Source organism: Malania oleifera, chromosome 13 (genome assembly GCF_029873635.1).
Source record: "Malania oleifera isolate guangnan ecotype guangnan chromosome 13, ASM2987363v1, whole genome shotgun sequence".
Lineage (NCBI taxonomy): Eukaryota > Viridiplantae > Streptophyta > Magnoliopsida > Santalales > Ximeniaceae > Malania > Malania oleifera.
The window spans coordinates 13,004,961-13,077,049 of NC_080429.1; the positions used below are offsets into that span (position 1 = coordinate 13,004,961).

The window sequence follows — 72,089 nt, forward strand, 5'->3', positions numbered from 1 at the left end:
AAATAATATTTAAATGATTTATTAATTTCATTTGTATTAACTAAATATGTTTAATGTACATTATCTTACAAAATGTTTGATACATGTACTATTTTATAATTTTTCCACCTCATACAAAACATAGTTGTATTTAATTTGTAATATATTAGTTTTAAAACTTATATTATTATGTTTGTTAACCATTTCTAAAGTTTCACAAAAAATTTCATACTTTATTACTAATTTTCGTTATTTTTTCAAGTCGAAATCGAAATTGACATCGAAATCTAAATTTCAATCAAAATTTCCGTACTTTTGGAGTTTCAAAATTTGAGTCGAAATCAAAATTTAAGACCTTGCTTAGATGATGTAAAAGCTGGCGCTTTTGTCAAATTTATTATATCAATAACACAAGTTATCTTTATTCCCCTTGCTTTAGAGATTTGTTATAGCTTTCCACCAATTTCTTTCTTTTTTGTTTTGTTTCTTTCTCTGGAATCTCCTTTACTTTGTATCTTTAATTTGCAAGGCACTAATATGATTGCTTATTTGCTCCTTATTTCTTTTTATTTCCATCCCCTTTTATATTCTTCTCTAATCTCCAAGGGCTACAACTTAGACTCGGTTCTGATTCAATTCTTAGTTTTTCTTCATGCAAGTTACCAATTTAAAGAATTCTTATGATTATAGGTAGTAGCAAATGATCATATATTTATTTATTATTTGATAGACAACATATATCAACGATTAATTGTTACAGACTCATGAGAGAACTTGATCAACCAACCATGCATTAATAATGCACTAGTCCTAGCTTCGACCTTGGTCTTTATTTAATCTTGGAAATTAGTTGACTTCCATGCCTTCGATCTATTTCCTTACAGTAGGAATAAGATGTAAAGGTTGTTCCCTACGCAATACTGTAGAGACCTTCTCACTCATGTCAAGTTTGGCCGCATCCATGTTTCCTGGAAGATGCCAATCGAACGAGTGCACCAACGTTGCAACAAATAAAGGAATTTTCCTTGCAGCTAGGGGCAAACCTGGGCAGATTCTTCTTCCTGCACTAAAAGGTAACAATTCAAAATCATTTCCTTTGTAATCCAAACTTGAATTTAAAAATCTCTCTGGCTTGAAGCTCAAGGGATCCTTCCAATGCTTGGGATCTCGACCTATCGCCCACACATTCACAAGCACCTGAGAGTCCTTGGGCACATTATAACCCATGACCTCGCAAGTTTCCAAGGCTTGGTGAGGTAAGATTAAGGGCACAACTGGGTGCAATCTCATTGTCTCTTTGAGACAAGCTTGTAGATAAGGCAGGTTTGGTAAATGAGAATCCCTCACAATGTCCCCACCAATCTCATTTGCGAGCTCTTTGCAAAGTTTTTGCATGGATTCTTGATTTTTTATTAGCTCTGCCATTGCCCATGCAGTTGTCTCACTAGTAGTTTCACTTCCACCAATAAACAGTTCCTGTACATCAAAGAATATGTTTATTTGTAAGCAACCACTCAACCTATAAGTTTAAACTGAGCTAATATAATTTTGTTTCCCTTTCAAACAATTTATGACCAAATTAGACAACTAGGAGTTAAAATCAAACTATGTAGGATATTGACACACAAATAGTTAATTATTCCCCAACTTTTTTGGTGATATATGCATTTTTTGAGTCAACAATATAACAATCATAGTTTAATCCAATCAAACTATGATTGGATTAAATATTTAAATTGTTATATTGTGGCAAAAAATGTGCATCAAGCCTAGCACAAGTACAACTAACATGCACACACATATGCATGTAGACATGTATATGCACACCCTTGCGTATGTACGAGCATGTACACAGACACAAACATAGACAGAGAGAGAGTACCAAGAAAAATTGATTGATCTGATCGTTGTTGAATCCGATATGAAGCAAAGAGTCCAAAAAATCTCCTGGTCTTGAATCTTTAGTCTGTTCTCTTCTTTCTGTAATAATGTCATCCCAAATTGTAAACACTCTCCTAAAGGTCTCATGGGTCTTCTTTCGTATGCCTAGAACATCCCATCGGCCTACGATGGGATAAAAATCTGATATATTTGGCGACGAAATCAACTCTAGAATTCTTGTAATGAGTTCTTGCGTCTCCGCACCCATGCCCCTCCCCTGTAAATCTACCAAATCCCGTGAGAACATAACATTGCCTAAAATATTGAAAAAAAAAGCAGTTAGAAGAAAATTGTTTCCCAACATTCAATGTTTCCTCCATTTTACCCAAAACTCCACCATCTCCACACTTCTTCTCCCTCAACTTGATTTGAGACTCTAAGCTTTAGGAGATGAACAACTCAGTGCCGACAAAATTGTCCTTAAGGCTTCCATAATTGTTTAGTGCATTCGCTTGCAAATCCAAGTGACAAGTGATTGAGTTCTGGGCTGTTAACTGGAACTGCATTCACAATGTATCGAACTGATAAATACACGATATGGGTCGTCAAAATTTCCATTGCCGCAGTTGGAAGATGATCCGGACAATGAGGATGTTGGCCACCGAGGCGCAATGACATTGAGCGGACGTGACAATTTGGCTAAGTTAACTCAAGTAACGTGAGGCATATTTCCATTTGGTGGATGTTTCCATATGACAGGCAACTTAGGGGCGTTGTTGGCCCCGGTGGAAGTGAGTATGAATACCTCTTCAGTAGAAGTTCTTCATAAATCACAAAGAGAATGGGTAGGCTTGAGGAGGAGGAGGGTTGGAAAGGAACAAGATCCTTCTGATTAAAATGTTTTAAAGCCATATTTTCACCTCGTCGCTAGGTTTATGTCTTATTAGTGTATTGCACCAAGTCTGGGACCCAATTTATAGATTGGGGGCAAAGGCCCCCTGTGGTCACTCGGGCAGCTATGTGCAAGTAAGATTGACAAAGTCACGGGGGAGCAGTTCTCTTATTAATCTACTTTCAGGGTGGAAAATGGAGCAAATGTCGGTTTTATAGGAAAGATCACTTGATAACGATGGCATGGAACTTGTGTGATTCTGTGGTATATCAAGTTTGAATCAGTACTGACATGTCATAATTAAGTTGAGAATAATGGCTCAATTATGCTGCTGCGAAAATCTGCTTTAGCATGAGATGATTAGAGGCTTTAATGGATGTCGTCTATCTACTTGTTCCAAACTGGAGGCAGGAATGGTCAGTAGTGACGAGCTGTTGAGGACTTGCCTTGCCCACATGGGAAAGTTGGAATGGAAATTTTGCATAAGGCACAATGATGGAAGAAAAATGGTTTGGTATTAAGTTTTACTTATATGACTTCGTTTTCTTTTCCAGTTTTACAATGTTTGGAGCAAAAAATTTGTTTGGAAAAAGGAAAAGAAAGAAAAATAAGAAAAATATTGTTTGGACCAAAAGTTTAAACTGTATGTATTGCCACCCAGCATGATATAATCCACGCCTTAATGTTTTGACAAAAAAAATAGAATTATCCTGTGGAATCAATCGAATTTATCATTGATTTCATAGTCTTTGATTCACGTCTCATCTATTTTTTTTTTCTCTAAATCATTTCATCATACGAACAAGACTTTTAATTTTTTTAATTGGTAATAGTAATTGAAATAATATTTTCTTAACTGCTAGTTGACACTAACTACATAATTCAAGTAAAAAGCACAAATTTCATTTACTTTAACATCATCCTTTTTATACCTCAAATATTCAATAAATTGGACTATGCGGATAGCATAAAGTGGTAATTTTTATAGATATCATCTAGCAATTTAATGCCAAAATATAGTCAAGTTAGTTTTATGTTTCTCCAATAAATTGTTCCATAAAACTTCGTTATAATTTTGTAATTGATATCTCAACGCCTTAATACTAATTGAGCTAATATTTTTATTATCTCTATTAATAAATAAACTAATACTTTTAGTAATCATTAATAAATGATTTTTTTCCCCTTATTCCATTCCATTTGGTTTTTATCTTTTTTGATTTTTCATAATATGAGATATTTCTGTATCTCTTTCAGGTGGTAAGGCCGTCCTCTAGGAGTGCCTCTCACGAGGTCAGCCTTTGCGCCTCCCGGGTTCGAGTCTTCCCCGGCGATATAAAAAAAAATAAAAAATAAAAATAAAATGATTTTTGTTTGTTGTAAAATAAATTATAGTGTTTGGATAGGTTGTTAGTACACAGAACTACTTTTCTATTGTCCATTAAATCATTTCTGAATGTAGGTTGTACCAAAAGGAATAAAATCTACAAGTATGCTGCAACCTTTCACAGCCATGACCAATGACCAATGAGGTCCCCCAATAAATAAAAGCAAACACGATGCAATACTTTTAAAATAATTTATATCAAAAGTACATATAATTTGATCAAACAAAAGAAATATAATATTATATGGATATCGTTTCCAACAATTAGAGTTTAAAATTTCAGGTTTAAACATTAATTAGGAGTGTATATGAGAGATGAGAGGTGGGTTATCTTTAGTTGTAAATTTGGATTTAAGTGAATTTGGATAAATTTTGATATAATTTTATATTATATCTTTTCTAAATTTAATATACCTCCAAATTCAAGATCTCTTCAAACATAGAAAACGAATATTTTACGAAATTATGTGACTGTACGATATCTGCCCAACAATGAAGTGATATCAATTTTGAATTACCAAGTCAATTAATCAAACCATGTGATCTTAGAGCAGACTTCTTTGTGGACAAAATTAATATGCAAGTTCATGCAGGCATTATACAATGACAATGATGGAAGAAGGAATGGTTTGATATTGATATTAAGTTGGACTTACATGACTTTGTTGCATGATTAAATTTCAAAAAATGGAAAGCAGTTAACCCTTTTCCGGTTTAGTTTGGATCAAGAATTTTATTTAGAAAAAGAAACAAAAAATAATAATAAAAAAATTCATTTTGTATTTTATATTTTTTCTCTCTATCAAATATTATTTAAAATAAAAAAATTATTTAATATAATTAAAAATCAAGAAAAATCAAAAAATGGTAAGGATGTTGTAAAAATAATTTTTTGTTCATTGATTTGATATATTTTTTATTTCTTTCCCTCTCATTTGATTACCAAACAGAAAACCACCCCCGCTAATCACCTCCCACCTTATCCCTATTTTTCTGTTCCTTTTCTAATATTTTCAAGTTCAAACCAAATTGGGTAGTCTTGTGATTTTAGGATAATTAAGGGTGTTTTTAGTTATGAAAAATAGTAATTGAATTAATTTTCCTTTTAGGTTTTGAAGAGCAAAAAATTATTTTGTTATTTTACCATTTGGATAGGAAAATTATAAAAAAATAAAAAAAGATTTTCTTTCAATAATACATTAGAAAACTAAAAAAATAAAGTAGTAACATTTTTTTTTTTTGTGATTATTTACTGTAAGTATGCATTGCACCATTAAACAAGCCCTAATTAGTTTAATTTAATGATAAACCTTTCATTTATATATCATTATTTGGGTTATATCGGTCACCACCACATGAATTACATTCAAGAAGTAAATAGGACTGCTTTGTCTACACTAGCTTCAGATTTGTTTGGATGGTTCTCTAAAAAATAAAAAGTAATTTTATAGTATTAAAGCACTTAACAACTAAGATACAATAATTTAGTTAAAAAATGATAAGTTTTTATCTATGGACCTATATATTTATAAAAATAAATTAAAATGCAAGGAATATGTTTTTCTTCTGACTGTTTTAATTTTTTTAAGTCACAAAAAATATTTTTTTTAAATTACACAAGAATATTACACAAAAAATAATAGGAAGTGTTTATTATTGTTATAATAGTGATTGATAATTAATTTAAAACATCCTTGGGGCATTTTGGAATATTATGACATCTATCTTTTTTTTTTTAAATTTGTTTTATTACAACGCCGTCCATTGGCCGCCCCCGTACAGCTTCTTTTCTGCCACCTACCTGCTGCCAGCTCCGGGCCCCTTAAATGATGTGTTGGGTGTGTGGAATGGAAGGAAGGATTATTATTGAGAACGGAAAAAAAATTGAATAGAGGATGTGATCATTTTTGTTTGATTTTCATTCTATTTCTACCTATCAAACCTGTGGCAAGGGCTGTGATAGTGGCACATGTCGCAAGCTTAAAAAGTTAGAATAATTTTTTAACTCTATAAATAGAAACACATCCTTTCTACTGGAAACATACCGGAGTTCTATATGATCATTACTAGGTCAAATTCATTTAAAATACCTGTTACCGCAATTAAGAAGATAAGTAGCATTCAATTTTATGTCATTTTCTTTTAATAAGTTGAATGTAACTACTTGATCAACACCAAGTACCTGTACTATTTAATTATGCAAGAAAAAAAAAAGAAAAATCAAAATCGTGTGGTTCATGGGCAAACTTAGAAACCCATCCATTCCTTGTTTTTGTGGAGACCAATTAATAGAAGAATTTAACGCTTTTATGCATCAAGGATACCCAAAGAATAGTGCCAACATATATTTAAATAAACAAGTTTGTGTTGCTGTTTTTTTTTAGAAAAAAAATAAATATAGGAACAAAACTTAGGGTCGCAAATTTCTAGCGTGCACGATGTCATTGTCATTTATATCCTTTTACATGACCAACTTGTAGACAATAGGCACCAACAAAATAAATGAAACCAATTAAAGCTCAACTTGCTACAAAGAAATCCCCTACATTTTACAAACAAGAGAGATCAAAGAAGGACAATGTTCTATTCTAAAAATAGATTCATCACGTTTTGTAATAAAATATTTTAGGGGGCTTAATTTTTTTTATTATAAATATAGATAATTCTCATTACATGTAAGTGTAAGATTCTATAAGCCTAAATAATTATATACAATATCCCTATATATATACTATAAGAACGTTGATTTGAAGAGTCCAACAGAGAGAAGTAGAAGCGAGATAGAGTCTATAGATCTCTTCTCTATATCTCTCTGATCTGAATACACAACCGCCACACAAAAATTGACACACACACACACACACATGGTACCTATATAGACGTATTGAAGAATCACCTCCCACTAGGGGTGCATAAAAATTACCTAAAAAAACCGAAAATCAGACCGAAACAGGACCGAAATCATAAACGGTTCGATTTTTCGGATTTCGGTTTCCATTTCGATTTACAAAAATAAAAAAAATTGGTTTCGGCGTCGATTTTGGTTTTTATGTAGAACTGAACCGAAAATCGAAAAATCGAATTATATATATATATATATATATATATATATATATATATATATAGGGTTTTAATTTAAGTTTAACTTTTACTTCGGGCTTCACCCCTTCCCAGTCCTAGTTCCCCCAATCCCAGTTCCTAAAGCAATCCCAGTTCCCAATTTACACCTCCCACCTCCTCCTCTCCTTCCCAAAAGCCTCGACCGTCGCCCGCCTCGGTTCCTCACTTCCTCAACTCTATTCGGCTTTTTTTTTTTTTTTTTTTTGTTCCTCACAAGTCACGACTCACGAGTAATCTATAATCTCCGCTACACGAATCTACAGTATACACTCTGCTTCGCCGTGCGGGCGCAGCAACCAGCGTTGCCTCCCTCATCCCTCCTTCTTTCATCATGGTGATGCAAGCCATGTATAGCTCTCTGTGACTTAGTTCTGTCGTGCGTCCATCGTCACTCCAGCCAAGACTCACTCATCCGGCTCTGCCTCCCTCTCGGCTCCCGTGGTCCCGTCCGGCCGTCCCTAGTCTTCACTCCCGGCCGTCCCTCGTCCGGCTCTGCCTCACTTTCAGAGTTCAAAGTTGAGAAAAAGTTTTTTTTTATTGTAAAAAAAATCGATTTAGAACCGAAAAATCACAACCGAACCGCCACATTTTTGGTTTTCAATTGGAGCATATTTTCAGTTCGGCTTTAGTTTCGGTTCAAAAATCCCAAAACTAACAAATTAGGTTCGGTTTTCGGTTTTGGCCAAAACCGAACCGCACCGAAAGGTGGGAAAGAAAAGGAAAGTAAAAAAAGAGAGAGAGTGAGAGTGAGAGAGCGAGAGAGAGCGCGAGCGAGAGAGAGAGAGAGAGCGAGAGATAGAGAGAGAGAAAAAACACACAAAACACACCACACACACCACACAAAAATTGAAACATGTGCGCGCGGCATACACAAACATGGTACCTATATGGACAATTGAAAGAATCAAATCTACCGGTTTAGATGCTTGGCTGTAGGATGCGAGAATTCAAAACCAAAAGAATTCGATGGCTTCGGCTTGTGAATTGCGCGTTCAGAGAAGTAAGAAAAACATCCATATCTTCTTTAGAGGCGGTGGCTTCAGAGTTTGGCTCAGGGTTAAGTGGGCATTGGGGATTCTTTCCAACGCTCTCGTACTTGGAAAAATAAAAATGGCAAATTGGTTCCACTAGCAAAATCGGCTATTAAAGGTATTTTAATCAGGTTGATTCATGTTTTTACTGTGCCTCTGAATCGAAGATGTAAAGCAAGAAAGGAAGAAGTTGATCAAGACGTGCAGATCGGAGTGTGGAGAAGTCTTCTATTCTGGGGCACCAGTGTAATCTACAAGAATCAACATCTTCTAACCATATCTTAAACCTGAAAGTAAATCCTTCAGATGGATAGGTGGGGTCTTGTTTCCGTTCGTCATTAGTTCATCTCTAGAGTTTCGTTTGGTGTATTTCGTTTTTTTTTTTTTTTGGTTGTTTTTATGTTTTTATCTCCTTTGTTAATTATGTTTAATTTTGTTTGTTCTAGTTTGGTTGGTTGGTTTTAACTTTTAACCACGGTATTCCTTTGCCAAAAGTGGGGGTTTATTAATAAATAAATGGAAGTGCCACCCTATTTTACCCAAAAAAAAAAAAAAGTTGTGTTTTTGTATTATTTTGAAATTAAAAAATAAAAATGGAAACTCTTGTGCACCTTGAAACCCTTGCACACAACTAAACAAATTCTTTATTTTTTACCTTTTTGATACAAATCTTAAAAAACAGAAAAAATAAGCTAACATTTTTAATTTTTTTTAAATTTAAAATTGAAGTTGTTTTCATTAACTAAACTAACCCTAAGTGAGAGGGATGTGTGACAACTCGTTTGGGCCATGAAGAGGTGGGTGGAGGGGGTGGGGGGGGGGTGAGGGTGGGGGTGTCGGGGAGGGAACCAAGGGAGAAGGAGAGAGAGATGAGGTGCTAGGGTTAGGTGTGGGTGGTGGAGAAGGAAAAGTGTGGGAAGGATGTATATCAGGAATAGGAAGAGGAAGGACTGGGGAAGATGTAGAAGTTGGAGAGATAAGATGATAGGGAAAAACATTTTCTTCAAAAGTGACATCTCAGGAGATGAAATTTTTTTTGTTTTCAAGATTGTAGACACGATAAGCCTTATGATGAGTAGGATAACTTAAGAAAACACATCGAAGAGTACGAGGAGAAAGTTATGGTGATGTTGGCGAGTAGTTTGGGCATAGAAAAAGCACCCAAACACTCGCAAGTGTGTATACAAGGGGGGTTTCTGAAAAAAAAGTTCATAAGGGGACTTATGATTAAGGCTAGGTGAAGGAGTGCGATTAATTAAATAGGTGACTGTGAAAATGCATTCACCACAAAAGGAAACGGGAAGATTGGTTTGAAAACGTAAACACCGAGCCATATTAAGAAGATGACGATGACAATGTTTACGTTCAACAACACCATTTTGTTGTGGTGTATCCACACATGTGCGCTCGTGAAAAATGTTTTGATCATGAAAAAAAGTTTGAAGTGGGGTGAATAGAAATTCGCAACCATTATCAGTGCGTACATGCTTAACAGTACAATTGAAATGATTTTTTACCATGGCGCAAAATTTTTTAAGGCAAGTGAAAGTATTAGATTTCATGCGCATAAGATAGACCCATGTAGCCCGTGAGTAGTCATCCACAATTGTTAAAAAGTAATGTGCACCAGAGAATGAAGCGATAGGATAACCACCTCATATATCACAATAAATTCGATTAATACAAAATGTGCTCTTATGTGTATTCAAGGAAAAAGGTAAACGAGTGTACTTTGCTCTAGCACAAACATCACAAGGCAAAGAAGGAGAGAAATATTTAAGATTTTTGGCATACATGAAATGGAAGGATGACCGAGACGTTGATGCCAAAGAGTAGTGTCAGAAACACGTTGAGAGTGGAAAACTGATGCCGGGGGGGAGGGGGGTTGTGGGGTTTATAATGGTAAAACCCATCCTGTACTTCACACGTTCCAATCAGCCTCCTCATTGATAGGTCCTAAAAGACACAAAAGGTGGGAAAAAAATATGGTAACACAATTGAGATCAGTGGTAAGTTTGCTGATGGATAATAAGTTAAATTTAAATAAAAGCACATAAAGAACATTAGAAAGAGAGAAATTATGAGAAAATCACATAGTGCCCATATGAGTTACAGGAACAATGTCACCATTTGGAAGCTTAATGAAGCACGACTGATTGAAAAGCTGAATATTATCAAGAGAAGACAAATTGGAAGTCATGTGATCGGATGCACCTGAATCAACAATCCATTCAGTATTAGAAAGAGAAGTAGAATGACAAGAGGCGAGATTACCAGCAAAATTGACAGAATTGGTGTTCAAGAGTGAAAAAGGATCCAAGAATCAATGACATTGTTCGCTGGTGAGACCAAGAATAGAAATCTCAAAAGAGCTTGAAGAACCAGTGACAGTATGTGCCACCATTGAAAAACTAGATGCTTCGATTTGATAATCTTCGAGTTTAACCAGAGAAGTCGAAGGTGCCGCCGCAGTGTTGAGACCACTAAGGCAAGCTAAAACAGATAAAGATTATACTTGCAGCCTGCAGATTGAGAGCTCTTAACTGAGGATCAACTGGCAGCGTGAAAAAACCCCACTGCCTTTGTGTTAAGATAATATTTTCAGTTTTTTCTGTAGGGTGTTGCGATGCCGGCCACGAATTAATATATACTGATCATATATATCAAATTAATTAATTAATCTCTTCAATCCGACCTCCAATGAATATTGGTTATTCAATTAATGCATGTAATTTAACAAAAACAATTAATCAGGCTGACAGAGCATCTGTGGTGGGAGATGCTATTAAATACATCAAGGAGCTTCCGAGAACAATGACTCTGCTGAAAATCCTAGTGGAGAAGAAGAGATGTGGGAGAGAAAGCAGCAAGAGGCACAAGACGACAACGGCGACGGATCAAGCTGATACTGTTGTTAACGCTACTGCTGCAGCGGCGGCTGGTGAAAAGGATATAGAGAGCTGCAGCATCAACAAGCCTCTGGGCTTCGGCGAGGCTGGCGCCGACGCAGACCAATCCTCCTACGCCAATAATGGGTCCCTGAGAAGCACCTGTCTTCAGCGGAAATCCAAAGACACCAAAGTCAATGTTCGAATCATGGAAAACGAAGTCAACATCAAACTCGTTCAGCGCAGAAGACAGTCGAGAAGAGGGGGCCGGAGAGGATGACAACAAGAGAGAGTCGGAGCAGAGTGCCGATAAATGCAGTAGAGAGACACCGGAGAAAGGCAACCGAGAGATGCTGTGAGCACTGGGAGTGAGACGAGAGAGTCGGCGGGCGATCAATCTTCGGAGAACTGAGAGAGGCGACGATGATGGACATCGGAGACGAACACCAGAGCCTGAGAGATCTGAGAGAGATACAGTGATGAGGGAACTGACATGGTCGAGCACTGTCGACGAACTGATAGAGATGAGCGATCGGCAAAGACAGCGACGGAAAATTGAAAACTGAGAGACTACGATACTGAGCCGCGAACCAAGAGATGAGCCGAGAAAGATGAACGCCGGAGAAGAAGAGCTAAGAGAGAGGCGGCCTTAAAATTAAAAAAAAAAAAAAAAAAAACCAACGGGCGGCCGCAAAGAAAATTGGGTTAAGGAACCGTAGGCTCTGATACCATGTTAGAATCGGAAAAGAATAATTTTTTACTATTGATTATTGTGTTTAATACAAGGATTATAAGGGTATATATAGAATTGAAAAAAATAGAAAGCAAATATTGTACTAAAATAAAAAATGTATATATTTCTAATACTAAAAGAGGGTGGCGTCTCTATTTATTTATTAATATACTCTCACTTTTTTATAAATAAATACTGTAATTACAAGTTAAAATAAATTAACTAAAATTAGGACAAACAAAATTGAACATAACTAACAAAGGAAATAAAACCATAAAAACAACCAAGATCAAAACCAAACTCTAGAGTTAAACTAATGACGAACGGAAACGAGACCCCATCTATCCATCTAAAGGATACCTTTCAGATAACGTGGTAGAAAGTATTGTTTTTCGTAGACCCCATTAAGGTCTACCATACATAGGATTGATTTAAATTTGTTTTTGTAATTTTATATTTATCTTGCCTTTTAATATTGAGAAACAAAGGTCATCCTTACCTCAAATTTTCTAGAAACTTCTAAATATAGCTCTAAAGTCCATTCTTGTGTTAATTACAAAAATAAATGATAAACGAAGTTAATAAGTTGAGTAGTTATAATAATGCTCATATAAAATCAAAAAGTCTAATTAAACCATCAATATAAAAAAAAAAATGAGTTTTTAGGCACAGTTAATTATAACAATTTTGTAAAATTATTAATATAAAATAATATTGACACATAAAAGTATTTTTTTAATAATTATTTTTTCAAACCGTGAGTAGAAATATAGTAATGGGTACATTTGTGCAACAGTATGAACCATAGCAACAAAACCTGAGTATTTTCCATTTTTGATTTTATTTTTTAATAAAATATTAAATAACAATTTGATTAGGAATTTTTTTTTTCATTTTTATACTTACCTAATCTTGTTTGATGGTCAATGAGATTTAAATGGCCAAATGATTCGTGTGTTGACGTATGGCAAGCAAACCTTGTTGGATGAGAGTTAACTGGGAGCTTAGATAGCTATAGGCTTAGGCGTGTCAGAATGAGCATACAACCTCCAACGTAGAGCGAGGTATCGAAAATTAAAGAGCTGTCAGACTATTATATCGCCTGGAAATGTGTGTAGCTTTACTTACTTATATATATATATTTTGGATTACGCATCGGATATCCACGTGTCCGTTTTACGATCTATGTGACTAATCCTGCGCCCCTTGAAGTTGATCCCACAACTCCAAAGGAAGGGTAAATTTAGGAGTTCAGGGGCGAAAATGAGTCCAGGAGAATTTGAACACCTGACCTCATGAGAGGCACTCCCGCAGCCTACACTATCACCTAAACCACACCCTAGGGGTATATATTGATTTGCCTCGAGAGCACTTGCTAGCTATTGCATGTCGAGTTTTTTTCCCGATTTATCCTTTTTAATATATATATATATATATATATATTAAATAATACTTTTTTGAGGAAAATAATTCCCGGAATGAATCTGACGAAATCTCGCAACTTCAAGTATTGAGATTTGCCACGTATCATTCCGGAAATTATTTTTCCAAAAAAGATATTATTTAATATATTTTTTTAAAAACATGATAAATAGGGAAATAAATTCTTTTACTTAATAAGTACTTATGCATAATAAATCGGAAGATAAATTCTTTTATGGTAGCGAGATTTGCCACGTGTCATTCTGGAAATTATTTTTTCAAAAAAGATATTATTTAATATATTTTTTTAAAATGATAAATCGAAAAATAAATTTTCTACGTAATAAATTGGAAAATAAATTCTTTATGGTAGCGAGATTTGCCATGTGTCATTCCGAAAATTATTTTCCCAAAAAAAAAAGTATTTAATATATTTAAAAAAAACGATAAATCGGGAAATAAATTCCTCGGCGTAATAAATCAAAAAATAAATTCTTTTATGATAACGAAATTTGACACATATCATTCCGGGAATTATTTTCCCAAAAAAGAAACTATTTAATATTTTTTTTTAAATGATAAATCGGGAAATAAATTTTTCTACATAATAAATTTTTCTACGTAATAAATCGGGAAATAAATTCTTTTATGGTAGCGAGATTTGTCACGTATCAATCCAGGAATTATTTTTCCAAAAAAGATATTATTTAATATATATTTTTTAAAATGATAAATCGGGAAATAAATTATTCTACGTAATAAATTGGGAAATAAATTTTTTTATGGTAGCGAGATTTGCCACGTGTCATTCCGGGAATTATTTTCCCAAAAAAGATATTATTTAATATCTTTTTTTAAAAAAATGATAAATTGAGAAATAAATTTTTCTGCGTAATAAATTGGAAAATAAATTCTTTTATGATAGCGAGATTTGACACATATCATTTCGAAAATTATTTTTCAAAAAAAGATATTATTTAATATATTTTTTTTATAAATGATAAATTGGGAAATAATTTTTTCTGCATAATAAATTCTTTTGCATAATAAATTGAGAAATAATTTCTTTTATTCTAGCGAGATTTGTCAAGTGTCATTCTAGGAATTATTTTCCAAAAAAAAAATATTATTTAATATATATTTTTTTAAAATGATAAATTAGGAAATAAATTCTTGTACGTAATAAATCGGGAAATAAATTCTTTTATTGCAGCGAGATTTGCCACGTGTTATTCCGGGAATTATTTTCCTAAAAAAGATATTATTTAATATATTTTTAAAAAAATATCATAAATCAGGAAAAAATTCTTCTTCGTAATAAATTTTTTTGCGTAATAAATCGGGAAATAAATTCTTTCATGGCAGTGATGAATCTAACATGAGTAACAAATAGATAATAAATTCTTCTATGTAATTTTTTTATTTGTTCGTTTGCTTTTGTTTTCATTGTCTTGTTCCACTAGCCTGTTCAATCAGAAGTCATCAATGGACTCGACGCTGAAGACGTCGAGGCCTTTATAGGCAGTCACCCCACAACCTGACTGCTTCAAGGAGCAAAATTAATTATAGTAATGACTAATTAGTAGTAGTTAATAGTTTTAAATAATATTTATTTTTTATTTTTTTTTAAATGACTCCTGTTTCGGTCTGATCCGCACATTCCAATTTCGTTTCATTTTTTTTTTCCTATCTCGCCTCCTCTGGCCTTTCAAAAATTACAAGAACAGTTTAGGCAAATTATTAGATAAAGAAATTATAACTCATATTAAACTTAATTAAACAACGAATTTATGATTATTGAATCAGATAATTTATTACAAATGATAGATGATCTTTCATTCTCATTTTAAGTTCAAACTTTTTTTTACCATCATATTTTATTTCATAATATAATAACTAAGTTATTTTTAAAATTATAGTTTGATAAAATGTTAAGTATTTAAAAAGCTATCACAAAAGTTTTATATTATATAAATATTCTAAGTCATTTAATGTAATAATTAATTATAATTTGATTCTGATTCATCGCCGCCATAAAAGAATTTATTTTCTGATTTATTACACAGAAGAATTTACTACGTAGAAGAATTTAATTCCTGATTTATTTTTTTAAAAAAATATATTAAATAAAATTTTTTTTGGGAAAATAATTCCAGAAATGAGACGTGGCAAATCTCGTTACTTCAAAGTCATTCCGAAAATTATTTTCCCAAAAAATATATTATTTAATATATATTTAAAAAAATAAAGATAAATCAGGAAAAAACTCATTGCAGGTCTGTGTCACAGCAAAGTATTTGAACCCAGGAGAAAGAAGCGGAAGAAAGGCCCTTCTCCGTGCGTTGGGATCTCAATCCATCCATCAATTTTCCTTCTCTTCCATAGATGTCTTTTTTTTTTTGTTAATAATTTTCCTTTTGAGCTTATATTATATTTTTTAAAAATTACAGTAAAAATGAGTACTTACATATATATATATATATATATATATATATATAATAAGTGGTATCAAAATTGATGATTCCTAATTTATGGGGAGGAACATTGTAAAATTGAGGTATGAAATTAATTTTTTTGATGTGCTAATAGTTAAAGCATTAAGTATGTGATCAAAATCAATAAGAATTATTTAGGTTTGATGGATAGATTTGAATAGGACGAGGACCTGAAAAGTAGAATTGGTTTTGAGACATGTAAAATTAAAGAAGAATAATCTTAGAAAAAAAAATGTTTGCCATTTATGAAATATAATTTTTTTTTATAGATTTCAACCAAAATATTCATTTTTTAAAGATTGAATCAATTATATAAAATTTACTACTTTCACTTAGAAGTTCCATTCTTAAATTTAATATATATATATATATATATATGTGTGTGTGTGTGTGTGTGTGTGTGTGTGTAAATCGTATTAAAATAATATATAAATTTATATTGTAGTTTTTCTAAATTCATACACATTTAAATATTAGACTTGAGATATATGTTCTCAAGAGTATATGAACACACACACACACACACACACACATACATATATATATATATATATATATGTGTGTGTGTGTGTGTGTTCATTATATATATATATATATATATATATATATAAAATTTAATTAGATGTATAAAATATAAAAAATGTTATTAGCGCTAAAAAAATAACATCCAATTTTTATTCTTCTGTTCATTATACAATAAAATGACAAGTTTAGGAGTTATTTGGTATTAAAGAGCTATCAACTTTAACGGGCAAGCCCGCATCAACATCTAGCGAGTAATTTAGGATGCTAAGTAAATTGAGTCTTTGAAAAGGTATGTTGTAACTAGTCAAGTATCAATTAGAAGAGAATATTATAGATAGCTAGCAAGTAGTTTAGGATGTTAAAAAAAAAAATCAAAAATGGAAAGCATCATTTGTTATTTGATTCAAATAAAAAAAAAGAAAAAAAAACAACAACAACAACAACACAAAAGCATTTGTTTAATCAAAATTTTTACTTTATTTATTTTGAGAGATATAAACCAAACACGTTTGTAGTTTTTAGATTTTAATTTTTTTGGTTTTCATAATTTTTACTTTATTTCTTATCATTTTATTGTATAGCAAAAGAATGATGGAAATCAGATGTTATTCTTTTAGTGCTAATAACATTTTTTTATATTTTATATCTAATTAAATTATTAAAAAAATTATATATAAATAAATAAATATATATATATATATATATATATATATATATATAAAAGTGTGTGATTTTAGAAAAACTACCATATAAATTTATATATTCTTTTAACAAGATTTACATATATATAAATTTTAAATTTAAGAGACAAATTTGGAACTTCTAAGTGAAAGTAGTAAATTTTATATAATTGATTCAATCTTTAAAAAAATGAATATTTGGTTGAAATCTATGAAATAAAATAAAAAAAATTATATTTCACAAATCGCAAACATTTTTTTTATTTTTCTAAGATTATTCTTCTTCAATTTTATGTATCTCAAAACCAATTCTACTTTTTATGTCCTCACCCTGTAATGCCCCGAACCCGAAACTAGGGTCCAGAGTGTTATACGAAATATATCTCCAATATATCTCACCTATATGTGATATCATAATACCTGACTCTATATCAATTATGCAGCGGAAATAACAGCATATCCTCAATAAAATGTACCAAAGTTTCTATTCCTATATACATCTCAAAACATAACCCAACATCCAGTATTCACAAACATCCATATACATCTCTAAAAACATAAACATATTACAACCCAAAAATATAATCAAAGTTTATACCCTCTCTCTCTCTCTCTCTCTCTCTCTCTCTCTCTCTCTACAAAAATGCTACACAACCCCGAGTTCTCTAAGTTCGATCTCGTGGAGGTCCTAAAAAGATGAAATTTAACTATCGAGTGAGACACATCTCAGTAAGGATGGAATACATTAAAATAGTGTGTGACCAACATGAGATTTGTGCACAATATACATAAATATTTATTATTTTCACATGAAACCATAATTATAAAACCATTCTTTGTTCCTACTCAAACACATATAAGATATTTTCTCAATGAGAGTTCCCAAGGATTAGGGTGATTACCCGCTCATACAAGTAGCATCTATTTGCTCTGATATTTTAAGCAACCTATGGTCACATCTAAAGCATATTAAAGAACTTACCTTACTTAGTAACTCACCTTTCTCAACAAGCCCTCGGGCGAAAAGTATACCCCGCCCCAAATACATGTAATAATACCATATATAATGCATTTCTTTCTTTACTCTATATCTATTATTTTCGTATCATTCATTACATTCATATTTATATTCCATATTTCTTATAATCTGTTTCCATATCATTCTTGTCCATATCATTTCCATTTGCCAATTTCCATATCCATTGTTCTCATATCTGTCATTTTCCATATTAACCATGGTTAAAATAACAATTATGCATTTAGAATCTTTATACCTATCGAAGATCGTAGTCATGCTTCCGTCCCATGACGAGTTGTGCAACTCAAAGGCTGGACTTAACTCTGGTTGGCCTACCAAAGCTAAATCAATCACATTCTATTGTCTGTAGGTCCGATTGGATGCTCCCACACTGGTCTAAACTCCAGGGGGACACTACCCTACCCAGCACAATCGACCATCCCATCTCCACACTCTATCTAAGACGTGTGGGTTGACTAGCTTTACAAAATATATCTGCAACAGTACTGTGCCCATTTTCCAGCTTACCAGTTTCCAGTTTACCAGAGTTCTCAAACCATACATTGTCATTTAACATTCCCAAACACATGTATAATAAACCATATCCCTTTTTTATTATCAATACATTTCCTGTATTTCCTGCATCTCATATATATATCATTTTTCAGCACAAAAATTTCCTTTTACTCATGCCACACAATTTAACAACATATGATCATACTTTTACTAAAAATAAGCCAACCATAATCATCATTAATACACTAAAAATATACATTTAATTTCTTACACAATTAACCAGAAAATCCATCATTTTATCTTTCCTTTTTCGTAAATATAACTAGTAACACAACCCTAGGCTTAGAAATTTTCCATTTAAACGATTTGCTTTCCGGAACTCACATGAAAATCATATACATATATACATAAATTTTTCATTTTTATCGGTTAATTTCATAAAAATCCTGATTTAATATATTCTCCTTACGCTAACAGGAACCCCAAAATGATGCCTATGACGCTCACCCAAATCCTAGATAAAAAAACCCTAGTTTAATCAAATAAACCTCAAATAACCTACTATTTTAGCATTTTCTCAACCTATAAACCTAAAATAAACATTTAAACCTCTAAAAACAAAGAATCATAACCCTTACCTCAACTTTGAAGTGTTTCTCGAAAAGCTTAGTTTAAAAATCTGCTTAGCTAGATGTGTAGAGAATCTCCCCTACAACACCATAGCGGTTTCCGTTTGTAGATTCAAGCTGAATTCAGGACGGGTTTGAAGAGAGAAGGAAAAGGAAACCATTCTAGAGAGAGAAAATCGAAGGAGAAATGAATTTCTTCACAAAGAAGCTTCCTTGGATCTTTTATACACGATGTTGCCACGTGATTTCGTCGATGAGAAGATCGGGTTTGTCGACGAGAGGGTGTGTTCGTTGGCGAAACTTAAAATCTGAAATTTGCTCACTCAGGATCTCTTCGTCGACAAAGACAGGAAATTCGTCGATGAGGTCTGCTGTTTTCCTTTCAAAATTCCCCCCTTTTTCCTTATTCTTTATATATCTATTCCATTTATTATCTTCCTAACTAGTTAATCATTATAATTTTTCAGGTCTTTACATTCTCCCCTTTTTTAGAAAATTTTGTCCTCGAAATTTCGTTAATCATTCATTTTCATATTTCTACAATTTACTAACTCATTATATCCATACAGTTCAATATATATCACCAAATATACTTTTGCATCATCTATAATTAAATAAAATCATCATTATCTTAAACATAAATTCATACCTGCCCTCTTGGCTTTATCTACCTCGTCTAGGACCATCATGTAGACACGTACTATTCCATCACCACCTAGGGGTACTTGCTGATTTCCCTGAATCTCACTAGGTGCAGGTGCAATAGGCAACAATTCTTGACAGTTCCTTCTGATGTGCCCCGATTTACCGCACCTATGGCAATTAGAAGTGTCGGTCCAACATTCACCCCTATGCCTCTTATTACATTTCTAACATACGGAGTAAGACAGATTATCCTGGTAACAAGAATGACCCCAATCTGCCGTCTCCTACCTCGAGCCCACAATATTCTTCTCTCTCTTCCACAATCCCTGACTACCCTCTGTCTGAAAACTAGAAGGTGTAGGCCTCTTCTTCTGCTCTGACGGCTCTGTACCGCCCTGGATGCTGTTTTCCAGCACTGAAGCCTTATCCACCAAGTTAAAGAAGTTCTAAACTTGGAACCTTACTACAAGCTCATAAAGTCTTCATCTTAGGCCTTTTTCAAACTTTCTAACTTTTCTCGTCTCGTTCGAGATCAGGAACGGAGTAAAAAACGACAATTCAACAAACTTAATCGCATATTCCCCCACAGTCATAGTCCTCTATGTCAGGTTAGTGAATTCCTTAATCTTTTCATCTCTGATAGATAAAGGAAAATACTTATCAAAGAATAGCTCCTTGAATCGATCACACATCAGTGCTATCTTCACTAACTTCTGTTCCTTTAGTAGCTTCATAAAAAGCCGCCAGTGTTTTACATCCTCAGCCATTTTAAATGCAGCATTATGAACCTTTTGCTCGTTCATGCAGTCAAGTACTTCCAGTATCTCCTCTATCTGCTGAACCCAGTTTTATGCCGTCACTAGATCAGGTCCTCCCCCAAACATAGGAGGATTCAATCTCATAAACTCCTTGATGCTACAACCCTGATCTACTACTAGACAGTTCTTCCCTCTAGTATCCTTCATCATTTCTACCCTGACCTGTCAGGCTATACCCCGCAGCATCGTAGAGGTATCAATATCCTCTTCATAGGAAGTCTCCGAATCATCTCTTTCTTCAGCTCCTACATCCTCATCCCTAAGATCCATCCTGAAAATAGAACAAAAAAGGGATAAGAATTCCATTATCATAATCTTATCAACACAATCATTAATTTCAATTCCAATATACACCCAACTTTTCAATTTAGAATCAGTCATGTTAGGCGACTACCAATCGAATGTTTGTTTAAAAAATTCCAATAGGAAGATTTTTTAAATGGGTTTTTTTGGGCACTACTATTTTGAAAAACTTGAGGATTACTTCAAGGAAACTTGGGGGGTAAGAAATTACTTTTAAATATCTATAAATATCCCCAAACTTCAAAGAATTTTTACACCAAGAAATATCCAGTAATCAAAGTTCTCTAAAAAGCTGTCAAACTCTCTTATGTTCATCCAACTTCAACTACTGAGTTACTGCTGATACAAACTCTGAAGTAAAGCTTTCAAAGTCTGAATCTTTCAATACTTGGAAGATATTTGGCAATCTAAATTCAGTATTGAGTTTCAATCCTTTTATATTTGATTTATTTTGAAGTACTCTTGTGCTGAATGTTGTACTAATCTACTCTGTTGTGAGAGTGTCTTTTGTACACAAACTTTTCTCTATATTGGTTCTTGTTTATAAACGATTCAAGGTTGTAGAATCGTTGGACTGAACGAGGAATATTGTTTGGAGAGGCAAGCTCTAGCCTAAAGGAAGGAGTGGTTGTAATCGGTATTGTTCCACCCATCAACGGAGCTAAACTAGTGAATCCTTTGGTGGTTTGCCAAAGGCGATGACGTAGGCTGGGTATAAGTCGAACCTCGTAAAAGTTTTGTGTCTCTCTCTCTTCCTTACTCTTTATTTTTCAGCAAAACTTACAACCTGCGTGTATGCTTTAAATTGTTAAATTCTGAGTGTATGGTTGTTAAATAGACCGGAGGATAATTCGTTTTGGCTTTATTAGCATTGATTTCGGAAACCGAAAGGGACTACGTTGGTTGATCATCATAAACTTATTAATTTGAAAATTTGTTTAAAAACTAAACACAAAGAAAAAGTGTGAGTTTGGAATAACATAGGGCTTACATAAATCCAACATGCTTTACACTTTGATATAGGGCTATTGATACAAAGATTTAGATATTGATTATTTTTGTTGATTGGTTGTGGTTGACTTGAGTTTGTGTTTACTTGTTGTGATTGTTGATATAAAACAAAGTATTAAAAAGAATATAAGTTTAAAAATCCAATTCACCCCCCTCTTGGGAAGCTATCCTAATTTCATAATGTATGCAATGGTTTGTACAAGAATTGATATTTCACAAGCTGTTAGTATGGTGAGCAGGTATATGCATGATTCGGGTAAAGGACATTAGCAAGCTGTGAAATGGATTTTACGATACATTATGAATGCTATTGATTTTGGTATAGTATTTAAGAAAAAGAATACTATTGATCAACATGTTGTTGGATATGTGAATTCTGATTTTGCAGATGATCTGGATAAATGTCGATCAACTACTGGATATGTATTTACATTTGTTAATGGTCTACTGAGTTGGAGGTCTACCTTACAGTTTACTATTGTTTTGTTTACGACAGAAGTAGAGTATATGGCAGCTTCAGATGTTGTAAAGGAAGCTATTTGGTTGGAGGATTTACTTAAAAATTTGGGAGTTGTTTATAAACACATTATTGTGTTCTTTGATATCCAAAGTGTTATTCATTTGGTAAAGAACCAAGTATTCCATCACGAACGAAGTACATTAACGTTCAATTTCACTTTATGCGACACATAATTGATGAAGACAAAATACTTTTTAAGAAGATTGCTACAGCTAAGAATCCTGCAAATGTGTTGACTAAGATTGTGACAACAATCAAATTCAAACATTGTTTGGACTTAATTAATATCCTGCCAGTTTGAATACTTTTGGAAAACACCGATGTTGTGGAACTCCAGAGAATGGTTGTGATTGAAAAATTTGTTGAATTTATCATCAATGTGGAGATTTGTTGTTTTTTTTGTCCCACATCGGTGGAAAGTTTTTTTAAACTTTTAGTTTGAGGGTATAAAAAGAGTTTCCCTCATCATTTGTAAACAGACCTACCATTTGTAAAGTTACAAATAGTATTTGTACTCTAGTGTATTTCTAATTACTATTGGTAATTTGAAATTTGCTCAAGTTGTAGTTTTTTGGAAGTAATGAATTGATCGTCGGCTGGAGAATATACGCGATCATGAGTTTTTAAAATTTCTATTGCATCAGCCTAAGATGATCCGAAGCTGAGGAGTGGCTTACCAAGTCGAATCATTATTAGCAAACCATGCACTTTGGCTATCAGGCAATCATATTATTTAAGTAAAACAATTTAAGTTGCGAACTAGTTAGACGCGAGCTTAGCGATCAAGTATTGTCTAGCTCAAGCTCAGTTTGTTTAGTTTTTGAGCTCAAAATTTAAACTCAAGTTTGACTCATTTGTCTTAATGAACAACCCCGAACGATATCTATTATAGAGCCGATCACGAAATAGCTTACGAACAACTTGAGTCATTTGTCTTATGATCTATTAAGTTCATGTCATGTTTCGTTTGCGGATGAACAAGAGTAGGAAACGAATGGAATAAAATATGAATGGAAAATATGGCAAAATGAAGTGATAAATTCGATTCTGTTTCATTCCTACGTGCCAAACTTGTGGTTAGGGTAGACAAAGAATGCGTGTCATTGATCAAGGCTCTTATTTCATTTATTTGTTCAATGTTAATATCAACAAGGATAAATGTAATTATTTTATTTGAGGTTAGAAAACTATAAGTTCAACAAACAAGAGGATAATTAATTAGCATCCAGTAGCTGAAAGGATGAAATGGGTCATACATACATGAAATGGGTTGTGTAAAGTATGTGCCTCAGCTTGGCATAATTATTTGTTTTCATGATCATTAAAATATAATTTTATTTAAAGTTAAATTATGTGTATACCATGTCGGTTTTGATTGATGAAACTTTTGTCCAATTGTTAAAGGAAGGAATCATACCCACGTGTAGCAAATTGAAAGAAAAATAGGAAAAAAATAAGAATATAATGATTTTCATGGTTTGATAGTGTCCCTACGTTTATGAAAACTTTATAAGATCTCCACTTTATCGTCAATGGTAACTGTTTTAGGGTTTTGATCATTGGTTTACAAGTACATACATATGCCCCAAACAAAAATCTTAGAATACTCTCATACAACAATATAATGACATTCCAACCTAACTCAAAATACTTTACTGTACCTTGGGGGCCTGTTGGATCCTCAAACCCTACACAATGAAGCCTCCTAGTTATTACATGCTTCAAGTTGATGATTCTTCTTAATATAAGCCACAAATTCCTGCATTGTATTTTGCAACTGATAAATGAAGCTCCACATGTCTCTCTTCTGAATTTCCCTTCAAGGAGACTCATGAGGGCAGACTAAATTATTAGGCTTATTTTCAAATATAATCTTGAGAGATGATAATATATATAAAATATGAAAAATCAAATTGAGGTTTACAGATTTCGCCCAAGCAAATCCTCTTGTGATATGAAATTCATTACCCATGGAGAAATCTATCTGAGTTGAAGAGAAAGTTTGGAATATTTTTAGAGCACCTCAAACTTGTAAAATGAAAAATAAATATAATAAATTTATATTTAAAATATTAATCAAAAAATAAGGGAAAATGCTAAATAAATAGAAAAAGGAAATTTTGAGGGTTCAGAGCTGGCTCGGAGAAATTGGTAGTAGTGATGCTTTGGAATATACTTTTCAAACTAAGTTATCCGTTGGCTAGGGTTGATCACTAAGTTGAGGATGAAACCTTCTTGGTTGGGGATCAAGAATTTGTACGATTCTCCTAAAGTGTCCATGGTGAAGAAGGCCTTGACTTGTGGCTAATTTATGTAAACTGTCTATGAACCCCTTCGTTTTAGACTTGCACGTAGCAAGTGTAGAATCAATGAGAGTAGGTGCAGCGATCTTTGCCTTAATATCATCTACTACCACTTCTAGGTCAAGATTTGTAGGGATTGAAACACTTTCTTACTAAAAATGGGGAAAAACTTATATCAATTTTTAAAGGCTAGTTTTGGCTTTTGGTATATTTTTAGAGTATCCCAAACCCATAAAAAATAAAAAATAAATGTCAAAATTAGATTCAAAAGATTAATAAAAAAAATTAGAGAAAAAAAATAAATATATAACGAAAAATTTTAGATAAATGAAAAAAGGAAGTTTTTTAGGGTTTGGACTTTGGAGTCAACTCAGAGAAAATACCAATAGTGTTGCTTTGGAGTATATTTTTCAAACTAAGTTATCTGATGGATGGGGTCACTGAATCTCCGCCTTAGCATCATCTATTACTACTTTGAGGTCAAGATTTGTAGGTAGCTAAACACCTTTGTACTCTTGGCCATTATGTTTATTGCAAAAAATAGGGACAACAAAAATAAGAGGGGACAAACGAAATCAAAGGGGGTAGTTCCTAACATAGACCTAAATGAAAAATAACTTATTGAAGGCATGAAGAACAAGGATTTTGAGCTTAATTACAAAAGTGATTAGTGGTGCCAGGAAATATGTTTGAATTGAGCAATTAGGGTTGTGAAGGAACCAAAAGAAGTAAAATTCAAGAAAATGTAAACATAAATTGTAGGAAAGACATAGCAAAAGGAAGGGTCGAATATAAAGCTTTTAAAGCTCTCAAGTGCAATGATGATTGGTATGAATTTTGAGGTATGATCTTAGATAGCTATTAAAACTTGTTCAAAATTTGGGGAATGACGATGGTCATGCATTATCCCCATCGAGACACAGGCGACAAAATGGCATGATTTTAAGATGGCCCGTGTAAGGAACTCAATATGTCCACATGCATGCATGCAAGCATTTTCATGATGTGGATAATTCAACTGAACAACCTTCATATTTCATATTTAAATTTATCAATTTTGGTTTTTTTTTTTTTTTTTTTTGCTTGGGGGAATGTTTCCACCAAGAATCGCACTTTGATGATGTAGCAACATTCCAGCTCTAGCATGCTCTAATTAAAGGAGGAGTTGGGCGATTCGAGGAAGGGTTGCTACCATGCACCATTGTCCAATCTCTGCTACAAAGTTGAGTAGTTGCTCAACCCAGAAGTGCTTAAGATGAAAGGAGTAACCATTAACCATCCATCGTTAGATGTCCTTTAGCAACATAGTTTGCAAAATTGACCATTTTAGATGTTTATTGAGATAAAGGAGAATTCTAATTTCAAGAATTAGGATAAAAGCTTCCTAAAGCTTATACTCTGAGAATTATGCATATGTTCTAAAAATTTTTGTTTCTTTATGCAATATATTTGAACTCAAGTTTATTGTTGGCATACCTCTCGATGGATAGAGTGACTTAGATGCATGGTCTTAAATTTCCACAAAATTGTCGAAATTTCCATCAAAATTTCTGATTTCCATCACCCTCGAAATTGAAATTGCAGTCGATTTTCATCTTGCATAATTTTAGTCAAAATTTCAATAAATCAACCGAAATTTATCGAAATCTTGAAATTTTAGCAAAACTTGTCAAAAATTTAACTATACGATGAAATTTCGTCAAAATTCAAAAGAGAAATTTAGGAGTGAAGTGAAATTTCTAACTTAATTTATTTTATCAAAACAAAAGATTATTACAAGTGTTTTTAAAATTATATGAAAAAATAAACTTACAATAAACATTTTATTTAATCATTCATGTATAAATAATATTTAAATGATTTATGAATTTCATTTGTATTAACTAAATATGTTTAATGTACATTATCTTACAAATATGTTTGATACACGTACTATTTTATAACTTTTCCACCTCATACAAAACATAGATGTATTTAATTTGTAATATATTAGTCTTAAAACTTATATTATTATGTTTGTTAACCATTTCTAAAGTTTTAGAAAGAATTTCATGCTTTATTACTAATTTCCGTTATTTTTTCAAGTTGAAATCGAAATTGACATCAAAATCTAAATTTCCATCAAAATTTCCGTACTTTTGGAGTTTCAAAATTTGAGTCAAAATCAAAATTTAAGACCTTGCTTAGATGATGTAAAAGCTGGGGCTTTTGTCAAATTTATTATATCAATAACACAAGTTATCTTTATTCACCTTGCTTTAGATTTTTGTTATAGCTTTCCACCAATTTCTTTCTTTTTTGTTCTGTTTCTTTCTCTGGAATCTCCTTTACTTTGTATCTTTAATTTGCAAGGCACTAATATGATTGCTTATTTGCTCCTTATTTCTTTTTATTTCCATCCCCTTTTATATTCTTCTCTAATCTCCAAGGGCTGCAACTTAGACTCGGTTTTGATTCAATTCTTAAGTTTTTCTTCATGCAAGTTGCCAATTTAAAGAATTCTTATGATTATAGGCAGTAGCAAATGATCATACATTTATTTATTATTTGATAGACAACATATATCTACGATTAATTGTTACAGACTCATGAGAACTTGATCAACCAACCATGCATTAATACTACACTAATCCTAGCTTGGACCTTGGTCTTTATTTAATCTTGGAAATTAGTTGACCTCCATGCCGTCAATCTATTTCCTTACACTAGGAATAAGATGTAAAGGTTGTTCCCTCCGCAATACTGTAGTGAACTTATCACTCATGTCAAGTTTGGCTGCATCCATGTTTCCTGGAAGATGCCAATCGAACGAGTGCACCAACGTTGCAACAAACAAAGGAATTTTCCTTGCAGCTAGGGGCAGGCCTGGGCAGATTCTCCTTCCTGCACTAAAAGGTAACAATTCAAAATCATTTCCTTTGTAATCCAAACTTGAATTTAAAAATCTCTCTGGCTTGAAGCTCAAGGGATCCTTCCAATGCTTGGGATCTCGACCTATCGCCCACACATTCACAAGCACCTGAGAGTCCTTGGGCACATTATAACCCATGACTTCGCAGGTTTCCAAGGCTTGGTGAGGGACGAGTAAAGGCAGAACAGGGTGCAATCTCATTGTCTCTTTGATACAAGCTTGTAGATAGGGCAGGTTTGGTAAATGAGAATCCCTCACAACGTCCCCACCAATCTCATTTGTGAGCTCTTTGCGAAGCTTTTGCATGGATTCTTGATTTTTTATTAGCTCTGCCATTGCCCACGCTGTTGTCTCACTAGTAGTTTCACTTCCACCAATAAACAGTTCCTGTATGTCAAAGAATATGTTTATTTGTAAGCAACCACCCAACCTACTGAGCTAATATAATTTTCTTTGACTTTCAAGCACTTTATGACCAAATTAGACAACTAGGAGTTCAAATCAAACCATGCAGGATATTGACACACAAATAGTAAATTATACCCCAACAATTTTGTTGATATATGCCTTTTATGAGTCAACAATATAACAATCATTGTTTAATCCAATCAAACTATGATTGGATTAAATATTTAAATTGTTATATTGTGGCAAAAAATGTGCATCAAGCCTAGCACAAGTACAACTAACATGCACACACATATGCATGTAGACATGTATATGCACACCCTTGCGTTTGTACAAGCATGTACACAGACACAAACACAGACAGAGAGAGAGTACCATGAAAAATTGATTGATCTGATCGTTGTTGAATCCGGTATGAAGCAAAAAGTCCAAAAAATCTCCTGGTCTTGAATCTTTAGTCTGTTCTCTTCTTTCTGTAATAATGCAATCCCAAATTGTAAACACACTCCTAAAGGTCTCATGGGTCTTCTTTCGTATGCCTTGAACATCCCATCGACCAACGATGGGATAAAAATCTGATATATTTGGCGACGAAATCAACTCTAGAATTCTTGTTATGAGTTCTTTCATCTCCCCACCCATGCCCCTCCCCTGAAAATCTACCAAATCCCGTGAGAACATAACATGGCCTAAAATATTGAAAGCAGTAGCAAACACTATTTCCCCAACATTCACTGCTTTCCCTCCATTTTTACCCAAAAACTCCACCATCTCCATCACCTTCTTCTCCCTCAACTTGATTTGAGAATCTAATGCTTTATGAGAGATCAACTCGGTGCGGCAAATTGTCCTTAAGAGCTTCCATGGTTTAGTGCATTCACTTGCAAATGCAAGTGACAAGTGATTGAGTTCTGGGCTTTTAACTGGAAGTGCATGCATAATGTATCGACCTGATAATACACGATCATGGGTCTTCAAAATTTCCATTGCAGCAGTTGTAGATGATCCGACAATGAGGAGTTGGCCACCGAGGCGCAATGACATGAGCGGACCGTGCACTTTGGCTAAGTTACTCAATGTAACGTGAGGCATATTTCCCATTTGGTGGATGTTTCCTATGACAGGCCATGGGCGTGGCCCTGGTGGAAGTGAGTATGAATTACCTTTCAGTAGGAAGCTCTTCAAAATCACAAAGAGAATGGGTATACTCAGGAGGAGGAGGGTTGGAAAGAACGAGATCTCTTCTAATAAAATGTTTATAAGACCCATATTTTCACTCGTATGCTAGGTTATGTCTTATTAGTGTATTGCACCAATTGGGTGACCCAAATTTATAGATTGGGGGCAAAGGCTTTGGGTCATCCTGGCTGCTGCATATGTGCAAGTAAGCTTGACAAGTCATGGGGTGAGCAGTTTGGTCTTATTAATCTATTATTCAGCTGTGGAATATGCAGCAGATTCGGTATAGGAAAGTATCACTTGATAACGATGGAATGGAACTTGTGTGATTCTGTGGTATATCAAGTTTGAATGAGCACTGACATGTCATAATTAAGTTTAGAATAATGGGTCAATTATGCTGCTGCGAAAATCTGCTTTAGCATGAGATGATTAGAGGCTTTAATGGATGTCGTCTACCTACTTGTCCACTGGAGGCAGGAATGGTCAGTAGTGACGAGCTGTTGAGGACTTGCCTTGCCTCACATGGGAAAGTTGGAATGGAAATTTTGCGTGAGGCACAATGATGGAAGAAAAATGGTTTGGTATTAAGTTATACTTATATGGCTTCGTTTCCTTTTACAGCTTTAGTAAGTTTGGAGCAAAAATTTTGTTTGGAAAAAGGAAAAGAAAGAAAAATAAGAAAGAGATTTTTTTTTTCATTATATTTTCTCTCTCTATCAAATATCATTTAAAATGAAAAAAATGTTAAACTATGATTAAAAATCAAATATTAAAGCGACATTTTCTTTTGTAAAAAATTATAAAAAAATAAAAAAAAAATTCCAATTTTTAAATAATACCATGAAAAGCCTAAAAAAATAAAGTGACTTTTTCTTTTGTAACTATTTAATATAAATATGCATTTCACCATTAAACAAGCCCTAATTAGCCTAATTTAATGATAAACATTTCATTTATATACCTTTATTTGGGTTATAAGAGCGACGAACGCATGAATTACATTCGAGAACTAGATAGGACTATTTTGGATGGTTCTCTAAAAAAAGTAATTTTATAGTATCGAAGTACTTAACAACTAACATGACAATAATTTAGTTAAAAAATGATAAGTTTTTATCTAACTATTATTTGTACATCTTTCTTGGACTTGTTTTAACTATTTTAAATATCTTCCTCTACTAATAGGATTATATATATAATACGAGAATTTTTTTAAGTCTTTCAATTGTTAGCATTTCATGAGAATTTTGCTCTTAGACCTTGATTTGCGATTTTTCTTTTTTCTTTTTTTACTTGGAGTTACAAAGCATTGATTCTCATACCATTTCTTAAAATTAGAAAGTTTTTACATAGACTAGATATACAAAAGTTAGCTCCAATTTGACCAAAAGTTTAAACTGTCATATCTTGCACCCATCCATGTATATAATCTACTCGTCCTCATGTTTGGTACAAAAGAATAGAATGTAACCTGTAGGAATCAAATCAAATTTATCATTTGATTTCATCATTTTTTTGTATTCAAGTTCTCATTCCATTTTTTTTCTCTAAATCATTTCATCCTGCAAAATAGACTTTTAATTTTTTTAACTGCTAATAGTAATTGAAATAATATTTTATTAACTGCTAATTGACACTAACTACATAATTCAAGTAAAAAGCACAAATTTCATTTAATTTAACATCATCCTTTTTATACCTCAAATATTCAATAAATTGGGCAATGCGGATATTATAAAGTGGTAATTTTAATAGATATCATCTAGCAATTTAATGCCAAAATACAGTCAAATTATTTTTATGGGTTAGGTTCAATTTAATGATTCTCGTTTATGTTTCCTCAATAAATTTGTTCCATAAAACTTCGTTATAATTTTGTAATTTATTTATCGACGCCTTAATATACTAATTGTCCTAATATTTTTCATTATCTCTATTAATAAATAAACTAATAATTTTAGTAAACATTAATAAATGACTTATTTTTTTTCCCATATTCCATTCCATTTTGTTTTTATCTTTTATGATTTTTCATAATATGAGATATTCCTGTATCTCTTTCGTGTGGACAAAAATTTGATATGTTACCACTCAACACTTTCTATCCATTCAATCATCTGAATTATTAATCCCCAGGGTGTGGTTCAGGTGATAGTGCGGGCTGCGGGAGTGCTTCTCACGAGATCAAGTGTTCAAACCCTCATGGATTCGTTTCTGCCCTGGATTCCTAAAATTTACCTCCTTTTGAAGTTGTGGGGTCGGTTTCAAGGGGCGCGGGATTAGTCACGTGGACCATAAAACGGACACATGAAAATCTGCTGCGTAATCCAAAAAAAAAAAAAATCATCTGAATTATTGTACCAAAAGAAAAAGTATCAATTATTACTGCAACTTTCACAGCCCATGACCATGACCAATGAGGTCCCCCAATAAAAGCAAACACATACACATAATTTTAAAATAATTTATATCAAAAGTACATATAATTTGATCAAACAAAAGAAATATAATATTATATGGATATCGTTTCCAACAATTAGAGTTTAAAATTTCAGGTTTAAACATTAATTGATAGTGTATATGAGAGATGAGAGGCGGGTTATCTTCGGTTGTAAATTTGGATTTAAGTGAATTTGGATAAATTTTAATATTGTTTTATATTATATCTTTTCTAAATTTAATATACCTTCAAATTCATGATCTCTTCAAACATAAAAAATGAATATTTTGCAAAATTTTGTGACTGTAGGATGTCTGCCCAACAATGAAGTGATATCAATTTAGAATTACCAAGTCAATTAATCAAACCATGTGATCTTAGAGCAGACTTCTTTGTGGACAAAATTAATATGCAAGTTCATGCAGGCATATACCATGACAATGATGGAAGAAGAATGGTTTGATATTAAGTTGGACTTACATGACTTTGTTGCCATGATTAAATTTCAAAAATGGAGCAGTTAACCCTTTCTCCGGTTAGTTTGGATCAAGAATTTTATTTAGAAAAAGAAAAAAAATAATAATAAAAAAATTCATTTTTTATTATATTTTTCTCTCTATCAAATATTATTTAAAATAAAAAATTATTTTAATATAATTAAAAATCAAGAAAAATCAAATGTTAAGAATGTGTAAAAATAATTTTTTGTTCATTGATTTGATATATTTTTTATTTCTTTTCTCACTCTCCTTGATAACCAAACATGAAAAAGTAATATTTTTCTTATTTTTCTTTCCTTTTTCTAATATTTTTCAAGTTCCAAACAAATTGTTAGTCTTGGTTGATTTTTAGGATAATTAAGGGTGTTTTTAGTTATTAAAAAATAGTAATGAATTAATTTTCCTTTTTTGGTTTTTGAAGAGCAACAAAATTATTTTTCTATTTTTCAACATTTGTATAGAAAATTATAAAAAAATAAAAAATATTTCTTTTCAATAATACATTAGAAAACTAAAAAATAAAGTAACATTTTTTTTTTTTTGTGATTATTTAATGTAAATATGCATTGCACCATTAAACAAGCCCTAATTAGTTTAATTTAATGATAAACCTTTCATTTATATATCATTATTTGGGTTATATAGGTGACCACCACATGAATTACATTCAAGAAGTAACTAGGACTACTTTCTCTACACTAGCTTCACATTTGTTTGGATGGTTCTCTAAAAAATAAAAATAAAAGTAATTTTATAGTATTAAAGTTGTGACGCCCCAAAACCCGCCAAGTGGGGCACGGGTGCCACGTGTTCTAATCATATGTATTTAATACCATAATTATCATGCACATAGCGCAATATAAATGAATAATCTCAAATAAATACCCGAGTTTTATATAATAGCCCAAAAACAAACAATATAACATCTAGATATCCGTATCTACAACCAGTATTTAAACATAACACAGTACAAATATATATATCTGCATATATACCAGTATATCACAATACCACGAAAAAAAACCAACAAAAACAATCCCAACTTAGGCCTTCAAACCCGGTCTCCAAAAGAACCTGAAAAGTTGTTAATCCACTAGGGCGAGACACTTCTCAGTAAGGGTGAAATAAATTATAACAGTGTGTGACAAATAAGTTTTAATACTTACATATCAAAATCAATTGCTTCTCACATAATATCAATAATAACTAAGAAAATGTACCATTAATAACATCCCCGACATCTAATATCATACACACATCCAATATGCACAAGTACATAATTTTTATGTTATAGGTATCGAGTTCGGATACTGAAAAAAGAAAAAAAAATGATAGAAAATAAATTACCCTTTTTGTATATGTAGATTCAATTAGAATTTTGAACATCGATAAAAATATATATCAAAATGTCTTACCCAATTATTTAGAAAGCTTTTGAATTTTGAATTTTGAATTTTGAATTTGTATTGGATTTAAATAAAATATAATATAAAATTATATTAAAATTTATTTAAATCCGCTCAAATATAAATTCACAATTTGAAATTCATACTCCTGAACATTACTTTAAAGTAACTTATATAAAGTACATCATGTGCGAATGTCAACAAATTATTATGAGGCATGGGCATGACTCATATATGGCCCATTGTTTGCATGATTAATTATACAGTAATTTCTAGAGATATTTTTGTTTGCTTGAAATAAATTAAATAATATTTATTTTAAAATTTAAAAGAAAAATATTTCCACCAATGGAAATTGATTAATTCTAAAATTTCCAAATACAGCAGTTAAAAAATGAGAATGGGTATACTTTGGAGGAGGAGGGTTGGAAAGAAGGAGGTCTCTTCTGATAAAATGTTTATAAGACCCATATTTTCACTCGTATGCTAGGTTATGTCTTATTAGTGTATTGCACCAATCTGGTGACCCAAATTTATAGATTGGGGGCAAAGGCTTTGGGTCATCCTCGCCGCTGCATATGTGCAAGTAAGCTTGACAAGTCATGGGGTGAGCAGTTTGGTCTTATTAGTATTTTATTCAGCTGTGGAATATGCAGCAGATTCGGTATAGGAAAGTATCACTTGATAACGATGGAATGGAACTTGTGTGATTCTGTGGTATATCAAGTTTGAATCAGTACTGACATGTCATAATTAAGTTTAGAATATGCTGCTGCGAAAATCTGCTTTAGCATGAGATGATTAGAGGCTTTAATGGATGTCGTCGTCTATCTACTTGTCCACTGGCGGCAGGAATGGTCAACAGTGACCATTATTTGTACATCTTTCTTGGACCTGTTTTAACTATTTTAAATATTTTCCTCTGCTAATCGGATTATATATATAAAAGAAATACTGAGAATTTTTTTAAGTCTTTCAATTGTTAGCATTTCACGATAATTTTGCTCTTATATCTTGATTTGCGTTTTGTTTTTTCACTTGGAGTTATAAAGCATTGGTTCTCATACCATTTGTTAAAATTAAAAAGTTTTTACACGGGCTTCAATTTGATCAAAAAGTTTAAACTGTCATGCCTTGCACCCATCTATGTATATTGGTACAAAAGAATAGAATGTAACCCGTAGGAATCAAATCGAATTTATCATTTGATTTCATCATTCTTTGTATTCAAGTTCTCAGTCCTTTTTTTTTTTTTTTTTCTCTAAATCATTTCATCCTGCAAACAAGACTTTTAATTTTTTTAACTGCTAATAGTAATTGAAATAATATTTTATTAATTGCTAATTGACACTAACTGCATAAATCAAGTATAGCATTAACTTCTTTAAAAAGCACAAATTTCATTTAATTTAACATCATCCTTTTTATACCTCAAATATTTAATAAATTTGGCTATGCGGATATTATAAAGTATAATTTTAATAGATATCATCTAGCAATTTAATGCCAAAATATAGTCAAATTATTTTTATGGGTTAGGTTTAATTTAATGATCCTCATTTATGTTTCTCCAATAAAATTGTTCCATAAAACTTCGTTATAATTTTGTAATTTACTTTTCAACACCTTAATATACTAATTGAGCTAATATTTTTCATGATCCCAATTAATAAATAAACTAATAATTTTAGTAATCATTAATAAATGACTTATTTTTTCCACTTATCCCATTCCATTTTGTTTTTATCTCAAATTAAAGTCTAAGATCGTAATTCATGCCCCCATAGTCACATTAGTAAAGAATCAAAATTCTAAAAAACAATAAACTTTTCTTATAAATTTAGAAAATTAGAAATTAAATGATATGTTTATAATTATTTAATAAAATTTAAAAAGGGGTCAAAAAATTTTATAAGTAACATTTATTTATTTTATAAAAATATTGTAAACTCAAAAATAACTATTTCTTTTGGAATTTTTTTGGAAAACTAAGTAAAAAAAAATGAAAACACTAGCATTGCTTGGAGAATATTCTAATTGTTGCGGGGTAAAAATAGCAAGGATGCTCCTTCAACTCCTATTGACCTGAAAGGGGAAGAAAAGAAAGGCTTGGAGGACCCGGGGTGTACTCCGGGGGATCACTCCGATGCCTAAGTAAGAGGAATGCTTTTAGAGAGGCTGAACGCAACAGTAGAATAGTGTTTAGTGACTTACCTTGACCTTCTCTCCAGATCCCTTCTTATAGGGGGTCGAGTTGACTGTAGGTTGGCTCGAATTTATTGCGCGGGGACGTGAATCGCTCCCCATCCATAAGTGCGTGCTTCTATTACTCGGCTATTAAAGCCATTAGCGTCAATCTCTCCTCCTCTTTATTGGTTGGAGCTGATCTCTCGTCAGGATGTCAGACCCGGAAAAGGTGCGAGCTAGGCGTTGACCTGCCCTCATTGGCTAGATTATTTTGGGCGTATCAGTTGTCCCCCCCTCAGTTTCAAATTTCTGGACAGAATTTTGAATAATTATTTTTCCTGCATCTTTCCCCTGAGAAGGTTTAATGCTCCTACTTCCTTCTTCTTCTTCTTCTTCTTTTGGCATTATTTACCGAACAAGTTGCTGAGCCGTTCAGGCCGAGCTGTTTCGTCCGAGCTATTTTGAAGAGCTGTTCGTGTCGAACTGTTTTGCCGAGCTGTTTTGCCAAGCTGTTTTGAAGAGCTGTTCGTGCCAAGCTGTTTTGTCCGAGCTGTTCGTGCTGAGCTATTTTTTCCGAGCTGTTCTGAAGAGTTGTTCGTGCCGAGCCATTTTGTTAAGCTGTTTTTCTGAACTGTTATGAAGAGCAATTTGGAAAAAATAGCTCGGCACGAACAGCTCGGACAAAACAGCTCGGCACGAACAGCTCTTTAAAACAGCTCGGCACGAACAGCTCGGCAAAACAGCTCGGCAAAACAGTTCGGCACGAACAGCTCTTCAAAATAGCTCAGACGAAACAACTCGGCCCAAACTGCTCAGCAACTCATTCGGTAAACCATGCCAAAAAAAAAAAAGAAGAAGAAGGAAGTAGGAGCATTAAACCTTCTCAGGGGAAAGATGCAGGCAAAACAATTATTCAAAATTCTATCCAGAAATTTGAAACTGAGGGGGGGACAACTGATACACCCAAAATAATCTAGCCAATGAGGGCAGGTCAACGCCTAGCTCGCACCTTCTCCGGGTCTGACATTCTGACGAGAGATCAGCTCCAACCCAATAAAGAGGAGGAGAGATTCACGCCAATGGCTTTAATAGCCGAGTAATAGGTGCACGCACTTATGGCTGGGGAGCGATTCACATCCCCGCGCAATAAATTCGAGTCAACCTACAGTCAACTCGAGCCCCTATAAGAAGGGATCTGGAGAGAAGGTCAAGGTAAGTCACTAAACACTATTCTACTGTTTTCAGCCTCTCTAAAAGTATTCCTCTTACTTAGGCATCGGAGTGATCCCCCGGAGTACACCCTGGGTCCTTCAAGCCTTTCTTTTCTTCCCCTTTCAGGTCAACGGGAGTCGAAGGAGCATCCCTGCTATTTTTACCCCGCAACACTAATGATTAAAACATGAGACTCTATGATGGACACACTTTCACATTGGAATCCTGATGAGGGTGGGAAGGGCTAAGGACTGATTGGTAGACTACTTCTCATTGTAGTTTGGCAAAGTATCAACATCCAACCAAACAAAAAAGGAAAGAAAAAAAAAACATGATAGTTGTCAATGTCTATTTTTAGTAAGGAGTTTTGTTATTTATGCTTTGTTGTTTCGAAGTCACAAAGGTATTCTTTTCAAACATAAGAAAAGAATATTTTGCAAAATTATGTGACATAGGATGCCTGCCCAACAATGAAGTGATACCGTTAGAATTACCAAGTCAATTAATTTTGTGGACAAAATTAATATGCAAGTTCATGCATGACAATGATGGAAGAAGAATGGTTTGACAAAATTAATATGCAAGTTCATGCATGACAATGATGGAAGAAGAATGGTTTGATATTAAGTTTGACTTGCATAACTTTGTTGTCATGATTAAAATTTCAAAAATAGAGCACCTATTCCTTTCTCCAGTTATGATCAGTTTGGATCAATAATTTTATTTAGGAAAATAATAATAATAATAATAATAATAATAATAATAATAATAATAAAGAAATTTATTTTTTATTACATTTTTCTTTCAATCAAATATTATTTAAAATAAAAAATTATTTTAATATGATTAAAAGTTCAGAAAATCAAATGTTAAGGATGTATAAAATTAAATTTTTGTTCATTGATTTGATTTATTTTTTATTTTTTTCTCACTTTCCTTGATAACCAAACATAAAAAGGTGAAATTTTTCTTATTTTTCTTTCCTTTTTCTAATATTTTTCAAGTCCAAACAAATTGTTAGTCTTGGTTGATTTTTAGGATAATTAAGGGTGTTTTTAGTTATGAAAAATCGTAATGAATTATTTTTCCTTTTTAGGTTCTTGAAGAGCAACAAAATTATTTTTCTATTTTTCAACATTTGCATAGAAAATTATAAAAAAATAAAAAATATTTCCTTTCAATAATACTATTAGAAAACTAAAAAATAAAGTGACGTCTTTTTTGTGATTATTTAATGTAAGTATGCATTGCGCCATTAAACAAGTCCTAATTAGTCTAATTTAATGATAAACCTTTCATTTATATATCCTTAATTGGGTTATATCAGTGACCACCACATGAATTACATTCAAGAAGTAAATAGGACTACTTTGTCTACACTAGCTTAAGATTTGTTTGGCTGGTTCTCTAAAAGAAAAAATGTAATTTTATATTATCAAAGTACTTAACAACTAACATACAATAACCTAGTTAAAAACTACAAGTTTTTATCTAACTATAATTTGTACATCTTTCTTGGACCTATATATATATATATATATATATAAAATAAAATACAAGGAATATGCTTTTCTTCTGAGTGTTTTAATTTTTTTAAGTCACAAAAAATATTTTTTTTAAATTACACAAGAATATTACACAAAAAAATAGGAAGTGTTTATCTATTTGTTATAATAGCTGATAATTAAATTTAAAAATACTTGGGGCATTTTGTGCCTATTATAAGATCTATATATATATTACAAAGAAGTCACTTTGGAAGCGCAAAAGCAAAGATTATTTTATGACAACTACATTGATGAAAGCTAAAGTTATAGCCCTTGAAACCATGGTTACTAATAAAGAAAAATCCAAAGGGCAAATTACATCATGTTTGGGTTTGTGGAATGGAATGAATTGAGGACAAATAAGATAAAAATTGAATAGAGGATATGATCATTTTTGTTTGATTTTCATTCTATTTCTATGTACCAAACCTGTGGCAAGGGTTGTGATAGTGGCACATGTCACAAGCTTAAAAAGTTGGAATTTAACTCTATATGATGAGAATGGTGCAACCCCAAGAAGAGGGGGGGGGGGTGAATTGGGTTTTAAAATATTTCCAACTAAATTAAACATTTACGCCGATTCACCACAAAACATATCACATTCAATATTAAACACGTGTATGTAAAATGATTAAACTATTGGTTCATGCATACACGTGTATCTCATTCAATGTAAATGTGTGCATGCAACTAAATATAACAATAAATGAATAGGTATACACAAACTGAATTTAAAGTACAGTAATTTAAATAAGATAGGAAGAGAGTAACACCGAATTGTTATCGAGGTTCGGCCAAACCAGCCTACATCCCCGCCTCGGGCATACCTCCCAAGGATTTCACTAAACCTGCTCATTTAATCGGGTGGAGCAGAAATCATTTACATCCTCTCCTTATGGGGTGAGGAAAACCCCAACTCAATTATTAGGATGAGTTGAACTAGTCTCATTTACCGGGCTGAGACTCCCCAGTTCAATTCCAGGCTGAACCAAACCGATCTCATTTACGGGGCTAAGACTCCCCAGTTCAATTAACGAGCTGAACCCAACTGTTACATTAAAACATTTTTGTACATATGAAAAGGCTTCTTAATACAAGCAAACATGTACACAATAATGCTCAATAAAACATGCACTCTCTTATGATATGAAATATGCTCAGTAGAGTCAAGGGTATGTTTCTAAATAATTAGTGCACAAATATATGTATGAATATGAGTATTATGTTCTCCTATAAAGATTTTGCAAATAAATAATATTTGGAGAAACTTGGAGTTTTAAGCTCAAAGGTATTTGTGCAACAAATAATTTTTCTCCCAAAAATATTTACCAAAGAAATAACCCGGAGAAAAACCTAAGATATACTCTCAAAAAGATTTTCACAAATAAAGAACAAGTAAGAGTATATGCATACAAATAAAATGCCCAAAAGAAAATACTCTCTTTAAGAATGATTTTGAGATAAAACAAGTGAAAGAGAGTTGGAGAGATTTGCTCAAAATATTTTGTCCCAAAAGAATGATTTAAACAATAAAAGGCATTTTGGGGGAACTTTGATTAACCAAGGATTAGAGAGAAAATTTATGTTAATCAAAGTTGCTAATCAGAGCAAATGAGGGGGTATTTATAGACTTTCTAAAAATTATGACCATTGGGGACACACTGTGTATTATTAAAAAGATTTTAAATGAGTTTAGGAGATTAACCCAGATTTAATTAATTTTAACCATAATAAAAATATTTTAACCCGCGAGATTCGGGTGCCCGGCCAGAGGTTCAGGTGCCCGAATAGACTCAGTTAAAAATTCAACTTTTAAAGGTTCGGGTTCTCGAAAATAAGGTCGGTTAGCTGAAGCAAAGATAGAAACTTTCTGTCTGCGGTTCGGGTGCTCGAAGCTGAGTTCGGTTAACTAAACCAGCAAGTTCGGTCGCCCGAGGCCATAATGAACGTGAAGGTTCGAGTGCCCGAGTTGGTGAAAAGCACCCTGACAGAGGTTCAGTCACCCGAGGGAGATACGCTCAAAATGGTTCGGATGCCCGAACAAAAGTCAACAAGTTGACTTGTCCAGGGTTCGGTCACCCGAAGCGTTTTAAACGTAGTGGGTTCGGTTGCCCGAACACTCTCAGCATTTTCAATTAAGTCCATTTTAGCCAAATTTAATTCCCCAGATGTGAAGAGTGATATAAGGGACTTTGTGCACAATGTGTGGGAACCTAAGGTCTATCTAAGACCAAAAACCTGGCGTCGGTCGATCGAAGGGTCCCTAAGGTCAATCTACGGTCAATATTGAGCATCCAAACATATCATGTAAATGCATGCAATATTACAGACCATAATAAAAGATAAATGCATTACAAATTAAAATAAAAATGTCTTCGTCTTTTGCTCTTCAGTCTTCACGGAATACGCCTGATAATATGATCTTTATGTTCCTCTAGGCTTCCATATCCTTTACCTCATGTGTGTGCTCAATCATGAACCTATTCAAAAACACTAAATGCACACATGAGATACTTGTGCTTTGTCAGCATCAAAACAGGAATCAAACTCAAAAAGTCAACACTATAAATAGAAACACATCCTCTCTACTTACATTGGAAACATAGTGAAGTTCTATATGATCATTCCTAGGTCACGTTCTTTTCAAATACCTCTTATTGCAATTAAGAAGATAAGTAGCACACAATTTTATGTCATTTTCTTTTAGTAAGTTGAATGTAACTACTTGACCAACACCAAGTACTTGTACTATTTAATTATGCAAGTCAAAAAAAATCAAAATCATGTGGTTCATGAGCAAACTAAGAAACCCATCCAATTCCTTGTTCTCGTAGAGACCGATTAATAGAAAAATTTAACACTTTTATGCATCAAGGATACCGAAAGAATAGTGCCAACATATATTTAAATAAATGAGTTTGTGTTTCTTTTTTATAAAAAAAAAAAAAGTAAATTAAATATAGGAACAAAACTTAGGGTCGCAAATTTCTAGCATGCACGATGTCATTGTCATTTATATCCTTTTACATGACCAACTTGTAGACAATAGGCACCAACAAAATAAATGAAACCAATTAAAGCTCAACTTGCTACAAAGAAATCCTCTACATTTGGTGGCAATGCTGATCGTGTAACTCATGGTGAAGCCAATAGTAGCGTCAAACTCGCACTTCCTAGTGGGATTTACAATAATATAAATTGTTTTATTTAACTATTATATTCTTTAACAATAATTATTATTTCATCCCAACTACGTTTTACTCTACAAACAAGAGAGGTCAAAGAAAGACATTATTCTATTCCAAAAATAGATAAATCGCGTTTTGTAATAAAAATTTTTTAGAGGGATTTAATTTTTTATGTTATAAATATAGATAATTCTCATTACATGTAAGTCTAAGATTCTATAAGCCTAAATAATTATATACAATATCACTATATATACATGGTTTGGTTCAAAGGCACCAAGGCCAAGAGCCACAAACCAGATGATGCCACATTTTTTTTTTTTTAGAAGAAGGGAGGCGCCTCCATTTATTTATTGATAAACTTTTACTTTTGGTAGAGGAATACCGTGGTTACAAGACAATTAATGGGAGAAACAAAAAACAGAACTTTAAAAAGACCTCCCAAAAAGCAAAACCAATAACTAGCCAAACCAAATGATGCCACGAAATCCCTTTTTTTTTTAAAAAAAAAAAAAAAACCAATTGGTTGCCATGAAGTTTGCCAACCTAAAATGTAATTGTGTGCATTATACCTACATAGATACATTGAAGAATCAAACCTCTCTCTCTCTCTCTCTCTCTCTCTCTCTCTCTCTCTCTCTCACACACACACACACACATACATGCACACAAAAACTAACACACATGCACACACACACACATGGTACCTATATAGACACATTGGAGAATCACTTACCTCTCTCTCTCTCTCTCTCTCTCTCTCTCTCTCTCTCTCTCTCTCTCTCTCTCTCTCTCTCTCTCTCTCTCTCTCACGCACGGCACACACACACACACACACACACACAAACACACACGGTACCTATATAGACACTTTGAAGAATCAAACCTACCTCTCTCTTGGGGAGGTGGTAACAAATGTAGAGACCCAAAAAATATTAATTAATGAAATAATAAGAAAAAGAGGAAATTGGTTTGGTACAAGACCAAATTGTCGATGGTTTTGGTGGGGCTTTGAAAACTTTCGACAGTTTTGAGTTACTGCGGCCGAGTAAGGAAAAAAATGGTGAAAATGGTTTGGTTTAAAAGGCCAAATCGTCGAAGTTTTTAGGGAAACCGTCGACGTTTTTAGGGAAATTGTCTACGGTTTCCCCTGCGCCAACAAACCTATATAAAGGGTTTAAGTCATTTTATTTGTTAAAAGTCAAACTCTCTCTCTCACGTCTCTTAGGGTTGCGGCCTCCTCTCTCTCTCTCTCTCTCTTCATTTTCTCACCCAGTTTAAGCCCAAATCAAAGAAGGAACGTCATTTCGGGATCCTGTCAACGTTCTCTACAATTTAACTGTAGCGGTTTTGAAATTCAGGCTTTCTTGGCAGCACTCCAAAACCAGGGTAAGGATGATGTTTTTAAAAGTTTAATCAGTTATTTGGAATGTGTTGGCCCAAGGAATGTTAAATGGGTGTTATTCTGGAGTTGAATTGATTGAATTTGGGTTTATGGATATAGGGCTTTGTGTGTACGCCGCAGACACGATTTTAGGATCCCTACAGACATTTTCTCCAGAAATTAGGTAAGGGGATAGATTATGTCAGATATTTTTTGAAAGTCCACCAGTTTAAAATATAGTATTTAATTACAAAAATTATTGATATGAGGCACTAAATATTCAGGTAAATGGGAAGGATATTTATGAGTTAGTAAATGTTTTTGAGAAATCTGTTGTTTGAACTGAGTAAACCTTAGAAATAAATTTAAAATTATTTTCAGCAAAATATGTTTTCCCCAACAGTTAGTATATTATAGAGAAACACTCACTCGTGTGGCATGAGTATGATTATTTTATAGTATGTATATATAGACTAGAATATTTTATGATTATACAGAAAAAAAAAATGCATAATGATATTTAGAAATAATATAGACATCACAGAAAATATGATTTTACTTAGTATATTATTATAGTTTAACTGGCCTAGTGTCGTGATATTTCAACTGGCCCAGTGTCGTGATCATATATATAATAGATTAGTCAGAAATTTTAATATGACAGATTTTACACAGAAACATGAAACAAGTTATGTTATAGTTATTTATGAAATGTACTATATAATAGCATAACCCTGGCGGCTTAATTTAGTTTCAGAGCACAGTACCGTAACTATCAGATCAAATTAGTGCCATTATGTTGTGTCGAGCACCCCACTTGTACCAAACACCAATACTACAACTATTTCTATTGAATATATAAGAAATTAAAGCAATGCAGAAACTAATAATAAAATTGTAAAAAAAACAAGACAAGAAATTTACAAGGTTCGATATAGAATTACCTACGTCCTCAGGCACCAATGATCAATCCACTACTTCTTGACAAAGTATAACTTTGAGGTGTGTTTTACAAACGAAGAGTTGAGCTCTTTATATAACTTCAACCTCAAGTCTAAAAAACACTTCTCTCCAATGTGGGACAAATAATATAAAAAATTCAAAAAAACCTTTTATACTAATGTGGAAGTATTCTACCAATGTGGGACAAAAAACAATAAATCTCCACCTTGACGATAAATTTAACAAATTTTTTAGTCATCAACATTTTCTAGAGTTTCACATCATCGGTGCCTTCCAAAATTATTTAAACTTGCAGGATATTGATCAAGTCCAAATAATGTTTGAACTTGATTGTTGTCACAATCTTGGTCGATATATCTGCGGGATTTTCAATTGTAGCAATCTTATGAAGAAGTATCTTGCCTCCATCAATAATATCCCGCATAAAATGAAACCGAACGTCGATGTGCTTCATTCGTGCATGGTAGACTTGGTTCTTTGCCAAGTGAATAGCACTCTGGCTATCACAGAATACAACCATGTGCTTCTGAACAACTCCCAAATTTTCAAGTAAACCGTGCAACCAAATAGCTTCCTTAACAACCTCTGAAGCTGTCATGTACTCTGCTTCTATTGTAGACAAAGCAATGGTAGACTGTAAGGCAAACCTCCAACTCACTAGACCATTAATAAATGTAAAAATATATCCAGTAGTTGATTGACGTTTATCCAAATCACCTGCAAAATTCGAATCCACATATCCAACAACACATTGATCAATAGTATTATTTTTCTCAAATACTATACCAATATATTGTATTCATAATATATCTCAAAATCCACTTCGCAGCTTGCCAATGTCCTTTACCCGGATCATGCATATACCTGCTCACCATACTAATAGCTTGTGAAATATCAGGTCTAGTACAAACCATTGCATACATCAAACTACCAACAGCACTTGCATAAGGAACCTATGACATATACTTACGTCCCTCATTTGATTTAGGAGATAAAGCCGCACTAAGTTTGAAATGAGGAGCAAGAGGAGTGCTTACTGGTTTTGACTGCTCAGACACGCCAAAACTCTGTACTACCTGTAGACACCCTATTTTTGCCCTAACCAAATAAAGCACGGGGTCCTCTCTTATTATTTTCATTATTATTATTATTATTATTATTATTATTATTATTATTATTACTTTGTTATAATCATTTTATTTATTTATTTATTATTATTACTAGTAGTATTATTAGTATTACTTTACTACTATTATTTTGGATATATTTATTATTATTATTATTATTATTATCATTTTATTATTATTGTTATTATTTTTGTCTTACTAGTATTATAATTATTAAAATAAAAAACTAAAAAAACAAAAAAGGAAAGGATTTTAGGGTTTTGGGGGGAGATGCCTTTAAAAAGGCACATTCGCAAGACCCATACAGGGGGCGCAGCGCACAGCCGGGGCGCACAGAGAAACCAAAGCCCAGAGAAAAAAAGAAAGTTGTTTCTTTTCTTCTTCTTCTTCTCCTTCTTCCATCCTCTCTTCCATCCTCTCGGTCTCTTTCATCTGATTCCTCTGTTCCATCACCACCCTATAGCAGCCATCTTCTTCTCCTCTGCTCCACGCCCGAACCTCCACAGCCACCGCAGCCCCTCCACTCTGCAACTCCCGCAGCCGTTCAGCTACCAGCAGCAACCTCCGGACAGCCACGAGCCACACCAGACCCCTTTGCAACTCCTCTGCCCCGTGCGTCATTCCCTCAGCAAGCTACACCACCGGGAGTCCTCTGTTCCAACCTCCGTCAAAACCCTGCCATCATCTCCGACGTTCTCTCCAGCCATTCACAGCACAGATCGAAGCTCTGCTCCCGCCCGCTCCAGCAATCCAGCCTCGAAGATCCACTCCATCACCTGGCCAGCCACCCTGTCTCAGTTCCTGCCAGCTCCAACACCAGAACAGCCTTCAAATCTGGCAGACTTTGCAGCCCCTCAGGTCCCGGCAACCCCCACGGTAATTCTCCATGCATGACCATCAGTACACACATGTGCACCTATATTTTTAATTTTTTATTTTCTTTCTTTCTTTTTCTTTTTCTTTCCTGTTTGGTTTATTTCTTTGTTTTGATTTATTCTAATGTTTGGGTTTCATTGCAAATGCAGGTGGCATGCTTAGGTTGTATTTATTATATATATTAAATGAGTACCATTCGTTTTATAGGGTTTTTATATTTATTTTAATATTTAATATTCATGGTGAATTTTTTTGTTGTATTTGTTCTATAGGTTGATTGTTTTATTATTATTGTTGTGAAATTTTTATAGTTGGATTTTGTCTTAATATTTAAAGTTTAACCTTTTGTATGCATTGAATTATTATTATTGTAGGATCCTTAATGTTATAATACGTGGTCATATGTCTATTATTCATGTTCTAGGTTTTTATTATTATAGTTATTTAAATGTTCAATTGTCATATTTAGGATCGCTTTTGTTATTATTACATGTTTAATATTGATGTGTTTAGAATAGTTGTTATTATTGTACTTATTTACTAAAGGGCGTTATGGTTTGATATTTACCTAGTTAGGGCTTTTGTTATTGTATGTCATAATGTTCACATTAGGATCATATTCAATATTAGTATTTAGGGTTTTTGCCATAATTAATGTTCATATGTAGTGTCATTATTATTGTTCATATTTAGTGTTTATTTCATATGTAGCATATTAATTTTTAGGGTTGTACATTAATTTTTTGATTCGACCCATTTTCCTAATTTTCCATTTAGTGGTCATATTGAGTATTTAAGCATTGGTATCAGCTTTAAATTGTTTCCATAATTTCTACGTTTGTATAATCACTCGCTAAATTTAGAGTTAATCGGTTTCCATGTTTTGATCATAAGTTCGAATTATTTCCTTAATCTTGGTAAACGCTTCCATGTGTGTATTGTGTGTTTATATTAAGGTAAGATTATGTTATGCATCATACCCTTATTATCATTAGTAGTATTAGAAGTAAGTTATTATTATTATTATTGTACGTATTTATGTATGACGCATATGAGTATATTGCTATATTAAGTATGTTGCTATATTCAGTATTCTTAGATTATACGTTTATATTAAGAATGTTGGTATATTTTAGTATTATATTATTTTTAGTATTTTATTCTATATTATATATTATTATTATAATTACATTTAGTATTATTTATTAGTGTACATTATTTTAGTATTCTAATATGTATGGCATTATTTTTATAGTATCTTTAATATTTTAACATATATTATATTATGGTATTTTATTACTTACTTTGATATTTGTAATATTTTAGCATATATGTATCCCTATTATTATTACATGTATTATGGTAATTTAATTTCTTAGTTTATTATCTTATTAATATATATTAAAACCTCTCATACTAGTATTTTCTATAAAAATTTTATATACAATTTTAAAATTTGGGAGTGTATTTCCTTATTTATTATCCCTATGATTTTATTGCGGGGGTATGAGCCTTCGGGCTTCACGTACCTTAAGCTCTAAGGGAATATATATGTATATATTATATTTATTTATTTATTTATTTATTTATTTTTCATACGTATTTATAAATTCATAAAAAAGAGTAATTTAAAAACTTATTAGATTAACTTAGGGATAATTTCAAATTAATTAGGTACCGTTCGTAAGAACGGGCGCGTAGGGGGTGCTTGTACCTTCCCCTCGCGTAACCGAACTCCTGAACCTAACTCTGATGACATAGACCCATTCTACCCCTAACGGGGTAGTAATCATGTGTTCTAACCACACTAAAAGGTTAGTGGCGACTCCGATATTCCATATTTTCCTTGAAAATTAAAAATAATTTTAATTTCGCCGCCCGGGGCACACACGCCCCGGACGTCGCGACACTACCTTCTTCAAATACTGTTTTTGAGACAAACTAACTCTTCCTCTCATTCTATCTCTGCAAATCTCCATGCCAAGTATCTTCTTTGCTTCACCAAGATCTTTCATCTCAAACTCTTGATTTAACTGACTTTTCAACTTGTTGATTTCTTCCCTATTCTTTGAAGCTATCAACATATCATCAAAATACAAGAGTAAATATATAAAAGATCCATTTTTTAGTCTACGAAAATAAACACAATGATCATGTTTATTTCTTATCTACTTCTAACCCATCATAAACTGATAAAATTGTTTGTACCACTGTCTTGGAGACTATTTTAAACCATACAACGATTTACCTAGTTTACATACCCAATTTTCTTTTCCAGCAACCTGAAATCCATCTGGCTGAGTCATATAGATTTCCTCTTCCAAATCACCATGTAAAAATGCAGTTTTTAAATCAAGTTGAACTAGTTCAAGATCAAATTGTGCTACCAAAGCCAACAAAATTTGAATGGAAGAATGTTTAACAACTAAAGAAAATACCTCATTATAATCAATGTATTCCTTCTGTGCGTAGCCCTTAGCTATCAATCTAGCTTTGAATTGAACATTATTTGCATCTGGAAATCCTTCTTTTTTTACATAAACTCATTTACAACCAATTGCTTTCTTACCCTTGGGCAGCTGGGTTAGCTCCCAAGTCTGATTCTGATGAAGTGACTGCATTTCTTCATCCATTGCTTTTTTCCACTTGTCTGATTCAGAGTTCCTCATTGCTTCTTTGAAAGTGTAAGGAACATTATCATCCACAACTGGAAGTGCATAGGCCACCATATCATTATACCGAGCAGGTTTTCGAATTTCTCATCTTGGCCTTTGAGAAACAATTGATTCTTGTTGCTATGAAGATTCTTGAATTGAAATCTCCTCTTTTTGTACACTATTCCCCACCGTAACTGGAGAGTTACCTTGTGTAGTCTCATTTCTCACTGGGTTTCCCAAAATTGTCTCAACCTCCACCTGTTGTTGAGTACCACTAGTCTTCTCTTCAACTCGTGACTCCTTGTGTATTGTTTTCTTCATCATCGCAAGTTCATCAAAAGTTACATTTCTACTTAAAATCATTTTTTTCGTCTCTAGACACCAAAGACGGTATCCTTTGACTCTTGTACTTATCCTCAAGAATATTGCTTTCTTGGCTCTTAAAACAACTTAGATTCTTTAACATGATAATAAGTCATAGTACCAAATACATGTAAAGAATCATAATCACAAGCAGGCTTTCCAGACCATGCCTCATAAGGTGTTTTTCCTCCTATTGCAGATGATGGTAGACGATTGATGAGATGACACGCATATCTAACAGCCTCAACCCAAAACCTTTTGTCTAACCCAGCATTAGACAACATACATCGAACTTTCTCCAACAAGGTCCAATTCATATGCTCTGCCACCCCATTCTGCTGTGGTGTATTTCGAACTGTGAAGTGTCGAGCAATACCTTCATCCTGACATACCTTCATAAACGGGTCACACGTGTATTCACCACCATTATTTGATCTGAGCCGTTTAATCTTTTTGCCAGTTTGAGTTTCAACTAATTTTTTCCACTTAAGGAAAATATCACACACTTCATTTTTATGCTTCATAGAATACACCCAAACTCTTCTAGAAAAATCATCAACAAAAGTGACAAAATAATGCATACCACCCAACGAAGCCGTTTTTGTGAGCCCCCATACATCTATATGGATGTAGTCTAAAATACCTTCAGTCTGGTGGATTGCTGTGCCAAATTTCACTCTAGTTTGTTTTCCCAGAATGCAATGCTCACAAAATTCAAGTTTGCACACCTTTGCACCCTTTAACAAACCTCGCTTAGCTAATTGTTGCAAAGATTTTTCTCCTGCATGTGCTAATCACATATGCCATAACTTGGTTGTATCTGAACCTGCATCTTTCTCAGAAACAATAGCTGCTGAGCTAATAACTGTACTACCTTGAAAATAATACAAGTTATTTTTCCTTATTCCTTTCATCACCACCTACGAACCTGATTTAATCTTTAAGGTTCCATCTTTTAAAGTGATAGTGAACCCTTTAGATTCTAAGGAACCCAATGAAATCATTGGCTATATTGGCATTAGAATGTGCTTTGCCCTTATTCTTCTGCTGTAATTTAGGGCAATCTTTCTTCCAATGCCCTCTCTCAGGACAAAAGGTGCATTCATCTTTAGCAGGTCTCCCACGAGATTTACTCCTTCCATGAGATTTACTCTTCCTTCCAGGCATACGACTTTGAGAACGTCCCCTTATTGTTAGTGCTTCTGCTGTTTCCTTATGGACCCTTTGATCCTTCTTTCTGCATTCATTACTAATCAATGCAGTACAAACAGCATCATAAGTAACTTTATCTTTCCCATATAATAAAGTGGTTGTCAAATGTTCATACTCATCAGGAAGAGAATTTAGTAACAATATAGCTTTATCCTCATCTTTCACCTTTTCATCCAAATTTAAAAAATCGGCCAAAATTTTATTGAAAGCATTTATATGGTCATTAATCGAAATACCTGGTTGATACTGGAAGTGAAACAATTTCTTTTTCAAATAGAGCCGATTTTCTAGACTCTTGGTCATAAATGTATCTTCCAATGTCTTCCACAATTTCTTTGTAGATGTCTCCCTCATAACACAATATTTCTGATTTTTGGCAAGACATAGACGAATTGTACCACATGCCTAACGATTGATCTTTTCCCAATCTCTGTCACCCATATCAATCGGTTTATCATCTAAAGCAATATCTAGTTCTTGTTGATACAAGATGTCCATCACCTCACATTGCCACATACCAAAATTATTGGTACCATCAAATTTCTCCACCTCAAACCGAGCATTAGCTATCGTCTTCGATGATGATGTAAAAGTCGAAGGGGTTGGAGTTCGTGTGGACAGAGTTTCTTCTACTGCTGCACTAGTTTCTACCATCTTCTACATATTCAATAGCAACCAACAAAGCAAAAGGCCTAGGATGAATAGTATGTACCAACTGTGTCTACTCTGTTTTATCCTATGAAATTCCACTTTAACCAGGCCGACCTCTAGGGAGCGACTGAATCACAATGGTCTCTGAGCACTCACTTAGACAAGTTCTTTCTTATGTATCAAACATGGAATCAAGGATCCTAACAAAGGAACACCTCCGTATCAACACTATTCAACCTAGCTCTGATACCAATTGTTGTGCCGCGCACCCCACTTGTGCCAAACACCAATACTACAACCATTGCTATTGAATATATAAGAAATTAAAGCAATGCAGAAACTAATAATAAAGCAGTAAAAAGAATAAGACAAGAAATTTACGAGGTTCTGTATAGAATTACCTAAGTCCTCGGGCGCCGATGATCAATCCACTACTTCTTGACAAAATACAACTTTGAGATGTGCTTAACAAATGAAGAGTTGAGCTCTTTATATAACTTCAACCTCAAGTTTGAAAAACACTTCTCTTCAATGTGGGACAAATAATATAAAAAATTCAAAACAACCTTTTATACTAATGTGGAAGTATTCTACCACTGTGGGACAAAAAACAACACGCTACACATCTCAAATAAAGTGTTGGTGATTGGATAGTCGATTGAGCCTAAAGGAGAGTAGTGTACCCCCTAGTAGTTTGAATTAGGTTGGGCAGGCCGATTGTACTTACAAACGAGTCTGTTTTGGCTTAACATGGTAGGCCAACCATTGTTAGGTCCCCCCTATAGGCCGCACAACCCAATCATGTGGGGGTAAAACATGATATTAGCTAACTATCCATCGAGGGGAGAATTTTAGTATTATACAGATATAGCAGATAATTTACATGCATACAAAAATTTATTATGACACAGTATGCTTATGTTGAGAAATTAAATATGATTTTACTAGACTTATAAAAGTATGAGTGTAGATTTTCCTAACTTATCAGATACAGTTAATTATGCTACAGTTAATTATGTACAATATATGTTTATAACACAATAGAACTCATGTTACCACATGCTGATTGTTGACCCTATGGGTCACACCCGGTTTTGATAATGACAAATATTGGTAATTGATGGCTATCAAGTTCATGTGCAGGTTTATATTAGCAGATACACTGATGGCACACGAAGTAAAGAATGAAGACCCTGAAGATCATTTTTATTGTATTTCATTATTATTCATTTCAGGTCTGTAATAATAATTAGGAGAAAAAGGTCTGTAATATTTAATGCATATCATGCATGTAGGAACTACAAACTCAAAGACCTTAGTTGGACTTTAGTTACCTACACAAACCATAGAAAGACCTTAGGGATCACCCTTCGTGTAATGACCCGAAGAATAATGGTGTTTCAAGAGAGAGGAAAATGGACAAAAAGAAAAAAGGGTACAATAGGTCCTTGTCGACGAACGCTTCACGTTCGTCGACAGTGTGGCAATATAGACTCGCCGACAAAGGTGTGCTTCATCAACGAGAAGACACCGAGGAGATGTTTTGGGCAACTCTAAATTTCTTCGATGAAGGGGAGAGTTTGTCTATGAATTTCCTTTTAACCTGGTCGACGTGGTGACGTGGCTCGTCGACGAAGCCTATAGTATAAATAGCCCAAACCTCAGAATTATACGCAGAAAATCATAAAAATTCCCTCTCTCCCTCCTCTCTACGGTTTCTCTCTCCTCTCTCTTCGATTTCGGCTTCGAAATTCGCCAGATCAACGATCTAATGCCACCACGATGCTCCTGAGGAAGTTCTCTCTAAGTCTGCTAGATCAGATCGTTGGTGGGGTAGAGCTGAAATTCATCCCTACTTTAAGCTAAGAGTTTTTATGCAAAATTTGGTCTTCCCGTAGTTATGGGAAATGTTATTCACGTAAAAATACTGAAGTTTAGTTCTAGGAGTTGTCATTTTCAAGGTGTTGAACAAGGAACCCTGCGAGTGCAGGATCGATGTATTTAGGGGGGTTTTTTTCAGTATTAGGTAAGGGAATAAATTAAAGCAATTATTTTCCATATAAATTATTATTATTTATCAGCAGATTAATTTTTAGGAAAGCATATATTATATTTGAATATTATTGAGAAAATGCATATTTGGGAAAATACTGTTGTTATACAGGAAATACGATTTTAGAATGAAATGGATGATTTTACTGAGCATTGTGTAGCATGAATATTATTTTACGTGATAAGGATTATGTTATGGCAATTTTATGAATGAAGTATGTTTTCAGAAGTTATGAAATATTGCAGTACATTATAGTTTCAAAATACATGATAAATGAATTATTTGTTCAGAATAATATGTATGAAATGTTCGGCGCAAGGTCGTGATTGATAGTCGGCGCAAGGCTGTGTATATGTATGATTTCGGTGCAAGGTTGTATTTATAAATGTTCGGCGCAAGGCCGCAGATGTGAAAGAAATTGGCGCAAGGCCATATGTATGTATGTTATTTCAAAAAATGTTATCAATCTATTTATGTAGACAAGTATATTATCATGTATTATATGTTATCAAAACCCGAATGATACTTCAGTTCAGTTACAAAAGCACGGTACCGTTGCTATACAGATCATATATTATCTTTAGATTTGTGCTAACCACCCCACAAGGGGGTGGGAGATGGATAGTCGATGTGGCTTTCAGTGTAAAGTTGTAGACGTCCACCTGGCAGTCCGGACTAGGTGTGGCGGGCCCATCGTACTTATAAATATTTTTGACTTGGCAGTGGTCGGCCAGCCATTATCGGGTCCCGCCTTCGGACTGTACAACCTGTCATAGGGGGTAATACATGACATCAGCTTGTTATACATCCTAAGTAAATTACAGTATTATCAGTTATATCAGACATTTCATGATTAGTATAACTTATTAGAAATTATGAAAGTATATGATTATTCAGTATGTTATGATGAATTTTTTCTAACATGTGAAATGTACTGTATATGTATTATAGCACTAAATATTCATGTTGTCTTACAATTGTATTTAGTTTATTTTCCCTTACTAAGAGGTGTCTCACCCCCAGCATTAAATAATTTTCAAGAAATCCAAAAAGACCGGCAGATCGAGGCCGCCATTGAGATAGTGTGATAATACCCTGTCTGGAGGGTAAGTTTTATTCTAGGGACAGGAAATTTTTGTTGTGGGTTCCTAGACATGCAGCTATTTTTTTGTATTTTTGGAGATTGTACATGAACACAGTATTTTGGGAATGTAGTAGGCTCTGGTATTATGTATTTTGTGGTATGAGAGTGTGATTTATATTTACTGCTGCTTAGGTTTTCCACTATGAATGTTAGATGTGTCCTTGTTACCCATGGGTTCGAGTTGACCTTATTATTAAATATGTTTTATTATATGATAAATTAAGCAGGTCATTACACTTCGGTCGACCGATACCAGATTTTTTGGTGTCCTCAAACCGAAAAAGGCCTAAAATGGCCCTAGGACACTTACATATGCACATATATGTATGGTGAAATGGATAGGGTGATTGCATGATTAAAAAGAACTGAAATGCACTTAAGTTGCATGTTCGATCGACCGTACTCTCAAGAACAATTCCTCTTGGTCGACCGAACTCCCAAAGAAGTCAACAATTTGACCTTAAGGACGACCGTGACCAAATTGCATGCCAACGCCCTGGTTAACCGAACTATCTAGTTCAAATCGTCCCGGTCGACCGAACAACACTGAATGAAGAAAATCGCCTTGGACCTCGATGTCCAGTCGACCGAACTTGCAGTTTAATTAATACCTGGTCGACCGAACTTTAAGCAACTCGGTCAATCGAACTTACCTCGGTCAACCGGTGCTCTCGAGTTGCCCAATATTTTTACCACGGTTAAATATTTTAAAGGGGGTTAATGGTGTTAAAATGTTTTTAAACTTTCCTAATAATACCCTTTGTGTCCTGAACGGTTATATTTTTGGGGAACTCCATATATACCCTTTCATTTGCAAAAATTAGTAGAAGATTAGCAAAACAATTAGCAAATTTTCTCTGATTTTCAAAAGCTCTATTTCTCACATTCAAGCTTCATTTTTTCATTCTTAGTCATCCTCATTGCAAACCTTGCTAAGTAAGAGAGCTATTGTGAGTTTCTAGTTAAGCTTACACTCTTGTTAGTTCTAATTAATTGATATATATTTTTCATCCGAGAGTAAACTTGAGTTTTTCTAGGAGACTTCATTATTAAGTCTTCCATAGGAAAACTTCGTAGAGCTTGTGAGTTTTGCATCACTATTGCAATACTCAAGAGTTCGTATTGCTATTTGTTCATGAAATAAATTTTTACGAACCGTTTTCAAATATCTCGTGTGATTGTTTTTGAGAAAAATACTTTGGGGATATTTGCTTGTGAAGATCTTTGTCATTGTACGTTTTGATTGATAATATCATCTTGACACAAAGATCAAATAATTTTTACAAATCGATTTCAAATATCTTGTGTGGTTTATTGTTGAAGGTGTTGACGCTATGGGTCATAACCTATTTGAATTATGACAAATACTCAGGTAGATAATGTCTGTCGAGTTCATGTGCAGGTCTATGTTAGCAAATGCACTAATGGCATATGAAGTAAAGCATGAAGACCTTGAAGATCATTTTTTATTGTATTCATTATTATTCAATTCGGGTCTATAATAGTAATTAGGAAAAAAAAAGTTTGTAATATTTAATGCATATTATGCATGTAGGAACTACAAAACTCAAAGACCTTAGAATGACTCTATGTCCCTACACAAAATCATGACCTTAGAGAGACCTTAGGGAACACCTCTCGATCGACTGATGCCGAGTTTTTTTCGGTGTCCTAAAGAGGACCTAGAATGACCCTAGGACACTCACATATGCATATATATATATATGTGTGTGTGTGTGTGTGTGTGTGTGTGTGTGTGTGTGTGTGTATGTGTGTGTGTGTGTGTGGTTATACGAATAGGGTGAATGTATAAGGGAGTTGGAACTAAAATGCATTGAAAATGCATGTTCGGACAACAAAACTTGCATAGTATAAACCGGTTGGTCGACCGAACTAGTGTCGGGTCAAGAGTTTGACCACTGCCCAGTCGACCAAACTTGCCCAATTCATTCTCACCCGATCGACCGAACTCGCTTCAAGTCAACTTTTTGACCTTACGATCGATCGTGCCCAAAATGCATGCCAACGCCCTGATCAATCGAATTCTCACATGTGAAAATCCAACGCCCTGGTCAACTGAACTACTTAGTTCAAAAGCTCCCGGTCAACCAAACCGCGCAGAAAGGAAAAATCGCCTTGGAACCCTGATGTCAAGTCAATTGAATGTGTAGTTCATTTTATTCTTGGTCAATCGAACTCAACAAAGCTCGGTCAACTGAACTCACTTCGGTCGACCAGTGCTCTTAGGTTGCCTAATATTTAAACCATGGTTAAAGTTTTTTAAACAGGGTTAATTTTTCTAATGTGTTTTTAAACAACCCTAATAATACCCTTCTTCTCCCTAACGATCATAATTCTTCCCATGTCTATATATATGAGATCATTTGCTAAAATTAAAACAAGATTAGGGAGTTAGATTAAGAAAATTTTATTGGAATTTTTGAGTGCCCTTTCTTCATACAGAGACCATATACTCTCAAACCTACATTCCTTTGATACATCCAATCCTTGTGAGAGTGCTATATTGAGTTATTGATTAATATAGTTTGCTCATACTCCCATTTGTTTGGTTGTTTATTTGATATTGCTTTAAGGGAGTTAAACAAAGAGTTATCTAACAAATTTTACTTGATAAATCTTGTATTGGGAAAAACTCATTAGCTTAAGGATCTTAGCATTGTCATTACAAGATTCCTTGAAGCTTTATTTGTTTTGTGTGTGCAAAATATTTTACAAAGTTGAAATTTCAAACAACTCTTGTGCTAGATACATTTGAGAAAATATTTTTGAGGTTGTTTGAATACTCTTATGGCATCTTTGAAACCCTAAGCTTGCATTGAGATATTTTATATTGTGTTTCAAAGAAAACCTTATTTATACACTCTTGTGCATATTTGAGATTATCCATAATATTGAGTGTTGATTACACACGTAGAGCACTGATCTTGTAGTTCTTACATCATTGAGGTGTATTGATTATATTGTGCTTAGTGGTACATAATCTGGCTAGTGTAAGAAGCATATTTCCAGGTACGCAAAAATTGTATTACAATTTGGTTGTATTCCAGGCACAGACCTGAAAATGGAGATTAGCCCTGGTAAATAGTTTCGAATTGGCTTAGACCCGGTTAGGAAAGCTAGGTGCGCCATCCTGTTCAGGTGTGTAGGTTGAGGTCAGCCCCTTGAATTGACCTGGTTGTAATCGATGCTGCTCCACTCGTTAAGTAAGCCTTACGTGAATCCCTTGCTTCCGTCTGTTTTTGTTCCCCATCAACAACCCAGATCTCACCATGTTAGTACTCTGGATAACCGTCCAATCCTCACAGATCAGCAACGGTCAAGATCGCCTCATTCAAAGAAGAAGTCATCATGAGAGTCGGCACGTTTCTCCACTCACCAGGTGACACATGGCAAGTACGTGGCCCTCATAATTAATCGACATAGAAGCCCGTGAGCCATCTCCACAAGCCATTGGATCATCCCTCCATTGGATGAATCAGATCATGCCACGATAGGAGATCTGTGCAGGTCAAATCCCTATGGATCCCTATAGTGCACCAACGGATCGGATCACTCCACATTAGCACGTCAGCATCAGGAGTCTGTGCCCCCTCCTCAACCGCACAATCTGTGTTTTCTTGGGATGGCTTCGATCACTCCACATTGGCAATCTGAGTACCACTTACTGCACTGTCCGATGTGTGTCATCTCAGGATGATGAGGATCTCTCCATGTTAGCAATCCGAGCGTGCCACATCTCCACCATTGAATCCCCCTTTTCCAGCGATGGTTTGGATTGAGTCACGTCATCAATCCACACCCGCATACACCCACCAAACGGGCCACCGACACATGGCTCATTTTCCCCAACGCACGAAGAGTCCTTCATGGCCCCCCTGACCACCGTTGGATCTATGTTCTCCTAGGATGGTCAGGATTGTGCCACGCCTACATTTGGGTCACATTTGACCAGCCACTCAGTTACTGACACGTGGCATGCCCTCCTCAACCGCACGATTTGTGTTTTCTAGGGACGGTTTGGATCGCTCCACGTTGCCAATCTGAGTACCACTTGCTGCTCACCGTCCGATGTGTCTTTTCTCAAGACAGTGAGGATCTCTCCCCGTTAGCAGTCCGAGCATGCCTCATCTCTACTGCTGAATCCTACTTTTCCAAGGACGGCTTGGATCGAGCCACGTCATCGATCCACACTCGCATACACCCACCAATCGGGTCATCGACACGTGGCTCATTTTCCCTAACGCACGAAGAGTCCTACATGGCCCCCTTGACCACCATTGGATCTGTATTCTCTGGGTCGATCAGGATTGTACCACACCTAATCCAGGTCACATTTGACCAACCATTCAGCTACTGACACGTGGCACACCCTCCTACACACTTTCATATGCTACGTAGTCTCTTGTGAGTCGTTCGATCTATGTTTCCCCACGATGAACAAGATCATGCCACATCTTCGATCTGGGTCACCCTTTATCTCCCCTTTTTGATGGTCAACACATAACCTTACTCAGAAGACGACACGTGGTCAGTTGTATGGCTAGACTAAAACAGATGTATTTTATCTTTGTTAGCCTAATAAGGCTTACAATTCTTATTTTGATGATAACAAATCAATGATATGTTTAATATGTTTCAAGTAAAATTTTTTTAGGAAAGTGACAAAGCCCAAATGCATAAAGAAGCCTATGGATTACAAAGAATTCTTGAAGAACACAAGTATAGTTTATAGATTACAAAGAATCCTTGAAGAACACAAAGAAAAGCTTATGGATTACAAAGAGCATGAGGAATAAAATTATACAGGTGAAAAACTCAAATAAAAGATTGAAACAACAAAGATGATGGAAGAACAAAATTGAAGATTAAAGAATTATATTTTAGGATGTTCTTAATGTAAGTACTTCAAAGGTTAAACTCAAATATAAAGTGGTTTAAAGTTTATAGAAAATCCAAAATATTTTTTTTAACATATATACTCTAAAAAGTATTTTTTTTTTTTTTTTTAATAAATAAAAAAGGCTTAAGAAGAGAAGATTTTTTTAAACCATGTTTTTAAACATATTTATTTCAAAATATTTGAAAAATCAAAAATATTTTTTTTAAACATATATACTCTAAAAAGTATTTTTTTTTTTTTAATAAATAAAAAGGGCTTAAGAAGAAAAGATTTTTTAAACCATTTTTTTAAACATATTTATTTCAAAATATTTGGAAATGAATTTTAAGAATCTTTGGGAGTAATGGATGGCTTCTAAAAACATCTATAAATAGTCAAAAGCTTCAAAGGTTTAATATAATGATCATAGAGGCAATATTGAAAGGTTTTTGAAATTAAGCAATTCTCAAAAGTTTCAGATCCAGAAATCTTCAAAAGTTTCAAATCCAGAAATCTTCAAAGTTTCAGATCCAGCAATCTTCAAAGTTTAAGATCAAGCAACCTACAAGATTTTTAGATCAAGCTACTTTTCAAAAGTTTTTAGATCAAGTGATTTTCAAATATTCAAATTTCTCAAAGGATCTAAAATTTTCCTATGCTTAAACTTTCTGATCTGATATTGATTTATATTTTTGAAGTAAAGCTTTAAAAAATAAGAATCCTTCATTTTCTTTGAAAAATCATTTGATAATTCATACTAAGCATTGAGCTTCAAATTTCTTATATTTGAATTACTTTGGAGTATAAGTGAACTGATCATTGTACTAATCTACTCTATTGTGAGAGTTCTCTTTTGTACACAAATTTCTTTATCATCATTCTTAAACGATTCAGAGTTGTTGAATCGTTAGACCAAACAAGGGGTTATTGTTTGGAGAGGCGGACTCTAGCCTAACAGAATGAGTGGTTGTAAATTGGTATTGTTCCACCAGGTAACGGAACTGATGTAATGGAATCCTTTGGTGTTTTTCCAAAGGCGAGGACATAGGCTGTGTTGAAGTCGAACCTCGTAAAAATCTTGTGTCTTTCTCTCTGCTTTACTTTATATTATTTACTTGCTATTGTGGTATGATTTAAATGTGCAGGTTGCAGATTCTTAAGTGAGAAAGAAACAAAAGTACTTGATATTTAGAAAGTACGTTTTGATTAATCATTTGCGGAAACCCAAAAAGGGAGTACGTTGGTTAATCTGTGAAAATCTTGATCAAGTAAAGTGCATACTAAGAGTTTACAGAAAAATCAACTAAAGCTCTAATATTTTTGGTTGACTGATTGAATTACATTGATTTCATTAATTGACTTGTGAATTTAAATTTCAGTATTTTTAAGTGTAGTTATCGTTTATATCTCTCGTTTTCTGGGTAATTAAAATCAATAGCTTAAAAATCATTAAAATTTAAAAAGAATCCAATTCACCCCTCCTTTTGGGAAGCTATTCCTTATTTCAATTGGTATCAAAACCTAGTTATAGAAATTCCTAACAAGAAACTATAAAAAGATCTAATGGCAAACATTGGAGTAGCACCCTTTGGTGAAGGACAATCCTCAACCCGTCCACCAATCTTTTGTGGACACAATTACACTTTTTGGAAAAAGAGAATGGAAATATATCTCCAACACATGGATTGGAAAGCTTGGGAAGTTTTTTATGGATGGAAATCTTATTCCCACTAAGTTAGTTGATGGAAAACACATTCTAAAAGAAAAGAAAGACATGACAGAGTTGGAGGTCCCCGGTTGCTCAGGCTCGTGGTATGGTGCTCGGGTCTCGGCTGGCCGCGGAGGGTGGCTGGAGTTCCTGGAGGGCGGCGATGGTGACTAGGAGTGAAAGTGGTCGTCGGAGCAGTGGTGGATTGCAGAGTTGGAGGTCCCCGGCGGCTCGGCCCGTGGTATGGTGCTCGGGTCTCGGCTGGCTGCAGAGGGTGGTCTGGCGGTGATGCAAAGCTGAAGGTGGTGCTTGGGTCTGTACTGGAGGCTGCCGGAGATTTTGAGAGAGGGAGGTTGGATGGCCGTCGAGTGGGAGGGTGGCCGGCTAGGTTTTTTTTTTCTTTTGGTTTCCTTGGCCGTGCCCAGCTGTCTTGTGCGCCCCCCTCACTTCACCCCGTGAACATGCCTTTAAATAGGCATTCCCTCGAAAAACCTAATGAACTTTCCTTTTTCCTTTCTTCTTTTTATAATGATAATACTAATTACAATAATAATAATAATAATAATAATAATAATAATAATAATAATAATAATAATAATAATAATAATAATAGTATTACTAATAATAATAATAATAATAATAATAATAATAATAATAATAATGATAATAGCAAAATAATAGTGATAATAAGGTATAAATAATAATATAGGAAAACAAAAATAATAATAGTAATAATAATAATAATAATAATAATAATAATAATAATAATAATAATAATAATGATAATAATAATAACAAAAAAATAAAATAAATAAATAACAATAATAATAGCAATAATAATAATAATAATAAATGAAGAAAATATACCCAAAATAATAGTAAAGCAACACTAATTATAATACTAGTAATGAACAATAACAAAATAATACAAATAATAATAATAATAATAATAATAATAATAATAATAATAATACTATTAATATTAAATAATAACAAATAATTATGGTAAAAATAAAAAAAATAAAGATATTATTAGTAAAATAATAATGATAATAATAATAATAATAATAATAAAAATAAAGTAATAATACAAAAAGTAATAATAATAATAATAATAATAATAATAATATATCAAAAATAATAACAATAAATTAAATGGAAAACAAAAATAATTATAGTAAAGTAAAAATAAAATAAAGATAATAAGAGTACTAGTAATAATAATAAAAATAATAATAATAATAATAATAATAATGATAATAAAAATACTAGCAAAATAATAGTAAAGTACTAATAATAATAAAATAATAATAATAAAAATAAGGTAATAATAATAATAATATAATGAGAAGGGGCTCCTTTATTCTATTCATCTAGGACAAAAATAGGGTGTCTACAGCTGCCCCTCTTTGTAGGCTTAGTTGCTTCAATGTAACAATAAGAACTCTCCTACGTTTTTGTAGCAACAAGCCTGCAAAGATAAAAGACACCTATTTTAGCCAAACCATTCAACTCTCTATGGCTTTTCAGGTTAATCAAGAGTTGTTTATTTCTGCCAACCAGAGACGATTTACATTAAATGTAAGAATCCAGGTTGAGGTACACAGGGATGGCTTGCTGTGGATGTAAGAATCCGAGCCGTAGGGATACGATGATCCAGCCATGGGACACAATGATGGCTTGCTTCGAATGTAAGAATCCGAGCCGTAAGGACACGATGAATCAGCCATGGGACACAATGATGGCTTGCTTCGAATGTAAGAATCCGAGCCGTAGGGACACGATGATCCAGCCATGGGACACAATGATGGCTTACTTCAAAAGTAAGAATCCGAGCCGTAGAGACACGATGATCCAGCCATGGGACACAATGATGGCTTGCTTCGAATGTAAGAATCCGAGCCGTAGGGACACGATGATCCAGCCATGAGACACAATGATGGCTTGCTTCGAATGTAAGAATCCGAGCCGTAGGGACACGATGATCCAGCCATGGGACACAATGATGGCTTGCTTCGAATGTAAGAATCCGAGCCGTAGGGACACGATGATCCAGCCATGGGACACAATGATGGCTTGCTTCGAATGTAAGAATCCGAGCCGTAGGGACACGATGATCCAGCCATGGGACACAATGATGGCTTGCTTCGAATGTAAGAATCCGAGCCGTAGGGACACGATGATCCAGCCATGGGACACAATGATGGCTTGCTTCGAATGTAAGAATCCGAGCCGTAGGGACACGTTGATCCAGCCATAGGACACAATGATGGCTTGCTTCGAATGTAAGAATCCAAGCCGTAGGGACACGATGATCCAGCCATGGGACATAATGATAGCTTGCTTCGAATGTAAGAATTCGAGCCGTAGGGACACGATGATCCAGCCATGGGACACAATGATGGCTTGCTTCGAATGTAAGAATCCGAGCCGTAGGGACACGATGATCCAGCCATGGGACACAATGATGGCTTGCTTTGAATGTAAGAATCCGAGCCGTAGGGACACGATGATCCAGCCATGGGACACAATGATGGCTTGCTTCGAATGTAAGAATCCGAGCCGTAGGGACACGATGATCCAGCCATGGGACACAATGATGGCTTGCTTCGAATGTAAGAATCCGAGCCGTAGGGACACGATGATCCAGCCATGGGACACAATGATGGCTTGCTTCGAATGTAAGAATCCGAGCCGTAGGGACACGATGATCCAGCCATGGGACACAATGATGGCTTGCTTCGAATGTAAGAATCCGAGCCGTGGGGATACGATGATCCAGCCATCTCAACAAGTAACAAGGTGTGCAAGCAAAGTTTTGAAAGTTGTTACTCTATTTGGAGAATGCACTTGGGGTAAAGTCCGAATGTCAATGAGTGAATCCCCTTGTCTTTGGGATCTATTGCCCTAGTTCAAAATAAATCAATGTGTGTCTGGGGTCAACTTGTCCCAGTTTTCCAAGTAAATCAATGTGCGCTTGGGGTCAGTTACCCCAGTTCAGAATTAAACACAACTGAAATCTCTCCATCCAGGATGTCAAATAATCATTTGAAAGCTCAAGACAAGTGTGAAGGGTGCTCTATTGCTGCTTGTAATGCTAGAATGCAACGATATGCTGCTATATGTATGCATGTTGCTAACTTATAATGCAAAGATATGTTGCTATTAATATGCATGTTACTAACTTGTCATTATATGTATGCATTTTTATTTTTTGTGTAATGTATGAAAAGCACAATGGCAATGCATGAGATGTATGGTAATGCGTGGAATGCATGACAATGCATAAGATGCATGGTAATACATGAAATGCATGACAATGCATGAGATGCATGATAATACGTGAAATGCATGATATTACATGAAATGCACGAGATGTGTGGTAATGTGTGAAATATAGGGTAATGCATGAAATGCATGGCGATGCATGAGACGTATGGTAATGCGTGAAATGCATGGCAATGCATAAGATATATGGTAATGTAGGTATGATGATGCATAAGATGTATGGTAATGTGGGAAATGCAAGGCAATGCATAAGATGTATGGTAATACATGAAGTGTAGGTAATGCATGCAATGGATGACAATGCATGAAATGTAGATAATGCATGAAGTGCATGACAATGCATGAGATGAATGGTAATGCATGGAATGCATGGCAATACATGAAATCTAGGCAATTCATGAAATGCATGACAATCCATGGCTATGCATGAAATGCATGACAATGCGTGAAATTTGGGGTAATGCATGAATATGCATGAATCTTTTCTCCCAATGACCTCATCTTTGGTCTCTACATGAGATTCGCCACATTTGAATGGATTTGTAACCAATCTTAGCTTAATCTTATTTATTCATCTAGTCATGGAAGTGATTGACTTAGCTCAAATGAAAATCATAAAATCTGCCCTAGTTGAATGGACCAACAGATGATCTTGACTCTGATTCCTTATTCCAATCTGATAAGAAAGTACTTGAATGAGACCTACTGAGACTCAACTCGGAATTTGTCCCAGTTAAATTTATCTACCACCAATCTTGAATCTATTGTTGGATTCCTTTTGAACTTGACATAACATTTGCCCCAGTTTGACTGCTCTTTCTCCACAAGATCTTCTTTATAGAAATTTCTGGTGATTCTGAAACTCTTTGACTATCCATCCTCTTTTAATGCTCTAAAGAATAAGAAGGGTTCCTCTTTTTTCTTTTTTCTTTTTTTCTTTTTTTTTTTTTCCTTTTTTTTTTCTTTTTAAATTTAAGGAACAAGACATGATTATGCAACTATGACATCAACTTGCTAAATCAAAAGGCCAACTGCACAAAATAAATGTTTTATCATGTTTCAATGCTATCATAGGGAAAATTCATACCAGTATTCAAAAGTCATGTAACGTTGATTTCCCAACCAAAATGCCTGTCCTTCTCGTCAATTGCCCCAGTTTCATCAACCCATGCTTTGATCTCAAGATGGTCTTTAAGACTCGGGACGAAACGTAGGCTTAGGGATGTAGGATTTCAGAATAAAAGGAAAACTAAGGCTCAATAATACCACCCCAAATAATGTTTTATGCCCCCAGTTCGAGTTGAGGCGCTTTTGCAAAATGTTGACCGAACTTGTTATTTAAACAAGCTGCCTACGTACCTTTTCAGGATCAGGTCATTACGTAGTTCAGACTCAGTATTGAGTCTGACAAATCATTAGAGACAATAATGTATACCAATCTGGTTAGGACTTTCATTTGGACCGTAATGTAGGCTAAGGATATGGGTTAAAGAAGAAAGGAAATACATAAGGCTCAAAATCATCAATTTCATCAAGGGTAATTTGGTCAAAGATCACATATGTAGTAAGTCCCTTATTTTCTTTCTTCTTCTGCTTTTTTTTTTCTTCGTTTACTGCAACTTTCACTTTTCCTTTTATCAAGATATCTTGACATCATTTTCATTTGAACTTCAATTGGGGACCAATCTTTTAAAAACTGCCTCAGTGTGGGATGTGATCCTTTGACGGGTTAATCAAGGAATGAATTTTTCAGGCTCAAAAGGGTTGTCAAGGGATTTCTTCTTTTACTTTTTGGATAGCAGAAAAGTGGCCTGCCATCATTTTGGTAATGACTATTGTCTCAAATGATTTGCCAAACATTAAGGGACCCAAACCCAGATTGGATTTTTGGTGATCTGACTTTTAAGAAAAAGATGGTTTAACATTCAGCCTCAATTTGGTTAACAAATGGTAAATCATTGTTTGGGTTCTTTTTAGGGATAACTGGTCGGCCAAAGAGGGTCATCCATCATTTGATCAAAACATGTGAGATTAATTGATAGGAAATTATCAGAACAGCGTAGCCACTTCTGAAAGTAACAAAAAACTTCTTCATAACGTCTGAATTCAATGATTGTTTCATCCTTTAACATCTTTTTCTAGCTCATGAACACTGACAATATTAATTTCCCTATTCCGGCATGAAACATAAGCAAACATAATTTGGCAATGGGACTCATGATGCAAGTGAGATAACGAAATGCATAATTTTTTTTTTTTTAATATAGAAACTATTCCGAGACACAGGCGTCCACGGATTACGAAAAGCAAATAACAATGGAAAACAAAAGAACATCAACTGAAAAGGATTAGATAGTCAAAAGTTCAGTATTCCATCACTTTAGCCTCGGCGGATAATGACTGAAACCATTGATTTGGAAACCTCCTGGATATGTCAACTACTTCCTTCCTCGTGTTTGGGCAAAGGATTCCCCTGGACTCCCGGTTGCTTGTCGTCGAATGCTAACCATCCAGCATCTCTTAATGATTGCACCTTATGCTTGAAGGCCCAACATCTGTCAATAGTATGGCTGGGAGAGTTAGCATGGTACTCACAACGAACCCCAGGATCATACCACTGTGGAGGAGGGTTCGCAACGGGTGTCCCAGGGATTGCAGATACCATCCCCCTTTCCCGCAGCTGCGGAAATAATTCAGCATATGTCATGGGAATGGGGTCCACCTTTCGGAAGTTTCTAGTCACATTCCTATCTTGTGCTTGCTGATTCGATGGACCAAAGTGAACAATCTGGGGCCTTGTGCCTGTATGCACCATTTGGTTTACCATGGGCTCAAAACCAAAGTTTATTTTGGGCCATTGGTTCCCACCTCTGTTGTACTGATTCTTCCAATTAAACTGCCCCTGTATCATTTGTGCCTCTTCCTCATTCTTCCTATTAGTCCACCTTTTGCCTAAACCAGTTTCTGTGCCGCTATCCTTGACTAGGCCTGCCTTGATATCACCTTCAATTCTTCCTCCCGCAGCCACAATGTCCATAAAATCATGGGGAGTTGCTCCCCGAAGGTGCGTACGGTAGGGGTCTTTTAATGTGCTCACGAACAAGGAGATGGCCTCTCGGTCACTCACCGGGGGGTCCACTTGGATTGACATATCCCTCCACCTATAAGCATATTCTCTGAATGTTTCGGTGGGTTTCTTCTCCATCTCTTGTAGAGTCATGCGATCAGGCGCCATTTCAGTCACATGGCGGTAGTGAGTGATAAAGGCACTAGCCAAGTCCTTCCAAGTGCGGACCCGAGCCTTATCTTGTTGAATGTACCAACGGATAGCAGATCCAGTCAAACTGCTTTGAAAGCAATGCATCATTAGTTTTTCATCGTCTGAGTAAGCGGCCATTGCTTGGCAGTACATCACTAGATGTGTTCGAGGGCACCGGGTCTCGTCAAACTTTTCAAAGTCTGGCATTTTGAACTTTGGTGGCAGGGTGACTTTAGGCACCAAGCAAAGGTCATTTGGATTAACTGAATCGAAAGTATTAGAACCTTCCATTGCTTTTAAGCGATCTTCTAATACGTCGCAGCGACGCTCAGCCTCAGATTTGCTTATTCCCATATCAGACGGTACTAACGGAGGAGTTCCTACCACTGGGAACCCCTGTGCTGGCATAGCAGGGATGAAAGGAGGCATATTTGGCGGTGGACCCCCCATGACACCAGACGGTGGAATTGATGTTTGTCCATGATCAGGGGTGAATCCTGGGGGATGAGCGGGGTCCACATCTACTTCGGGATCAACATGCACTGTCTTTCCCTTGTTCATCAGTAACTCCAGAACCTTACTTATCTTGTCATTTATCTCTTCTTGTCCTTGTTCTAGACCCAGGACTCTATTTTCCAATTGTTCACTCATTTCTCTCACTCTTCGCCTGGTATTGTACAGATGCGTGGTGGTCTCAATTATTGCTTTATATTACTTAAACCACCTCTTTGAGTAGGAATTCACTGATAGGGCACTACTGAAGCCCCTTTATCTGTGAGCCTGGTCTGTTCGCCTACCTGGATCACAGTGGGGGGTGCTGCCGGAGTGATGGGCCTGAATCTGGCCGCACAGCAGAGGCTTCTTGGCTCAGGTTGCTGCAGACAGTAGCTTAGCCATCTGGTGTGGGGATGGTCCTGAATCAGGCCGTGCAGGAGAGGGATGGCGAGACTGGAGCTGGTGTGTCGTGGAGTGAAACTGGTATAGCAGGAGTCTCGGTGAAGGTCTGGCCTCCTGTTGGTGCTCGGGATGAGGTTCTGCTGGCAATGTTGCTCGATGGAGATGGCTGAGGGGGCTGGAACAGGGGCTGGTCTTCGATGGAGAGCAGCTTGCCTCGCCGGAGTTGCAGCAGGGTCGGATGGAGAGCTCGGCTGAAGGCTCGGGTCTGTGGGGAGTTGCAGGAGCTGCTGGAGGTTGGTCTTGGCTCTGTCGTTTCTGTGTGGGAAAAGCGAAGGAGATGATGGTGGGAGGGAGAGGCTACGGAGGTTGTGGAGATGAGGAAAAGATGGAGAGCAAGGGAATGAAGTGTGATGAGGATGATGGTGGTGCTGTGCGCGGGCAGAAGGGCTGCTGTGGGGGATAGGTTTTTTTTTTTGTTTTCTTTTTGGCCTCTTGTGCGCTGCCTCCTCCGTTCTTGGTTCCGAAACATGCCCTTAAATAGGCATCTCCCGAAAACCCTAATACACACTTTCCTTTTTTGTTTTTTTGTTTTTATTTTTTATAATAATAATAATAATAGTTATAGTAATAATAATACTAGTAGGATAATAATAATAATAATAATAATAATAATAATAATAATAATAATAATACTAATAAGAATAATAAAAATAATAAAAAATAATAGTAATACTAATAATAATAATAATAATAAAAATAGTAATAATAATATATCAAAAACAATAAAATAAATGGAAAATAAAATTTAAAATAAAAGTACTAGTAAGGATAATAATAATAATAATAATAATACTAATAAGAATAATAAAAATAATAAAAAGTAATAGTAATACTAATAAATAATAATAATAATAATAATAATAATAATAATAGTAATAATAATATATCAAAAATAATAAAATAAATGGAAAATAAAATTTAAAATAAAAGTACTAGTAAAATAATACTAAAGTACTAATAATATAGGAAAATAATAATATTAATAATAATAAATAATAATAATAATAATGATAATAATAATAATAATAATAATAATAATAATAATAATAAGAGGGGACCCCTTGTTCTTTTTGGCTAGGGTAAAAATAGGGTGTCTACAGCTGCCCCTCTTTGTAGGCTTAGTTGCTTCAATGTAACGGTAAGAACTCTTCTACGTTTTTGTAGCAACAAGCCTGCAAAGATAAAAGACACCTATTTTAGCCAAGCCATTCAACTCTCTGTGACTTTTCAGGTTAATCAAGAGTTGTTTATTTCTGCCAACGAGAGACGATCTGCACTGAATGTAAGAATCCAGGTTGAGGTACACAGGGATGGCTTGCTGCGAATGTAAGAATCCGAGCCGTAGGGATACGATAATCCAGCCATGGGACACAATGATGGCTTGCTTCGAATGTAAGAATCCGAGCCGTAGGGACACGATGATCCAGCCATGGGACACAATGATGGCTTGCTTCGAATGTAAGAATCCGAGCCGTAGGGACACGATGATCCAGCCATGGGACACAATGATGGCTTGCTTCGAATGTAAGAATCTGAGCCGTAGGGACACGATGATCCAGCCATGGGCCGACCCATATTTTTAAAATGTTTGTGTCAAGTGCTTCGTTTTTTTTTTTGAAAGGATGGGCCATGGTCTCATTATTAGGCTTTTTTAGAATATTGGCTAAGTAGTATGTAAGTCTAAAATGGATGCAGCATGCATGGTATAATACAAGGTATCTCACAACATATATACAATAGACAGTATGGGGATAAGGATGTCCCAACCCAGGGTAGGTATGTATATACAGGGTTCTTCATGGCTCTATCCTAGTTAGGGAAGACTATAGACAAGTATGTGTGGGTAGGCTCTAACCCTATTGACAAAAGGTTCCCAATTTAGAATTTCATCCTCCCCCATAGGGGTCCGGATAAAACCCGCACTGAGTGGAGTGGTTCGCGGGTCCCATCAAGCTTTGCCACGAAGGGACTGACGCTATTACACTCCTATCTAGTCCTAGTAAGGAAAGCTCGGGTATAGAGCGTGAAAGTGTGTGAATTCAATTTTTTAACCTAATCCCGCTATCCCCACATTCATTCACATGTTATGAACAATATGGAAACAAAATATCTACAATATATATTCATTCAAAAGATAAGGAAACACAATATATGCAATTAATATGTTCATTCAAAAAATTTGGAAACAAAAGAAAAAAGGAAACAAAATATTTACGATTAGTATACAAAATATCTATAATTAATATACTTATTCAAAATATCTTACAATTAATATGCTTTTTCAGAATATTTGGGAACAAAATATCTACAATGAATATAAAAAAAAAAAATTAGGAAACAAAATATTTTTAATTAATTAAGGTTATTTACAAATTATGGAAGTAAAATATCTACAATTAATCAAAGTTATTTATAAATTACAATATTCACAAAATAAGGAGTAATTAAAATATTTATTAAATTTGAACTTGGGATAATTTCTAATTAATTAATGGCTCGACTCTCTAAGTGTCCCCAGCGGAGTCGCCAAGCTGTCGCGACGTCCCGGGAGAGCGTGTGCCCCGGGCGGCGGAATTAAAATCAATGTAATTTTTAAGGAAAAACATGGATATCGGAGTCACCACTAACCTTTAGTGCGGTTAGAACACATGATTACTACCCCGTTAGGGGTAGAATCGGTCTACATTACCAGAGTTGGGCTCGGGAGTTCGATTATGCGAGGGGAAGGTACAAGCACCCCCTACGCGCCCGTTCTTACGAACGGTACCTAATTAATTTGAAATTATCCCTAAATTAATCTAATGAGTCTTTAAATTACTCCTTTTTATGAATTTATAAATACACCTAAAAAATAAATAAATAAATAAATAAATAAATAAATAAACAAATAAATACAATATATACATATATATATATTCCCTCAGAGCTTAGGGTACGTGATGCCCAAAGGTTCATACCCCCGCAATAAAATCATAGGGATTGAAAATCGAAAATATTTTATGCTAAATATAGACATAAAGATAAAATAATAATAATAAGTTAATACAAATATAAAATTCTAAAAATAACACAATTAATAATATTAAATATAAGCGTGTGATATAAACTAGAATAATAATAACAATAACAATAATAATGATAATAAATACCATAATGAATAACATCATATATACTAAAAAAAAATTGCTATGGTAAATAACATAATATTAACATGCTAAAAATATGTAATACTCAGCATTTAATGTAATATCAAATATCTTAAGATACTAAAAATATCGTAATAAATGATAACGACTATAATACCATATATAAAAAAAAAAAAATTGCTATATTGAATAATACCCTACTAATAATAAAAATCATATACATGATAATAATACAATATTAGGTGGCAAACCACAATATTACATACAATGTAAAATCATAATATGTACATGATAATAGAAGCCATGTTATAAACCATGATAAATCTAGATATATATATAAATATACGTAATAACATTATACCATAATAATAAAACAATATGAACTAATATACCACAATATCACCTAAATACATACATGACAAAAGGAATAACAATAAACAATAATATTACAACATGCTCATAAGAGTTATGACTTAAATAACACAAATTCTATAAAAACATCAAGTAAACATTCCATATGAACAAAAATCCTGCACCCAAGAAAAATAAATCAATTAGTATTTAATATGCATAAACAAAAATAATAAAAATTTAAATATGAACAAAAATCTTGCACCCAAAAAG

The 72,089-nt window shown here is 34.2% G+C and overlaps 1 protein-coding gene across 1 annotated transcript; it reads right to left on the minus strand.

Moving 5' to 3' along the window:
* Positions 1–670: 670 nt before the first annotated feature.
* Positions 671–29,421, minus strand: LOC131145491 ((S)-N-methylcoclaurine 3'-hydroxylase isozyme 1-like). Its single transcript, XM_058094593.1, has 2 exons — positions 28,491–29,421; positions 671–1,455 (listed from the first exon to the last, which is right to left on the minus strand). Exons 1-2 carry the CDS (start codon positions 29,382–29,384, stop codon positions 850–852), a joined length of 1,500 nt encoding a protein of 499 aa, XP_057950576.1. The 5' UTR covers positions 29,385–29,421; the 3' UTR covers positions 671–849.
* Positions 29,422–72,089: the final 42,668 nt, after the last annotated feature.

Coding starts and splice junctions, on each gene's coding strand:
- LOC131145491 (XM_058094593.1), bottom strand. CDS start 29,384: ATGGGTCTTATAAACATTTTATTAGAAGAGATCTCGTTCTTTCCAACC. Junction 1,456..28,490: donor AGATCAATCAATTTTTCATG/GTACTCTCTCTC, acceptor TTTGATGTACAG/GAACTGTTTATTGGTGGAAG.